Genomic DNA, 59003 nt, shown 5'->3' with positions numbered 1-59003 from the left:
AGGTCCTGAGCCCTAGGACCATGCCTCAGGATTACCTGGCCTGATGACTCCTTGCTGTCCCCAGTCCACCTGGTCGTGCTGCTGCTCCAGTTTAAACTATTCGGCTATGGAACCCTGACCTGTTCACCGGATGTGCTACCTGTCCCAGACCTGCTGTTTTCGACTCTCTAGAGACAGCAGGAGCGATAAAGATACTCTGAATGATCGGCTATGAAAAGCCAACTGACATTTACTCCTGAGGTGCTGACCTGTTGTACCCTCGACAACCACTGTGATTATTGTAATTTGACCTTGCAGGTCATTTATGAACATTTGAACATCTTGGCCATGTTCTCTTATAATCTCCACCCGGCACAGCCAGAAGAGGCCTGACCACCCCTCATAGCCTGGTTCCTCTCTAGGTTTCTTCCTAGCTTCTCACCTTTCTAGGGAGTTTTTCCCACCGTGCTTCTACATCTGCATTGCTGTTTGGGGTTTTAGGCTGGGTTTCTGTACAGCACTTTTTGATATCAGCTGATGTAAGAAGGGCTTTATAAATCAATCGATTTGATTTAATGTCGCAGTTCTTGACACAAACCGGTGCGCCTGTCACCTACTACCATACCCCATTCAAAGGCACTTAAATATTTTGTCTTGCCCATTCACCCTCTGAAAGAACACGTACACAATTCATGTCTCAATTTTCTCAAGGCTTAAAAATCCGTCTTTAACCTGTCAACTCCCCTTCATCTACACTGACTGAAGTGGGTTTAACAAGTTACATTGATAAGAGATCATAGATTCCATGTGGATTCAACTGGTCAGTCTGTCATAGAAAGAGCAGGTGTTCATAATGTTTTGTACACTCAGTGTATATTCATATTCCCACAACGGACACTGACTTCTGGCCCATCTACCCATTCAGGTGGTTCAGAGGTTGGAGGAAATGTATTGTTCTTCTGGCATGCTTCACCGTAGGGATGATGCCAAGTTTCCTCCAGACGTGACACTTGGCATTCAGGCTCAATCTTGGTTTCATGAGACCAGAGAATCTTATATACACATTAAATTCACTGTGCTTATGAATGTTTTGTGGACATAAAATAGATCAATAGGATTCTAAATGGTTAAAAGTTCACATTTGGGATCGAGCTAATGATTAGCCCAATAGGTTAAATGCAGACAGGCAACCCAATGCTTTACCTATTTATTTATCACCACTCTGCTGCATCAGTTGGGCTACAGATGATATTACTTATTGCGAATATGATACCTGATAATATGGACCATGCATAGGCTATATGCATGGTCCAATATGTTAAAATCATTTCAACAAACATTTTACCAATATGTTTGTTGGGCTCAATTCTGGAGGTGGAAATTATATTTCAGATGGTGTCAGTATAATTTTATTTTCATTCATTTGGAAGTAGAATGTCCTTTTGAAAAGTCACCAGAGCTGAGCTTCTCAGTCCTTCTAAATACATTTTAGAACAGAAGACACACTTACTTAATTCATTGTAAAAATGAATGTAAAATGAATAAGCAAATTCATAATAATGGTCTTACAGAATGGACAGGCACCACCGGTGAGCAGTGAGTGATGAGACCTTGAGACTGAACGGAGTGTACAACCACATGATCAAACCATAGTTTGCAAAAAGGAATAGCAACAGACTTTATTCAAGAGTATTGAGGAAGTGAACGTTTACTTTAAGTTAAAGAAAATGTCTTAGTAAAAGAAAAAGCTGATTGAAACAACAAAAAACACACAAATATGTTCAATCTCAAGTTCTCACCAAAATGACAGTCAATTGGCTGTATATAACTTTAATAGCCTTGTAATTGAAGCTTTATTGATAGGAGTGACACACCACACAATCTTATTTCAACCCTATTTCAAATCCTATTTCAAATGTATTTCCTATTTTGATTTCACAGATTACCCATGTTTAAAAAAGTGTTATGCATTTACTCATCACATCAATAAAGAGTTCTAGCAAGTGGTAGCCTATATTTTGCATTTCATATTTCATACATATAGCGAGAAAAGATATTTCTGACAATTGAACACAGAGAAGTTGCAAAACAAAGCCACATAAAATGGCACAATGACCAATTTCTATGCTGTGAGTCAAAGAAGGTAGACCATTTGACTGAGGAGGAGAAACAGGAAGGGGCTGAGGTTCTGTCCTCTGAGGCTCACGCTGCTGCTATTTGTAGGCTCAGGAGTTAGTTTAGGCTCAGGAGTTGGTTTAGGCTCAGGAGTTGGTTTCTCTGTATAAAACAGAGGGACATTTTTATAGTGTTATCATACTGTATCATCAACTTCTTAAAACTGTTAAGGGAAATTCCAATACTGTATAGATAAAAGAGGCTGTTACACTTGGTTGTAAACAAACCTTGAACAGAAAGTTCCACTTGACGAAGAATGTCCTCTGTTGGTATGAAACATGAATAACTCCCACTATCTGTGCTATGGAGATCAATCAGTAGGAGAGAGAAGTTGCCATTTGTCCACTCATCAGAGAACATACTGGTTCTGTTGATGAACTGAGAGTATTGCTTGGCCAAATCTGCTTTTCCATCAATAATACTGTAGACAGTGTCATCATCTGCGGTTTGCCAAAAAATTGTGACATTTTTATGCTCCTTCTTCTCAATGTATGTGCAAGGCAAGATAACATTATCTCCCTTGAAGCCTTCAACTTTGACCTGCGAAGAGACTTTGGAACAGAGACATAAAAACAGAGACAGAAAAATGTGCCTCCAATTAATCCATCTGACACTACAATACTAAATGACTATTTGAAATGAATACCTTGGGGTCCAATCAACAGGATCACACAAACCGGCAACCAGCACCTGTGGAGTAGTGAGAGAGCATGTTATGGTTGGGAACGAGACTAGCAGGGTTATAAACACAGTGGCCTGGCTGAACATGAAAAGGAGGCTGAGCAACCAATCCTAACCTAAGAAACTGTTCATTTACTGTGCATTAAAATTACTTTGCAAAGCAACAAAAACAATACAGACCTACTCTTTGTTTCTAAGATATAAACTAGCCAAAATATGCGGTCTGCATGGTATTACTTGTAACTGTGGTAACTGAAGGTAATGCAGGTAACAGACGTATAGCAGTCCACTTGCAGTCCAGTTTAGCGATGCGTAGGTAGACTCATAACCTGCAGTCGCTGCATTTATATCCTTAGGAAGGGTGGTGTCACGCCCTGACCTTAGAGATCCTTTTTATGTCTCTATTTTGGTTTGGTCAGGGCGTGAGTTGGGGTGGGCATTCTATGTTTTCTATTTCTGTATGTTTGGCTGGGTGTGATTCTCAATCAGAGGCAGCTGTCTATCGTTATCGCTGATTGAGAACCATACTTAAGTAGCCTTTTCCCACCTGTGTTTTGTGGGTAGTTATTTTCTAAATACTATAATACTGTTATTTTAATAAATACCTTTTAAAAAAATCACAAATATTGTTCTATTTCAGTTTTTTTTTCATTATTTAATTTTTAAAAGTCTGACATATGGAATTGTTTTAAGGTCATACCATGAATCATTTAGCTATTTGATTTTGAATTGTAGGACCCCTTTAGGTATAAAAAATATATTCCATCTGGCCTTTACTGCTATATAGCCCATAGAAACGCATTGATAAAGGGCTACAAAAAAAGAAAGTCAAAAAATAAAGCATAAGGAATACGCTTTTGAAGTGTTTGTCTGTCACGATTGTTTGAATGAGTGGACCAAGGTGCAGCGTGGTAAGCGTACATTTTCCTTTATTAAATGTACACCGAACAAAAACAACAAAATACCAAACCAAATGTGACGCTAAATAATAGTGCTAACAGGCAACTATCCATAGTCAAGATCCAACAAAGCACAATGTGGAAATGACTGCCTAAATATGATCCCCAATCAGAGAAAACAATAAACAGCTGTCTCTGATTGGGAACCATACAAGGCCAACATAAATTACTAATCACCTAGATGACCCACCCTAGTCACTATTTTATCTTAATTTAACTAGGCAAGTCAGTTAAGAACAAATTCTTATTTTCAATGATGGCCTAGGAACTGTGGGTTAACTGCTTGTTCAGGGGCAGAACGACAGATTCGTCAGCTCGGGGGTTTGAACTTGCAACCTTCCAGTTACTAGTCCAACGCTCTAACCACTAGGCTAACCTGCCACCCCAACCAACAGAGAATAAACAGCTCTCTATGGTCAGGGCGTGACACTGTCCTATATCTAAGAGATATAAGAAAGCTCAGGAAATATATCTCGCTATATATTTTTACACATATTTAACCCCTTATTTCTGTTGGAACAAAACTACCTCCATACTTCCAACGCTCTAACCACTAGGCTAACCTGCCACCCCAACCAACAGAGAATAAACAGCTCTCTATGGTCAGGGCGTGACACTGTCCTATATCTAAGAGATATAAGAAAGCTCAGGAAATATATCTCGCTATATATTTTTACACATATTTAACCCCTTATTTCTGTTGGAACAAAACTACCTCCATACTTCCATTCATGTGTATGGGTTACCTTTAGACCAGTCCCATGACAAAACCAAGAACTCCATAGTGTTCATGAGAGTCTCCTCTTTCTATACAGTGATCATATTAGTTTGTAGGCCAAACCGTTCGGATGCTACAGAAGCTTTGGTGAGATGACCGATTTTCGGGATGTCTCAAGGTCTGACAAACAGCTTATAGCTCTGCCACTTTCCACCACAGCTGCGGAAGGGCGACATAGGCGGAGTGGTCGATTGCGACACAGCCCACGCATGTATTTATTTTATCTGTAGCTTAAATTTAGGGATTCTGATAGGGATGTTTTTATTATGTTACTTTGAATATACTTGATGAGGTTTTAAGGCTACCTGGCATTAGTGCGAAGTCCAAGGCTAAAATAACTATATGTGTGCCAAGCATGCCAAATAACATACATGCCTAATGCTTTTGCAAAGGACACAAACAGTTGTTGATCCAAGAAGGCAAAAAGGGCAATGTTTAATTGAATAACAGAAAAGCTGCGAAATGGACAGTTGAGAATAAAAATAGTAGAGATGGAAGATTTGATGAAGTGGCTAAAGAGGATGCTATCAGTGCTGGCTATGTTATGTGTGATGATTGTGAGGTGCTATACAAATTCCACAGTCACAACACAGGGATTTCAAATAAGCCTATGGCACATCAAGGGAACTGTAGCCTACTGTTCAGATGGGTTCAATGGAAACTGAAATCTGGACATTTACTGTAGGTCTATAACCTCACACATAGTCGTATTATAAACTCCTACTGCAGAATGAAGCATTTCTTGCAGTAAAATTCTAGGCCTACACACATAGCTCGCATTTTGACTGGAGAACAGGAGTGGAGAATGACAGAAGAGGAGCTGCAAGTATCTAATTACAGACAAGTTGACTTACAAATAGCCTACCAAAATTTCGGAAATGATAAGCAGAAACATATCAGGCATCAATAAACCAAATCCTGCAACACCTGTCAAAAAATCGTTCTGCGGTCTCTGACTGTAGCATACACGCATTTTCTATATTAGCGGGTTTTGGTTGGGTGAGGACCTCATATTTTCACTTTATCACATATAGTCGGGCGGTTGCAGATGGGTTATTAAATTGCGTGTGAACAAACAACTGACCCGCGCACCACTAATACAGGAACGGACCGTCTTTAAAAAACACTTCTTACATACATAAGAACGGTTACATTTGTTCGGTAGACAGAAATGGGAGGGGCAACACAGCATGTTTTTTAATGAAATTATGGATTTCATCAGTAATAAACACACATTTTCGTTACTGTCCAATGATTAATTACAAGACAAATATATTTCCCCTCCACGTTTTTCAAAGCTTTCATCTAATAATTTTAGAATAACCGAAGTGACCGAAGGTAGACATCACCCTTTATGTGTTATCAGGGCTTGATAGTAACCATTTTTTACTTGTTTGAAGGCTAAAATCATATCAAATCAAATTGTATCGGTCACATACACGTGTTTAGCAGATGTTATTGCGGATGTAGCAAATGCGTGTGTTTCTAGCCCCCGACAGTGCAGTAATATCTAACAATTTCACAACATACACGGATGGAACCACTTCACAAAATAGCATTCATTATTTTCACTGGTATTAACAATGGAAGGCTGCTGGTCTCTGATCCCATCTATTATACAGTATCTCCTGCTGTTGTGGCCTTGAGCAAGGCACTTAACCCCCACAAAGTAAAATACTACACTGATGGGCTACTGTGTTAAAACACATGTGGTCTGTCAACCTCCACCTGGAGAGCTTTTGGGTGTGTAGGCTTTTGATCCAACCCTGCTGGAACACACCAGCTTATCAAGGTCCTGTTGAGCAGCTGATGTTTTACAATGTGGTGTGTTCGAGCAGGGCTGGAGCAATAGCCTGCACATCCAGTAGCTCTCCTGGAATCACCAGGAGGATGGTTTAATTAATAATTACAAGCAAAAACATTGTCTTTATAAAATAATTATCTCACTCAATGAACCAGGGATCAAATGGCTAATGTGGGCGAGGTATTAAAAAAAAATATATATACATTTTTTATTATTAACAACAATTATAACACAATATACAAACATCTTACAAAAAATCTACCAAATAACACCGAAACTATGGATTATGGGGTATACATAAGTAAACAAAAATGTACAAGGTTTCACAGGCAATTAGGGTTCGTTTTGCTTTACAGTTTTTCAGATTATGCACCACTTAAAAATAAAATTCGAGTTCAATCATTTAAAAAAAAGAATGTTGGATTTTTTGCCCACTTGCATGTATGTACTGTAAATAATATTTACCATGCTGTCACGTCTGCTCCCGCTCTTCCCTACCTGCTTCGTCTCTCCAGCGTCAATACGTGACACATGCAGATTCATTGTATATTCTTTATTCTGATATAAATCATGAAACAAAAGAAAAACACCTTCACCATCAAGACGAACCCTAGCGCCAGTTGATCTAATAAATACATGTACATCCATCCAAAAGATCTTACTGCAAATACATTCAAAGAACACCACTTGTAGTTTCATTCTCAATTTGACAGAACACACTTCATCGATATCAATTTTAAATTGTCAGTACCTAGTTTACTGGATATATTACATGTATATTTTTTAAAGACACTTCACGGACTTCGTTATTGACACAATATGTTCTCCTTAAATTCCGTACCGCACTCCCAATTCTATAATTCCTGTATACTTTTGCAGGAGGAAAAGAAGGCTCGGTACTCATCTTCCTAATAAAATTAGTGCACTTTTTATCCTTAACGCATAAACCATTTAATAGGACGCTGAAACTGAATTCCACATTCCTCTGAAGAATGTACTTTCCCCGTATACGTCTTATAAGGCATGGAGCTATTGCATCAACAACGATGGCGTACTACTTCGCCATTTAATTTAAGGGGTATTATATTTAGCTCTGTTACATTTGAGGAGAAATTCAATGCCACCAACCTTTGTAAAAACAAGATTTGGAATATATTTCAAATCCTATCCTTAAATTGGAGGCAATTCTTGATCCTTCTAGTCTTAAAGATAATAGGATGTACCAAAATCAAGCACATTTAAACCAGCCATTTAAACCAGCCAGTCTACTTGTTTAATCGTTGCTTTGGGAACATCCAATGCCATTGCAGTATATAGTAGTCTCGATAATCCTTCCATTTTTTGGACAGCAATACACGACCGTTTAAAGACAACTCCTTTAACAACCAAGCAACAAACCTCTTAACATTATCAGTGGTGGGATTCAAATTCAATGCGCCCTTTCTGTTTGGTTTTTACATAATTCCCAGGTATGTATTAAAAATGTTATGGGAATAACGGCAATAATCAACAAAATCATTACATATAGCCTTCAATGCAAATAAATCACACTTTTTTAAAAACATTTAAAGTCAAACCAGATACAGAGGATACATTCAAACAATCCACAGCTTTGGATAACCTCTGTTCAAGGTGGGCAAGATAACCAGATAAGATGTTAATCTATTTGTAAGGTTAAAATATTCAGTGTTCAGGGGGAGTTCTTGACAACATAGGAGTTACTTGTCAATTAGGCTATTCTAAGATTTTAAAAACTTTGTCAGAATTACATGTCCAGTATTGAATAGAGAATCTTAACCAATTTTTTAGCGCAAGAGAGATGTTTTTATAACCTGAGTATGCAGCATTGGTTTCATCAACATCAACCGTGCACCAGTATCAACTGCGTTCCGGGCATTTGCCAGAGCCAGTGGAAAATTATTTTAGGACATGACAATGACATGAATACATGCATTGTTAACTAGCGAGAAAACCAGGCAAACTACACAATATGTTTTAATTGTCTAGTTAGTCGGTTGTATATCATTATTTTACCTGCTACACAAATATCTCTCTCTCGCTCTCTCTCCTCTGGCTACGCCCTACTGGCACAAGGCAGGAATTTTCCAGGATTTTGATTGAAGACCCAACATGGGCTATAACTGGGCAAACAACTCACTAACTAGCAATGAATATCAACAAATGTGCACACGGCTAGGCTCGCTTTGATAAAAAAACAACGCATATTTTTACCTTTATTTAACCAGACAAGTCAGTTAAGAAAAATGTCTTATTTTCAATGACGGCCTAGGAACAGTGGGTTAAACCTGTTAAGGCTATGGCAGAATACTGCCCCCGTTGGAGAAATGCGTGCCCATAGTAAACTCACAAAAAATCTGTAAAAAATTGCTAATATATGCATATAATAAATATTATTGAATAGAAAACACTCTAAAGCTTCTAAAACCGTTCAAATTATGTCTCTATGTAAAGCAGAACTCACAGGGCAGCCATTCTTCCAAACTCTTTCTGTCATTAGAAAAGTTGGCCCAACTTTGACGTCATTAAATCTGACTTGGTGGCTAGATGAACAAGGTGTTTATCTTTCATTTGAGCTATTGGACTTGTTAATGTGTGGAGGTTAAATATTTCTAAGAATATTTTTGCGTTCTGTGCGCCACTGTGTCAGTTGAGCAGTGGGGGATGGTACCCCTAGAGGTACGTGTGGGGCCATTTAACTGCCTGTTCAGGGGCAGAACGACAGATTTGTACCTTGTCAGCTCGGGGGGTTGAACTTGCAACCTTCCGGTTACTAGTCCAACGCTCTAACCACTAGGCTACCCTGCCATACCAAGACTGCATGATTGAAAGCCCACTTGTGCCTGTCAATGCAGGCCTACACTCTTAAAATTAGGGTTTCAATAAGGGTTCTCCTCTAAAATCCTCAAAGTTAATCGAAGAAATGTAGTAGGTGGGGTTAATCGAGGAACCTCCTAAATAGGTGGGGGTTCTTGCAGGAACCTAACTGCCCAACTGAAACGTTTGGATTTTAATTTGAAAGGACAGCAGGTGCAAGCACTTAACAGAACAATTTAAAGATCTCCTCACGTTTGTGTCTGTAGGTATACAGAAGAGGAGGCATACAAAGATCTCCTCACGTTTGTGTCTGTAGGTATACAAAGATCTCCTCGCGTTTGTGTCTGTAGGTATACAGAAGAGGAGGCATACAAAGATCTCCTCACGTTTGTGTCTGTAGGTATACAAAGATCTTGTCACGTTTGTGTCTGTAGGTATACAAAGATCTCCTCACTTTTGTGTCTGTAGGTATACAGAAGAGGAGGCATACAAATTTATGTCAAGTGGTATTGGTATGTTAGACTGTGGTTTTTGATAATGGTTTAAAAGGAAACCTGTTCGATCACCATGCACTGCAAAATCATTCTGGCTACGGAGACAGAGAACATCAACACGCAAGGCATACCTATACCTAATCAGTTGTTCTTTGTGGAAGCCCTCTGGCTGTTATGTTTTGCATCTTACTGTTTTTATTTTTAATTACTATTTTAAAAAATGAATCCATTCAACTGAAATGTGTCTTCCGCATTTAACCCAACCCCTCTGAATCAGAGAGGTGCGGGGGCAGCCATGATCGAAATCCACGTCTTCGGTACTGGCCCAACGCTCTAACCACTAGGCTACCTGCCGCACCATTGCACTTTGGGCTCTCCTGGGAGTTAACCTCATATTTTAATCTTCTAATTCTGCTTTGCCACTAAAACCATTATAAACACTGACAACTAAAATATTGTGTAATTGTTATGTGTATTATTATTAAAAAATTAAACCCAAAAGTTTATTCAAAATGTTGGAAGATCCATTAAAAGGGGTTATTCTAAGAAATTATAGGGTTTCCCCCACAGTTTCAATTTGAAGAACCCCTTGATACTCCAGGAACTTTTTTTGCGTTTACAATAATTAGAGGCGCTGCATTGTCAACCTGATGTCTGCATTGGCCGTGCAGCATTTACGGTAATACAGCCTATGCAGAGGTCAGGGCATTCATACTTCTTGCACTTCTGCTCAACAGCTCTGTTGTGAAGGGTAGGTTGGAAGATGGCGGCGAGTGCAGACGAGATTTTAGCTTGCTCCGAGTAACCTTAACTTGTATCCCTCTCAAACTTACTTAAATGTAACGGAACTTGGCTTATAGTAAACACAATAGAGAACAACGCTTAGTTGACCGCTAATTTGATCTGAAACTTTGAGAAATGGAAGAAAAAATTGTGCGAACGAGCAAAGGGTGGAGTAGGCAGTTGTTAGCTGAGCACTCATACATTGGAGAAAAACCGCCACCTGACTCCTCGGGAGAAGAAATGGAGGATTCTGGACATTCGGTTGATTCTGAAAATGCAGTCAATAGTCCTGCAACCAAAAATACACAAATAATTGTCTTTGCGCGAACTACATACAGGTCAACATAATCGATGCTATCTCTGCAAAGATAAACGAAAGAGCCGATGGTCTGGAGAAAATTATACGCGGAAACACATAAATAGTTGACCTCGAGATCTCTCTCAATCATGCATCATGAGTATCGAATAGCTTAAATTTGCAAACACTGCTACTTCTGAGAAATGCACTGTACAGGAGAAGACCATCGCAGACATGCAAGAGCGCTTATCCGCTTATCCGAAGCAGAGCGATACCGGAGAAGGTGGGGGCTACGGCTTTACGGTGTCCCGGAGGAGCAGGATGAGAATGTGAATGTGAAGCGCTTAGTAAAATACATCTGTAACCGTGTGGCACCGGACTTCCCCGATGGATATATGGATATGTCTGTGGTTGTCGTTCATCATATTGGGAAGAAACAAGATACCATTGTCAGCCGCTCGATCATCATCCAGTTTGCTTTTCGCACAGCAAGAGATGCAGTTTGGAAGAAAGCAAAGGAAAGCGCATTTCTGAAAGAAATAATTTCGATTCGGTGAGGACCTGACTGCCGCAGACAAGGCAGCAAAGGCAAAAGTGTGGCCTCTTGTACAACAGGTCCGAAATCAAGGAAAGGGTGGATACTACTACAGGTGGATACTACATGGGAATCGGAGCCTTTTTAGCCAACGGAAATGAAATACGACCGTGGGTGATTTGTTCTGTCGGTAGGTTTACAAGGTAGCTCCTTCCCCAATGCAAACTGAGCGTTCTAGTTTTGAATTATGGTGTTATTGTTTACAAATTAAGACTTAAGACTTCTGTTAATACATATATGAAGCAACTTTTTATAGAAAGGGTAGAGTTGAGATTGCATAGGATTTTTTATTTTTTGGAAGGACTGCAACGCAGATCTTGTATTTGTTCAAGAAACACATTCATGCAAAGAGGACTAATTATTGGTGCAATGTCATTTTTTGGGGGCCACGGGACTAATCATTCAGCTGGTGTTAAAATTTTAGCACACAATTTCAAAGGGAAATTTTTGTTTACTCCAATGGACACCAATGGACATTGGCTAGTAGCGGTAATCAACCACATGGACACATTATTTGTGTTGTGTAATGTATATGGATTAGAGGTCGACAGATTAATTGGAATGGAAGATTAATTAGGGCCGATTTCAAGTTTTCATAACAATCGGAAATTGGTATTTTTGGGCGCTGATTTGCCGATAAAAAAATAAATAATAATATATATAATATATACCTTTATTTAACTTGGCAAGTCAGTTAAGAACACATTCTTATTTTCAATGACGGCCTAGGAACGGTGGGTTAACTGCCTTGTTCAGGGGCAGAACGACAGATTTTCACCTTGTCAGCTCAGGGGATCCAATCTTGCAACCTTACAGTTAACTAGTCCAACGCAATAATGACCTGCCTCTCTCTAGTTGCAGTAAGCCAAGGTAAGTTGCTAGCTAGCATTAAACTTATCTTATAAAAAACAATCAATCATAATCACTAGTTAACTACACATGGTTGATGATATTACTAGATATTATCTAGCGTGTCCTGTGTTGCATATAATCTGACTGAGCATACAAGTATCTGACTGAGCGGTGGTAGGCAGAAGCAGGAGCGTAAACATTCATTCAAACAGCACTTTCATGCGTTTTGTAACCGAAGTGAAATGGCTAGCTAGTTAACTAGAGGGACGGAAGCTATACTGTTACACTGGCAATACTAAAGTGCCTATAAGAACATCCAATAGTCAAAGGTTAATGAAATACAAATGGTATAGAGGGAAATAGTCCTATAATTCCTATATTAACTACAACCTAAAACTTCTTACCTGGGAATATTGAAGACTCGTGTTAAAAGGAACCACCATATGTTCTCATGTTCTGAGCAAGGAACTGAAACGTTAGCTTTCTTACATATTGCACTTTTATTTTCTTCTCCAACACTTTGTTTTTGCATTATTTAAACCAAATTGAACATGTTTCATTATTTACTTGAGGCTAAATAGATTTTATTGATGTATTATATTAAGTTCAAATAAGTGTTCATTCAGCATTGTTGTAATTGTCATTATTACAAACAAACCCCCAAAAATGTCTGATTAATCGGTATGGGCTTTTTTGGTCCTCCAATAATCGGCCGACCTCTAATATGGATACTGTTCTAGTCCTCCAAATAACTTACTTCTAGAGGAAATTAAAGACATTCTTAAGTCTTCTGAGAAAATATCCATTCAGTCAGATTTTAGTTGTAGATTTTATTATGGTTTATTCTAATGAGACTGATAGATTGTCCCATAGGCCTAAGATTGGTGTGAACAAGTTGGTGAAGTTCTGCCAAAGCCTGGACTTAATTAACATATGGAGAGTTAAAACCCCTGGAGAGAAACAATACACATGGAGTAATAGAGATCGTTCACTACAATCAATAATTGACTTGTGGGTGATGGGCTCAAGACTAGAGGTTAACACTGTAGAGGTAAAAATACTGCCTGCAGTCCTGACGGATCATAGTCATATGGTTGACTGTAAGAATGTGCAGCAATGATGGTAAGAAATACTCTGGTTGTTATTGGAAATGAAATAACTCATTGTTATTGCATGATGATTAAAAAAATGTGATTAAGAATCTAATTTCTGTTTACTGGAGTTTAGCTACATCTAATGCAGAATATGGGAAATATTGGGAACTGCTGAAATTTAAAATCCGCTCAGCCTGCATTACTTAAGGAAAACGGCTTGCTTTAAGAAGGAGATGTGAGGTAGCTGAACTCTCTAAGACAATTGCCGATATCACAGAGATTGAGCATCTTGATCTTAATGAGAAAGCTAAATTGAATGATTTACAGAATCAACTAGATACATTGTATGAGGAAAAGGCTAGAGGAGCCAGAAAACAATGTCTTGAAAAAGGCAAAAAGAACAGTAGATACTTTTTAAATTTGGAAGAGAAGAGAGGGGAACTCAACACACTTCGGAAATGTAGGATTAATGGGGTTACCACTGAGGATAGAGAGTTGATATCAGACTTTACCACTAAGTTTTATGAGAATCTTTACTCCTTAGATAACAATTTGAGTGACTCTAAGGATCTCCTTGATTCGATAGAGAATGTTAATTCGGTTAGTGAAGAAATCAATCGGTCATGTTGTCAAGAATGATCCATTATGGACATCTAGTATGTGGTTGCTCAGTTAAAAAAGAACAAATCTCCAGGTTGTGATGGATTAACCTCTGAATTTTACAAAACCTTCTCTGAAGAAATAGCACAATTTTTACTTGAAACCTTTAAGGAGACTATAAAGAAGGGAGAACTACCTACCTCTCTGAAGCAAGGGGTTATTACTCTTATATCTAAACTACACAAGGATCTCTTAAATATTGATAATTGGTGTCCAATCACACTCCTAAATAACGACTACAACATTATAGCCTTAATCTTTGCAAAAAGATTAAAGTCTTGCTTGAAATATCTGATTGATGAATGTCAATCAGGGTTTATGAAAGGGCGCCATATATCTAATAATCTGAGGCTGGTGTTAGACTTGGTTGAGTATTGTGATCTATTGGATGACTTGTTATCCTATTTTTGGATTTTCAGAAAGCATTTGATATAGTAAGTCACAATTTTATCTTTGATTGTCTTAAGCATTTGAAATTTGGTCGTTTTTTGTTGTTGATGCTATTAGAACTGTGTATAATGGTGGCAATAGCTGTATCAAACTCTGTCATGGAACATCCTCAAGGTTTAACATTGACAAAGTTGTCCAATTTCACCTTTTTTTAAATTTTTGTTAGTATCTAAAATCTTATGCTCATTAGTTCATGAAATTCAATTTGAAGGCAGTACATTCCAGGCCAGAGAGATCAAGATATCCCAACTGGCGGATGACACATCACTTTTTTTGAAAAATGTGTCTCAAGCTAGATTAGCATTGGATATCGTGAAGCAATTCTCCAAAATCTTGGCATTAAATCTTTCCAAATGTGAGATGTTTGTTTTGAAAGGAGCTGTCAATCCAGCAGATTGTAACATCTCTGAAAAAGAGAGTGTAACCTACCTCTGTGTAAAGATCATTCACAACCTTAAGATATTTGGTGATCTTAATTTGAACCCTGTAACTGAATCTGTCAAAAATAATTATCCTCATGGTTAGGGAGGGATTTAAGTCTTCAAGGAAGGGTGCATTTATCCAAAGCTGAGGGGCTGTCTCGTGCATCCTATCTTTTTTAATCTATTGACAATCCCAAATCCACGTGCTGTACCTTTTAGATAGGCTATTGTACAACTTCATATGGAAAAACAAGCCACATAAGGATAGGGATATTTTCTACAGGAAGTCTATTCCCTCTGCGATATTTTGTTGGGCTTCATCGTTTGATGTAAACTGGCGCAGTGCTCGGCTCACTCCACGCAAATTTATGGTGACCAATAAAGTAAAGATCTCCTTTAAGATTATCTATAGATTCTATCCGTGTAATAGCTTGATTTCTAACTATATACCTGATTTTACCAGTGAATGCAGTTTTTGTGAACTAGAAACTGAATCTATTGAACACTTATTCTGAAATTGTTTATATAGTGAATTGTTCTGGACTGATGTAAAACTATATCTTGGCCTCAAATTGCATACAACCATTGCAATTTCTAAGTTTGACATATTATTTTACAACACTGATTCCACAATTGAACGTGAGTATGTCATAAATCTCTTTATTTTATTAGGAACATTTTTGTTACGCAAATCCAAATTCAAAAAGCCCCCTTTTCTTATTTTTTAAATCTGATTTGGAAAACTATTTAGTCTTTAAAACATATACAAAACAAAATGTCAAAAAAATGTATTCGCTATATCTCTGTATTTGATATAATGTGGATAAGATTTATATTACTTTTTTTCTCATTTCTTTGTGGAATCCCTCAGGCTGTTATGTTTGTTTTGCATGTTACTGTTATTAAAATATAATTTTTTAAAGATCTGTTGTGATGGAAGTTGTCAAGGAAGTGAGTTTTTGTTTTATACAGGACCTCCCGCCCCCACTTACTGTGAACCAATCATGTCAATGCAGTGCTATATGGAGCCCTCCACATTGTTACAACGCTTCGGATGCACACAGCAATGCAGTACGGAGCTCAATTTTCACATCAAGCATAAATTGTCTCTTGTACTCTGATAAATTCTGCAGATATTGGGAGGACAGTGTTACATGTTGCATGCAGAGGGAACTGATTTAATTCTGATCTGAGTAGCCGAGTTGTTTGATAATGTGATTTTTGCCTGATTTAATTCTATATTCTTCTTGTCCAAGCGGACAAGTGTTAATGTTGAGCCCTGGTTATCATGTTGGCAGATATGAAAGAAAATGCATTGTCTAGCTATGGTGGAATAGACAAATGACTGCCAGGAGGAGTTTGTGTGATGCTTCCACATCTGAAAATGTTCAGGACCCCAAACTGTACAAGTGTAGACTCACCAAGTTTTATGCTTTTATGAAAACTTGAACAATTCACTGAAAAAATTGGCACCGATCACCAGGACTATTTGTTAATTTGTTGGGTAGCCAGGATGCAGTGTGGGAACACCTGCAGTGCTTACTATTTTCAGTAGATGGTGCTGTTCAACCAGTTAAAACACCCGGTCAAATTGTGTAGTAGTGTACCACTGTAAGTGATGATGACGCATAAGGACAAAAAGACAAGTGCTAATTTGCACAGATTATATGACCTGTATAATATTGATGCAGTTCTTGAAATGTTAAAGAGACGTTGCAGAGACTTTGACCACAGACTCGCCTCCCTGAATAAAGTTTGCTTGTTTGCAGCACTCCTAAACGGTTGGTTTTGAGGGATGTCTGAATAGAAGACAGTTACAATACAACTGGATTGACCCTTCATGTATAAATGGACACACTACGTCATCGCATTTTAGTAAAGTACAACTCCTGGCAAAGTAGGGGAACGTTAACAAACAATATAATTACTGACTAGCAGTGAAAAGGTGACGCATATTCAGTAGACTCTTTTAGTCATCACTGTAACAATGTCACACGACTACCATCATTTTACACTAAGCATTTCTAAGCATGTTCTTAGCTTGCCCTTATGGATCATGTATTATACTGCAAAACTAATTATTGATACAAGTTCAGGATTTAATCTTCTTGGTGCTGTGTCACTGACTTCAGGGGTAAATGTAATAAACAATGCAGTGACTATTTCTTTTGTTATTTTAAAGTTGCATGCAATCAGTGTTATGATATATCGGTATGCTTTTCAGCACGTTATACTGTTGAAGTTGCACTATGGTTGCTAAAATTCTAATAGTTCACCTAATTTCAGTTTCTGTGACAAAACAAAGAAGCATAGTGTTGATAAACATTGTACCATCTAAATCTCTGTGAAATATATTTTCCATAACCAAAAATATTGTATTTTCAGCTGTTTGAAGCTGCTGTACAAAACTGAAAGTAAAAGACACAAAAACAAAACTTAAGAAAGGGATGCATAGAAATAGCACACACAGAACAGATCTACCGCTTCTTAGACTTGCTTTTAATGAGAGTGACAGATCTATAACTCACATTTCTATGTGAATTTTGTTGGATAGCCCTAAGAGTATATATTGCAGCTTTAAGCTAAATTACAGTGCCTTGCGAAAGTATTCGGCCCCCTTGAACTTTGCGACCTTTTGCCACATTTCAGGCTTCAAACATAAAGATATAAAACTGTATTTTTTTGTGAAGAATCAACAACAAGTGGGACACAATCATGAAGTGGAACGACATTTATTGGATATTTCAAACTTTTTTAACAAATCAAAAACGGAAAAATTGGGTGTGCAAAATTATTCAGCCCCCTTAAGTTAATACTTTGTAGCGCCACCTTTTGCTGCGATTACAGCTGTAAGTCGCTTGGGGTATGTCTCTTATCAGTTTTGCACATCGAGAGACTGAATTTTTTTTCCCATTCCTCCTTGCAAAACAGCTCGAGCTCAGTGAGGTTGGATGGAGAGCATTTCTGAACAGCAGTTTTCAGTTCTTTCCACAGATTCTCGATTGGATTCAGGTCTGGACTTTGACTTGGCCATTCTAACACCTGGATATGTTTATTTTTGAACCATTCCATTGTAGATTTTGCTTTATGTTTTGGATCATTGTCTTGTTGGAAGACAAATCTCTGTCCCAGTCTCAGGTCTTTTGCAGACTCCATCAGGTTTTCTTCCAGAATGGTCCTGTATTTGGCTAATCCATCTTCCCATCAATTTTAACCATCTTCCCTGTCCCTGCTGAAGAAAAGCAGGCCCAAACCATGATGCTGCCACCACCATGTTTGACAGTGGGGATGGTGTGTTCAGGGTGATGAGCTGTGTTGCTTTTACGCCAAACATAACGTTTTGCATTGTTGCCAAAAAGTTCAATTTTGGTTTCATCTGACCAGAGCACCTTGTTCCACATGTTTGGTGTGTCTCCCAGGTGGCTTGTGGCAAACTTTAAACAACACTTTTTATGGATATCTTTAAGAAATGGCTTTCTTCTTGCCACTCTTCCATAAAGGCCAGATTTGTGCAATATACGACTGATTGTTGTCCTATGGACAGAGTCTCCCACCTCAGCTGTAGATCTCTGCAGTTCATCCAGAGTGATCATGGGCCTCTTGGCTGCATCTCTGATCAGTCTTCTCCTTGTATGAGCTGAAAGTTTAGAGGGACGGCCAGGTCTTGGTAGAATTGCAGTGGTCTGATACTCCTTCCATTTCAATATTATCGCTTGCACAGTGCTCCTTGGGATGTTTAAAGCTTGGGAAATCTTTTTGTATCCAAATCCGGCTTTAAACTTCTTCACAACAGTATCTCGGACCTGCCTGGTGTGTTCCTTGTTCTTCATGATGCTCTCTGCGCTTTTAACGGACCTCTGAGACTATCACAGTGCAGGTGCATTTATACGGAGACTTGATTACACACAGGTGGATTGTATTTATCATCATTAGTCATTTAGGTCAACATTGGATCATTCAGAGATCCTCACTGAACTTCTGGAGAGAGTTTGCTGCACTGAAAGTAAAGGGGCTGAATAATTTTGCACGCCCAATTTTTCAGTTTTGATTTGTTAAAGTTTGAAATATCCAATAAATGTCGTTCCACTTCATGATTGTGTCCCACTTGTTGTTGATTCTTCACAAACAAATACAGTTTTATGTCTTTATGTTTGAAGCCTGAAATGTGGCAAAAGGTCGCAAAGTTCAAGGGGGCCGAATACTTTCGCAAGGCACTGTATTGGTCCAAATTAGCTGAGACTGATGCAACTGTTTAGGATCTTTACAAAAAGTAATTTACCTCTTATGTCTATTTGGCGTCTTGATGTTAGTTTTGAAGGAGAGTTCCTGTTCTGACATGGCAAGGTCAAGATTAGCACTGAAATATAAACCAACAAAATGGGAAAAGTTGATAAACAAAATCAAGATGTAAATTCTCTGTAAACAACAAAAAAGGTAAAAATATTTCAAATCTCGTATTTCCATTCACTCACCCAGGATCATAACCATCAGAATAACATTCAGAACACTGTAAATTAACAGAAGACAGTTCTCCCATGATGACCTGTAGTTGGAGGTCTGGTTTGTATAGCTGGACGTCTGGCTTGTCTGATTGGGATAGTCAGCATAAACATCTGTGCAATAATGCACATTGAAAAATCACTATATTAAATGTGCATGTAGTAATATCCACACAATGCCACTTTACAATTAAAGTACATTAAGTTGGCCTACAGTGCATCACACATGCAGCGTTGGGACAGCATACGCTTGAGTCTACATACTCAAAATTAGATGTATTTCAATAAAGATTTATGTTATATTGAAAGGAATTCATCATTGAATTAAATGTGCACTTACCAGCGGTCATGAGTCTGGTACCATTGCTGAATATCAATCTACCCTCTCCTTTTTTTTTGCACAGTAGAACAGGCCACAATCATCTACTGTCACATTCTGTTTGAACAATGGTTCAAGGCTGTGGTTGGTGCTGAATGTACCAGTATGCACTTTCTATGTTAAGAGAACAGTATATGGTTGTATTCTGTCCAAGTTCCATCAGTGTCTCTGTCAAGCCATCAGCTCCCCGACGGCATATAAAGAGACCTAGAAACAGATCAGGTCATTCATTACATTACACATTTGATTTGTTTCTTAAGTTATTAAATACATGTAGTAACAAAATAATTGTCTTACACAACAGATGTCCCACAACTCTCAGCATCGTCTCAAATGTGTGTTGTTGATTAGGTTGGTTTCCTGCTTGTGTAGCAGTGGCCTGTTAGAGCACTCTTTGCTGCTGTACAGACAAACCACTTTCTTGTTTGTTTGTCTTTTTATGGGTGCTAAAGGTCTAAGTCAGATCAATCATCGGGGCCAGCCCTATGTTTTTTGGGGACCTAAATTAGATTTGGTTGCGGCCCAGTTTGTTTCTTGGACACAGATTAAGCTTAATCCTGGACTAAACACTTTCAATGGAGATTCTCCATTGAGCATGCTTTTGTGTCCAGGACAAGGCTCAATCTGTGACTGGGAAAGTTCAGATAAAGGCATTGGTTTTCATCATATCATATCACATTCAATCATCAATTCCTTTCAGTGCTCATGAAGAGATGAGGAAATGAGCTGAGCTGAGGAAAGGAGAGAAGCAAAGGATACTTGGAAAGGAGTGAGGTGAGGAGGATAGTGGATATCCAAGCCTATTGGCACACAGCCCTTGTATTTATTGTAATAGATACTTTCTGAGTTTCAGAATAAGAGCGTGTGAGCAGACACAGAGAGCATGGGCTCCTGAGTTCTTCTGAAAATAGATGGATTTACACTTGGATAAACATAGATCAACTTTTTTCACAGGGACTTGTGCAGGATACTAACCTCAACATCAAAAACTTCATTCCAAGTCACAATTCCATACCTAGAACCTTGATTTTGGACAAAATTACCTGAATGGACTACTGCTACCAAGGATTATCAATAAGGGAACTTCTAACAGACCAAGACCTGCAGAGGAAACACGGCGGAACATGGAAATACCATCCAGCACAAAACTGAGTGAGCAGTGTTCAGTCTGGACCTATTTGTAAAACCAAAAATGTAAGGACAATAATCTAGGTACATTTCGTTATATAAAGCAAAATAAATGGGGCTACTGAGCTGCCAAGCTGCTAGGAAAGAAACTGATGGAAATTAGCACTGAAGTGTGAAGTGAGAGGTGTGACAACGCTTGAGCCTAAAAATGGCAGGAGAGTTTCACCCCACCCACCCAAATGCAGAGGCCTGGGGTAGTCAGGCTATCCAGATGGCCAAAGTGATTTACTTTAAGTAGCAGTTCTCTCTCTGCCGGTCTAACCCCAAGAAGTTCTGGAAAATGGTTAAAGACCTGGAGGATAAACCCTCCTCCTCACATTTGCCCATGTCTCTTAATGTTGATGATGTGGTTGTTACTGACAAGGAGCACAAGGCTGAGCTCTTTAATCACCTCTTCATTAAGTCAGGATTCCTATTTGACTCTGCCATGCCTCCTTCCCTGTCCAACATTTCCTCATCTCCCACCCCTTCTAATGCGACTATCCCCGATGCTCCTCCCTCTTTTCCCCTGCCCCGCCACAAACTTTCTCCCTGCAAAGCGGTCACTTAGTCCGAGGTGCTAAAGGAGGTCCTTAATTAAACCTGACCCCCAAAAAACAGCTGGGTCAGATGGTTTAGACCCTTTCTTCTTTAAGGTTGCTGCCCCTATCATCGCCAAGCCTATCTCTGACTTTTTAAACCTGTGTCTCCTCTCTCGGGAGGTTCCCATTGCTCTGACCTTTTTAACCTGTGTCTCCTCTCTGGGGAGGTTCCCATTGCTCTGACCTTTTTAACCTGTGTCTCCTCTCTGGGGAGGTTCCCATTGCTTGGATGGCAGCCACGGTGCATCCTTTATTTAAAAGGGAGATCAAGCTGATCCTAACTGTTATAGGCCAATATTTTTTTCTATTTTGCCCTGTTTATCAAAAGTGTTGAAAACTTGTCAATAATCAACTGACTGGCTTTCTTGATGTCTATAGTATTCTCTCGGGAATACAATCTGGTATCCGCTCAGGTTATGGATGAGTCACTGCAACCTTAAATTAAATTATGTCACCACTGCACTTGATTCTAAAAAAATGTTGTGCTGCTATTTTTATTGACTTGGCCAAAGCTTTTGATACGGTAGACCATTCCATTCTTGTGGGCCGGCTATGGAGTACTGGTGTCTCTGAGGGGTCTTTGGCCTGGTTTGCAAACTACCTCTCTCAAAGACTGCAGTGTATGAAATCAGAACATCTGCTGTCTCAGCCACTGCCTGTCACCAAGGGAGTACCTCAAGGCTTGATCCAAACAAACCCTGATTCAGGTGACCATCCTACCCATGCTAGATTACAGAGACATCATTTATAGATCGGCAGGTAAGGGTGGTCTCGAGCGGCTAGACGTTCTTTACCATTCGGCCATCAGATTTGCCACCAATGCTCCTTATAGGACACATCACTGCACTCTATACTACTCTGTAAATTTGTCATCTCTGTATACCCGTCGCAAGACCCACTGGTTGATGCTTATTTATAAAACCCTCTTAGGGTGGAGTGAGGCCTATCTATGATACCTATTGCAGCCCTCATCCAACACATACAACACCCGTTCTGCCAGTCACATTCTGGTCAATGTCCCCAAATCACACACATCCCTGGGTCACTCCTCTTTTCAATTCGCTGCAGCTAGGGACTGGAACGTGCTGCAAAAAACACTCAAACTGGTTCGTTTTATCTCCATCTCTTCATTCAAAGACTCAATCATGGACACTCTTACTGACAGTTGTGGCTGCTTAGCGTGATGTATTGTTGTCTCTATCTTCTTGCCATTTGTGATGTGTTCTGTGCCCAATAATGTTTGTACCATGTTTTGTGCTGTTGTCATGTTGTGTTGCTACCATGCTGTGTTGTCATGTGTTGCTGCCATGCCATGTTGTCGTCTTAGATCTCTCTTTATGTAGTGTTGTGTTTTCTCTCTTGTTGTGATGTGTGTTTTGTCCTATATTTTTATTTTATTTTTAATCCCAGCCCCCGTCCCCTAGTACGCCTTTTGGTGGGCAGTCATTGTAAAAAATCATTTGTTCTTAACTGACTTGTCTAGTTAAATAAAAATGTAACAAAACATTTCTTTAAAAAAAAAACTGTGGGGTAAAACTTTGCAACACCAAACTTTGAATTAACATGATCTTCTCCAACCTCATCCCACCAGTCAAGGCCTTTTAGTGTTTACTTCAGAGTTAAACTGTAAGCTTTGGTCAAATAGTATCTGTTTACTCTCCTCTCTCTCTGTAATTCAGGTGGACATTGATGTCTGTCCCAGTTCAAAATTGCACCATATTCCCTAGATGGTGCACTACTTCTGACCAGAGCCAATAGGGGCGCACTACAACAAAAGTGCACAAAACAGGGAATAGGGAGACATTTCAGACACACCCCACTTTTTACTCTTTCTGTCATTCTTCTAAAATTAAAATAAACCCTGTGTTCTTTACCCCACCATCTTCTTTATTCCGTATTTTCTTTATATCTGAAATGGGTAAGGGGAATGAAACATGTAATACCACCTGAAGACCTAGTCATGCTTGCTTACGGCTCAGTGAAAACATGTCCCGGGTTTTGGACGACGCCCACTTGGGTAGCTATTACACTCTGTTTGCTTGATGCTCACCGGTCTTTTCTCCGCCCATGTTTTTCTCCAATAGTCACCCATTTAGAGCAGAGTTGTTAATTGCACTCACCTGGTGTCCCAGGTCTGAATTAGTGGTGATTCTTCCCTCCAAGAACGACATTGAACATCCCTGATTTAGATAGATGTAGGATCTTAATTTGAGTCGGTTTGATACAGCAGGAAAATAATCTTGAAGCAACAGGAAATGTTAATTATTATGTGGATTATAGCTAATGGACATTTTTGTAGGGGTTGAGACATTTTTTTGTCAGGGCAAATCAAGTCTGACATTTTCAAGTAGAAATTACTAACTTTAGCAACAAAAGCATGATCAAATTAAGATCCTACATCTGTACTGTCTGCTGCTACTACAGTATTATAAATCAGCTGGCACGGATGTTTGATAGCAGGCTATCAATGTGCATAATACTTAACAATCAGAGAGAGGGTAGGAAAAAATCATTTGTCCCTCTGCATATTGAAAACACACACACTGCTCCTGATCTGCTGCTTCCTTGGTTTATATTAACGTGCAGGGAGATTATTAACCTAGGTATTGCCAACCTCTATTTAAGCATTTTAAAACATACATTTTTCCAATTACGAGTGCGCTATCATGCGATCCGTCTATCATCTGTCAATTACAGAAATGATTACAAATACAGTAGGCTATGGCCAGATCAGCATTTCAGACACATCCCCTGGGTTAGTCACTGTTTTTTACAGTGCTGTTGCTCAGTTTAGCAACCTACTGGTTTTTAGGTCCCTGGTCAAAAGTAGTGCACTATTTAGTGAATAGGGTGGCATTTTGGATGCATTGTCTGCATCTCTGTTTCAGATAATAACGCCTGGCTGCGTCCAAAATGATGTGCATAGATGGCCCTCGTCAAAACTAGTGTACTATGTAGGGAATAGGGTGCCTCTGTTTATTCTGTGTGCCTCTGTACCTTAGGTGGACATCGACATCAAACTGAGGTCCTGTCAAGGATCATGCAACAGGACCTTTGCTTTCCTTATCGACCACGACAGCCACCGGTCACAACAGGTCCTGATGACCAAATTCAATAACAATACCAAGCATCAGAAGAAGAACTCCCCTGTTAAAGACATCCTGAAGATCAAACTACAACCAGTGAATGTCGATCCTCCACCGTTGTTCAGCTACAAAACCATCCCCATCATCCACAAGGAACTCCTGACTCAGTTTGAGGACCTAGAACAGAACGAGGTGGTTCTAGAAGACGTTCTAGAATAAACGGAATGTCTGGGTTCCGTAGGGGTGACAGCCTTTCAAGAATGTTAATAAGCCAAGAGAGAACTCTCTTGCTGGATAACCAAAATATTATTTTGAATAGTACATTGTGTCATATTGTACCCTTATCACTTATATTAAAGGAATATTGCATATTGTTTAACTACAATTACCTGTATATGTATGATATAAACTTAGCAAAAAAATAAATGTTTTCTCACTGTCAACTGCGTTTATTTTCAGCAAACTTAACATGTGTAAATATTTGTATGAACATAACAAGATTCAACAACTGAGACATAAACTGAACAAGACTAACAGAAATTGAATAATGTGTCCCTGAACAAAGGGGGGGTCAAAATCAAACGTAACAGTCAGTATCTGGTGTGGCCACCAGCTGCATTAAGTACTGCAGTGCATCTCCTCCTCATGGACTGCACCAGATTTGCCAGTTCTTGCTGTGAGATGTTACCCCACTCTTCCACCAAGGCACCTGCAAGTTCCCGGACATTTCTGCGGGGAATGGCCCTAGCCCTCACCCTCCGATCCAACAGGTCCTTGAACAGGCATGGGAAACAGTGTTTAAACCCTTTACAGTGAAGATCTGTGTTATTTTGATTTTTACGAATTATCTTTGAAAGACAGGGTCCTGAAAAAGGGACGTTTTCTTTCTTTCTGAGTTTACATTGCATGATTATATTCACTAAACAGCAAAGCACTCCATTTTGAAAGCATTGTTTTTAAGCACTTTGAATTGCATTTTTGTAAGAAATGTTCTATATAAATAACATTTTGTTACATAGTAATGTAAGCCTATTCATGTATTTGTTGTGGAGTAACAGAGTCAGTCTCTGGACTGGTACAAGGGCCCTAGCTGGGCCCATATTCATAAAGCATCTCAGTAGGGGTGCTGATCTAGGATCAGTTGTAAGCTTTAGATCATAATGGACAAGATCAAGATTGCATGGACAGGGGGAACCTGATCCTAGGTCAGCACTCCTACTCTAAGACTGTGTATAAGGGCCTGAGAGGATGATGTCACATGGGGTATTTAGAAGCCCAGTAGAGTCCCTGTAGATGGAGCCATTTCCCTGATATGTAGACCCTAGTCAAATCAAATCAAATTGTATTTGTCACATGCACCAAATACAACAACCTTACAGTGAAGATAGTTATGGCAGTGAGGTAGTTCCTCTATGCCAAAAGAGTCCATCGTTGAAACCAGACCTTGGTCACTGTGTTGCATAGGGTCAGTTTTCAAGACTATGTAAACCCCATAACACCAGGCAGTGCCACACCTTACCCTGACATAACACTGGGTAACTGAAGTGTCATCGAGGACAGACCATTTGAGGAGTTTAGTTAATATCAAATAAAATAAAAATGTATTGGTCACATACAGATGGTTAGCAGATGTTAATGCGAGTGTAATGAAATAATTGTGCTTCTAGTTCTGACAGTGCAGTAATATTTAACAAGTAATTTAACAAATTTACAACAACTACCTTATACACACAAATGTAAACGGATGAATAAGAATATGCACATGGAAATATATTGATGAGCGATGGCCGTGTGGCATAGGCAAGATGCAGTAGATGGTATAGAATACAGTATATACATACAGTTGAAGTCAGAGGTTTACATACACTTTGGGTTGGAGTCATTAAAACCTCTTGATCCTATGGCTGAATTACTGCCACCTTTGGAGGAAGTGCGTGCCCATAGTAAACTGAAAATATTTTTTTCCAAAATTGCTAATATATGCATTTAATAATAATTATTGAATAGAAAACACTCTAAAGTTTCTAAAACCGTTTAAATTATGTCTGTATGTAAAGCAGAACTCCCAGGGCAGCCTTTCTTCCAAACACCCTCCTCTCAACAGCAAAGTTGGGTCAACTTTGACGTCATCGCCCCCACCCTTCCCAACCAGCTAAGGATCCAGGAATAGTTTCTGTGTGTTCAGCGCGATGTCTGCTTTCAAATGACGCGTCCTTTGTTAGAATCTAGCGCGCCCCCGTCCTTTGGCTGGCGAAATCATTCGGGTCAAGCGGGAATACAGGCACTCTATTGCGCCTGCCGGACACTTTTTCCATGAAGCACCAATTGACTTCGGTTTATCTGTTAGCGCTGATCTTTGTTTTACACGATTAAAGCATCCTAATGCTCGATTCTGCACTTAGTTTGACCAGTTTAGTCGACATATAATATGTAATTTTGAAGTTTGATGCGCAAGAGTGCGGGACCAGAAGTCATTTTGGGTGCATTTCAGCTGAAGCTGTAAGCATATGCTAATACAGAGACACACAACTTGAAACCAAACGATGTATTGGGTAAGTATAAAACAAATGTTTCAACCACTCCACACATTTCTTGTTAACAAACTATCGTTTTGGCAAGTCGGTTAGGACATCTACTTTGTGCATGACACATCATTTTTCCAACAATTATTTACAGACAGATTATTTCACTTATAATTCACTGTATCACAATTCCAGTGGGTCAGAAGTTTACATACACTAAGTTGACTGTGACTTTAAACAGCTTGGAAAATTCCAGAAAATTATGTCATGGCTTTAGAAGCTTCTGATTTGATTCAATTGGAGGTTTACCTGTGGATAAATTTCAAGGCCTACCTTCAAAATCAGTGCCTCGATGCTTGACACCATGGGAAAATCAAAAGAAATCAGCCAAGACCTCAGGAAAAAAAGTGTAGACCTCCACAAGGTTGGTTCATCCTTGGGAGCAATTTTCAAATGCCTGAAGGTACCACGTTCATCTGTACAAACAATAGTATGGTAGTATAAACACCATGGGACCACGCAGCCATCATACCGCTCAGGAAGGAGATGCGTTCTGTCTCCTAGAGATGAACATACTTTGATGAGAAAAATGCTAATATATCCCAGAACAACAGCAAAGAACCTTGTGAAGATGCTGGAGGAAACCGGTACAAAAAATATCTATATCCATAGTAAAACGAGTCCTATATCAGCGTAACCTGAAAGGTCGCTCAGCAAGGAAGAAGCCACTGCTCCATAACCGCCATAAAAAAAGCCAGACTACGGTTTGCAACAGCACATTGGGACAAAGATCATACTTTTTGGAGAAATGTCTTCTGGTCTGATGAAACAAAAATAGAACTGTTTGGCCATAATGACCATCGTTATGTTTGGAGGAAAAAGGGGGAGGCTTGCAAGCCGAAGAACACCATCCCAACCGTGAAGCATGGGGTGGCAGCATCATGTTGTGGGGGTGCTTTGCTGCGGGAGGGACTGGCGCACTTCACAAAATAGATGGCATCATGAGGCAGGAAATTTATGTGGATATATTGAAGCAACATCTCAAGACATCAGTTAAAGCTTGGTCTCAAATAGGTCTTCCAAATGGACAATGACCCCAAGCATACTTCCAAAGTTGTGGCAAAATGGTTGAAGGAGAACAAAGTCAAGGTATTGGAGTGGCCGTCTCAAAGCCCTGACCTCAATCCCATAGAAGATTTGTGGGCAGAAATGAAAAAGCCTGTGTGAGCAAGGAGGCCTACAAACCGGACTCAGTTACACCAGCTCTGTCAGGAGGAATGGGCCAAAATTCACCCAACTTATTGTGGGAAACTTGTGGAAGGCTACCCGAAATGTTTGACCCAAGTTAAACAATTTAAAGGCAATGCCACTAAATACTAATTGAGCGTATGTAAACTTCTGACCCATTGGGAATGTGATGAAAGAAATAAAAGCTGAAATAAATCATTCTCTCTGCTATTATTCTGACATTTCAAATTTTTCAAATAAAGTGGTCATCCTAACTGGCGTAAAACAGGGAATTGTTACTAGGATTACATTTCAGGAATTATGAAAAACTGAGTTTAAATGTATTTGGCTAAGGTGTATGTAAACTTCCGACTTCAACTGTATATATGAGATGAGTATTGTAGGATATGTATACATTATTAAAGTGGCGTTATTTAAAGTAACTAGTGAACTTTTAAGTCCATTTCTTAGTTGCAAGAGATTTGAGTCTGTATGTTGGCAGCAGCCTCTATGTTAGTGATGGCTGTTTTGCCTCTATGTTAGTGATGGCCTTGAGATAGGTGTTTTTCAGTCTTTCTGTCCCAGTTTTGATGCACCTGTACTGACCTCAACTTCTGGATGATAGCGGGGTGAACAGGCAGTGGCTCGGGTGGTTGTTGTCCTTGTTGGTAATCAAGCCTACGACTCTAGTGTCATCTGCAAACTTGATGATTGAGTTGGAGGCGTGCATGGCCACGCAGTCATGGATGAACAGGGAGTACAGGATAGGGCTGAGAACGCAACCTTGTGGGGCCCCAGTGTTGAGGATCAGCGGAGTGGAGATGTTGTTTCCTACCCTCACCACCTGGGGGCGGCCCATCAGAAAGGCCAGGACCCATTTGCACAGGGCCGGGTCGAGACCCAGGGTCTCGAGCTCAATGATGAGTTTGGAGGGTACTATGGTGTTAAATGCTGAGCTGTAGTCAATGAACAGCATTCTTACATAGGTATTCCTCTTGTCCAGATGGGATAGGCTAGTGTGCAGTGTGATGGTGATTGCGTCGTCTGTGGACCTATTGGGGCGGTAAGAAAATTGGAATGGGTCTTATTATGCTATTCCCTGCGCCTTGCATAGGGAATAGCTACACTGTTTGTATTCGGTCATGTTTCCAGTCGCCTTTCCATGATTAAAAGCGGTGGTTCGCGCTTCCAGTTTTGCGCGACTGCTGCCATCAATTCACGGTTTCTGGTTAGGGAAGGTTTTAATAGTCACAGTAGGTACAACATCACTGATGCAGTTGCTAATAAACTCGCTCACAGAGTCAGCGTATACGTCAATGTTATTGCCTGAGCCTACCCGGAAATATCCCAGTTCACATGATCGAAGCAATCTTGAAGAGTGGAATCCAATTGGTCAGACCAGCGTTGGATAGACCTGAGCATCGGCGTTTTCTGTTTTATTTTCTGTCTATATGCTGTGAGCAACAAAATTAAGTCATGGTCAGATTTCCAAAGGGAGGGCGGGGGAGGGCTTTGCATGCATTGTTAGAGTAGCAATGGTCCAGAATGCTACCAACCCGTGTCGCGCATTCGATATGCTGATAGAATTTACGAAGCCTTGTTCTCTGATTAGCTTTGTTAAAATCCCCAGCTACAATAAATGCAGCCTCAGGATATATGGTTTCCAGTTTTACATAGAGTCCAGTGAAGTTCTTTCAGGGCCGTAGAGGTATTTGCTTGGGGGGGATATACACGGCTGTGACTATAATCGAAGAGAATTCTCTTGGTAGATATTACGGTCGGCATTTGATTGTAAGGAATTCTAGGTCAGGTGAACAAAAGGACTTGAGTTCCTGTATGTTGTTATGATCACACCATGAGTGGTTAATCATAAGGCATACAACCCTGCCCTTCTTCTTACCAGATAGTTGTTTTTTTATGTCGGCTTGATGCATGAAGAAACCCGGTGGCTGTACCGACTCTGACAACATATCCCGAGTGAGCCATGTTTCCGTGAAACAGAGAATGTTACAATCTCTGATGTCTCTCTGGAAGGCAACTCGTGCCCTAACTTCGTCCACCTTGTTATCTAGAGATTGGACATTGGCGAGTAATATGCTCAGAATCGGTGGATGGTGTGCTCGCCTTCTAAGTCTGACCAGTAGGCCGCTCCGTCTGCCTCTCCTGCGGCGACCGCGTTGTTTTGGATCGTCCTCTGGGATAAGATCCCATGTCCAGGGTGGAGGTCCGAACAATGGATTCACTTCGGGAAAGTTGTATTCCTGGTTGTAATATTGGTAAGTTGACGTTAAAATCCAATAGTTCTTCCCGGATGTATGTAATAACACTTGAGATTTTCAGAGCTAACAATGTAAGAAATAATACATTTAAAAAAATGACTGCATAGTTTCTGCATTGTTGTTTTTTTGCATTAATTGTCCCAAAACTATGGCTAAATCATTGTGCATGACTTACTCTACACAGGAAACACATCTTATTGTCACGCCCTGGTCTTAGTATTTTGTGTTTTCTTTCTTTATTTGGTCAGGCCAGGGTGTGACATGGGTTTATTTTGTGTTGTGTTTATGTATGGGGGTTTTCCGTAGGTTTTGGGATTGTGGCTTAGTGGGGTGTTCTAGCAAAGTCTATGGTTGCCTGAGGCGGTTCTCAATCAGAGGCAGGTGATTCTCGTTGTCTCTGATTGGGAACCATATTTAGGCAGCCATATTCTTTGAGTGGTGTGGGTGATTGTTCCTGTCTCTGTGTTAGTTGTCACCAGATAGGCTGTATAGGTTTTCACGGTCAGTTTCTTGTTTTTGTATAATCGTGTTTATTTATTTATTAAACATGTATGTAAATTACCACGCTGCATTTTGGTCCAACTCTCCTTCGACGGAAGAAAACCGTAACACTTATCGTGTTCACATATCTAAAAGGTAGAGCTATGTTGTTCTGGTTTAAGACAACTTTGTTAGGACAGGGTAATAGTTCCCGTGAAAACATTCATTATGATGTGTATTGCAACAGACCACCTTCTGCCAGACAAATTATTGCACAAGCATCACATAAACAACTACTGTTAGAATACTGGAAACAATCACCATTTACATGGTGCTATTTTTTGCGTGTTGTGGTGTGTGGTATTTTCCACTGTGCAAGAGCTTTCTCGTAACTAAAAGGCTCTACTTCAACTGATTGGGTCATGAGTCATACAAGTATTTTGTTTCTGTGATCCTTACTGCAATTTCATTGGCCATTTGCACAGAAGTCACAGCTTTAGAACAAAAAGGAAGTTAAGCAGCTGATTACTGTGATCATGACATTTTACTAGATGATAGTTACACTAATGGATTGACCATTCATGTATATATATATATATATTAACACACTGGGACTAGCTGGAGTTGTTAGCTTGCACTTGTGAAAGCATGCATTATACTGCAATAGTAACTATTGATTCAAGTTCAGGATGTAATCCTCTTGGTGGTGCTGTGATCTGTGTCAGTGATTTAATAAAAACAACAATGCAATTCATCTTTTAAAAAGACCATACCTACAGTCAAAGTTACGTCATGATATGTAGTATGGTTTTCAGTATTTGATACTGTTAAGTTTAATCAATTGCTGAGTAAGAATGCTGCAACTGTTCAGGTGGTGTACAACAAGTCTCTTACCTCTGGTCTGCATCTTGAGGTGGTCTTAGTTTTGAAAGACAGTTTCTGTTCTGATATGCCAAGACCACGATATGTACTGAAATACAAACCAGCTGTTTGTTACTGTTAGATCCTGTTATGCCTGTTTTCCTTGACTGACGCTGTTCTCCTCTCCGCTAGTTACCCCTGCTCTGACTCTGGTCCCTGTCTCCAGTTCCACGTCTCGTCATCCTGCTACTTTTTCCTGGATTCCCCACTCTACTACTCCCTTGGATTCCCCTCCGGACCTGCTTACCCTGTCCCAACCCCTCTCGCTCCAGCCTTAGCCTCCGCACCTGGTTTCCTGCAACCCACCCGAACTTCCCCTGGCCTGCACTCCATCTTCCCCCTGTGTTTAAATAAATACCTTGGTTACTTCATCCCAGTCTCCTCATCTGAGTCTGCTCTTGGGTTCCCCTGTTCCACTCCGAGTAACATGCATCCTGAGTTATTCTAAACCAGTTTTACAAGACATCACACATTTGTAACAGAACAAGGAAGACCGTAATAAACAGGATGTTAATATTGGTCTGCATCCCACATTCAACATATGTTGTGACATCATATCAAAATGTGATATTTTTAATTGAAGATGTGTCACGCCCTGAACTTAGAGATCCTTTAAATTCTCTATTTTGTAGGTCAGGGTGTGACTATCCTGGGAAATCTATGTTTATATTTCTTTATGGTTCCCAATCAGAGGCAGCTGTCTATCATTGTCTCTGATTGGGGATCATACGTAGACAGCCCTTCTCCAAATTGCATTTGCCTCAGAGCAGGGCAGCACGGCTGGCACTTAAAAGTACATGGAGAGATAACAATGATATGCATGTCAATCTCTCGTGGCTCAAAGTGGAATGTTATGTCCAATTTGTTTGTCCAATTTGCTGAGTAGTGTTGGAGGCTATTTTGTAAATGACATAGCCAATGTCAAGGATCGGTAGGATAGTCAGTTTTACGAGGGTGTGTTTGGCGGCATGAGTGAAGGATGCTTTGTTGTGAAATAGGAAGATTTAATTTTGGATTGGAGATGCTTAATGTGAGTCTGGAAGGAGAGTTTACAGTCTAACCAGATACCAAGGTATTTGTGGTTGACCACATATTCTAAGTCAGAACCTACCAGAGTAGTGATGCTAGACGGAAGGGCGGGTGCGGACATTGATCGGTTGAAGAGCATGCATTTAGTTTTACTTGCATTTAAGAGCAGTTGGAGGCCACGGAAAGAGTGTTGTATGGCATTGAAGCTCGTCTGGAGATTTGTTAACAGTGTCCAAAGAAGGGCCAGAAGTATACAGAATGGTGTTGTCTGCGTAGAGGTGGATCAGAGAATCACCAGCAGCAAGAGCGACATCACTGATGTATACAGAGAAAAGAGTCGGTCCAAGAATTGAACCCTGTGGCACCCCCATAGAGACTGCCAGAGGTCTGGACAACAGGCCCTCCAATTTGACACACTGAACTCTATCTGAGCAGTAGTTGGTAAACCAGGCGTGGCAGTCATTTGAGAAACCAAGGCTGTTGAGTCTGCCAATAACAATGTGGTGATTGACAGAGTCAAAGGCCTTGGCAAGGTCGATGAAGACTGCTGCACAGTATTGCCTTTTATCTATGGCGGTTATATCGTTTAGGACCTTGAGCGTGGCTGAGGTACACTCATGACCAGCTTGGAAACTAGATCGCATAGCGGAGAAGTACGGTGGGATTCGAAATGGTCATAATCTGTTTGTTACCTTGGCTTTCGAAGACTTTAGAAAGGCAGGGTAGGACAGGTATAGGTCTGTAACAGTTTGGGTCTAGAGAGTCTCCCCCTTTGAAGAGGGGGATGACCGTGGCAGCTTTCCAATCTTTAGGGATCTCAGCTGATACAAAAGAGAGGTTGAACAGGCTAGTAATAGGGGTTGCAACAATTGTGGCGGATACTTTTAGAAAGAGAAGGTCCAGATTGTCGAGCCCAGCTGATTTGTAAGGGTCCAGATTTTGCAGCTCTTTCAGAACATCAGCTATCTGGATTTGGGTGAAGGAGAAATGGGGGAGGCTTGGGCAAGTTGCTGTGGGGGGTGCAGAGCTGTTGACCGGGGTAGGGGTAGCCAGGTGGAATGCATGGCCAGTCGTAGAAAAATGCTTATTGAAATGATCCATTATCGTAGATTTATCGGTGGTGACAGTGTTTCAAGCCACAGTGCAGTGGGCAGCTGGGAGGAGGTTCTCTTATTCTCCATGGACTTTACAGTGTCCCAGAACCTTTTGGAATTTGTGCTTACGGATGCAAATTTCTGTTTTAAAAAGCTAGCCTTTGCTTTCCTAACTGCCTGTGGATATTGGTTCCTAACTTCCCTGAAAAGTTGCATTTCAGTATAAATAAAACAAACTTAGGGGAGGCTTCTGGTGTTAACATGCATGAATCCAAGGCTTTTATTATGGTTACCGAAGTCAACAAATGATAGCGCCTGGGGAATAGGAGTGGAACTGGGGGCTACACGGTCTGGGTTAACCTCTACATTACCAGAGGAACTGAGGAGGAGTAGGATAAGGGTACGGCTTAAGGTTATAAGAACTGGTAGTCTAGTGCGTTGGCTACAGAGAATAAAAGGAGCAGATTTCTGGGAGTGGTAGAATAGATTCAAGGCATAATGTACAGAAAAGGGTATGGTAGGATGTGAGTACAGTGGAGGTAAACCTAGGCGTTGAGTGGCGATGAGAGAGGTTTAGTCTCTGGAGGCACCAGTTACGCCAGGTGAGGTCTCCGCATGTGTGTGGGGTGGGACAAAAGAGCTATCTAAGGCATTTTGAGAGGGACTGCGGGCTCTACAGTGAAATAAAACAATAAGAGCTAGCCAAGACAGCAGTAGACAAGGCATATTTACATTTGAGAGAGGCATAAAGCAACCACAGGTGTTGATCAGGAGAGCTAAGACAACAACAGGTAAATGGCGATAAATGGGCAGAGCGGGTCAGTTAGGTACGTACAGGACCTGAGTTCGAGGCTGGGGCTGACAGGGAAACAGGGTGAGAGTGAACACACTTTCATCAATTTCTTCTTTTGTTTTCTTCTTCCTGGGATTTGGTTGGCGGAGCTCATCCAACTTTTAGGTACATACAGCGCCACCTACTGTACTGGTGTGTGAGGCCATTAACGGCCTACCTACATTTTTATTTTTTTATTTCACCTTTATTTTACCAGGTAGGCTAGTTGAGAACAAGTTCTCATTTACAACTGCGATCTGGCCAAGATAAAGCATAGCAGTGTGAACAGACAACAACACAGAGTTTCACATGGAGTAAACAATTAACAAGTCAATAACACAGTAGAAAAAAAGAAAAGAAAAGAGTCTATATACATTGTGTGCAAAAGGCATGAGGAGGTAGGCAGATAATTACAATTTAGCAGATTAACACTGGAGTGATAAATGATCAGATGGTCATGTGCAGGTAGAGATATTGGTGTGCAAAAGAGCAGAAAAGTAAATAAATAAAAACAGTATGGGGATGAGGTAGGTAAATTTGGTGGGCTATTTACCGATGGACTATGTACAGCTACAGCGATCGGTTAGCTGCTCAGATAGCAGATGTTTAAAGTTTGTGAGGGAGATAAAAGTCTCCAACTTCAGCGATTTTTGCAATTCGTTCCAGTCACAGGCAGCAGAGAACTGGAAGGAAAGGCGGCCAAATGAGGTGTTGGCTTTAGGGATGATCAGTGAGATACACCTGCTGGAGCACGTGCTACGGGTGGGTGTTGCCATCGTGACCAGTGAACTGAGAAAAGGCTGAGCTTTACCTAGCATGGACTTGTAGATGACCTGGAGCCAGTGGATCTGGCTACGAATATGTAGCGAGGACCAGCCGACTAGAGCATACAGGTTGCATTGGAGGGTGGTATAAGGTGCTTTAGTAACAAAACAGATGGCACTGTGATAAACTGCATCCAGTTTGCTGAGTAGAGTTTGTACTCAGCTATTTTGTAGATGACATCGCCGAAGTCGAGGATCGGTAGGATAGTCAGTTTTACTAGGGTAAGTTTGGCGGCGTGAGTGAAGGAGGCTTTGTTGTGGAATAGAAAGCCGACTCTAGATTTGATTTTAGATTGGAGATGTTTGATATGAGTCTGGAAGGAGAGTTTACAGTCTAGCCAGACACCTAGGTACTTATAGATGTCCACATATTCTCGGTCAGAACCATCCAGGGTGGTGATGCTAGTCGGGCGTGCGGGTGCAGGCAGCGAAAGGTTGAAAAGCATGCATTTGGTTTTACTAGCGTTTAAGAGCAGTTGGAGGCCACGGAAAGAGTTGTATGGCATTGAAGCTCGTTTGGAGGTTAGATAGCAGTGTCCAAGGAAGGGCCAGAAGTATACAGAATGGTGTCGTCTGCGTAGAGGTGGATCAGGGAATCGCCCGCAGCAAGAGCAACATCATTGATATATACAGAGAAAAGAGTTGGCCCGAGAATTGAACCCTGTAGAGACTGCCAGAGGACCGGACAACATGCCCTCCGATTTGACACACTGAACTCTGTCTGCAAAGTAGTTGGTGAATCAGGCAAGGCAGTCATTAAAAAAACCGAGGCTACTGAGTCTGCCAATAAGAATATGGTGATTGACAGAGTCGAAAGCCTTGGCCAGGTCGATGAAGACGGCTGCACAGTACTGTCTTTTATCGATGGCGGTTATGATATCGTTTAGTACCTTGAGCGTGGCTGAGGTGCACCCGTGACCGGCTCGGAAACCAGATTGCACAGCGGAGAAGGTACGGTGGGATTCGAGATGGTCAGTGATCTGTTTGTTGACTAGTCTTTCGAAGACCTTAGATAGGCAGGGCAGGATGGATATAGGTCTGTAACAGTTTGGGTCCAGGGTGTCTCCCCCTTTGAAGAGGGGGATGACTGCGGCAGCTTTCCAATCCTTGGGGATCTTAGACGATATGAAAGAGAGGTTGAACAGGCTGGTAATAGGGGTTGCGACAATGGCGGCGGATAGTTTCAGAAATAGAGGTTAAACAGATTGTCAAGTCCAGCTGATTTGTACGGGTCCAGGTTTTGCAGCTCTTTCAGAACATCTGCTATCTGGATTTGGGTAAAGGAGAAGCTGGGGAGGCTTGGGCGAGTAGCTGGGGGGGGGGGGGGTGCAACCAAGAGGAAAGCTATGAAATGAAGAGTATAACTCTTACTCTGAAAAATAATTTAATACATATTTGTGGGAAAGTATATTTAAAAAAATATATATTCTGATGATGTTTAGGCCAGCAGAGAAGGCCTTGCCGGCCCTGACGGCCCACCACTGCTAACAAATAAGTCTTCAATAAAACTCCCAAGGCGTGACCTTTCTTGAATTAATATATTGAAAACGTTTATGTTGTGAAACTGCAAAATATAGAAAAGAATATACTTTAGTATTCAATTCACACTGACATACTGTAGCTGTATATTATACATTTGAAGTTACATAAATACAAAGCACGTGTTAAGGTACCATGCATCTCATGTGGCTAAGTGTTACTCATATGGTAATTGCCAAACTCCTTTCATTACTCAAATAATGTACAACCATCTATGGAGGATAACAAAGCATATTACACTAGAAACAGTAACAAAACTACAGTATTGTATATTTTACAATTCATATGCATGACGCACGAGCAAAGTAATACAGCTAACGACATACATGAAAGGCATTGCAATTTGTGAGTAAATGCAACCAACCAACATTGATATGTAAGCAACTCTATCAATAACAAGATTAGCATCACTAGCTAAATGCTTGAATCAAATTTACAAACAAATATTTTCCAAGGCTGAAGCGTGACAAGAAATAACTACACTGAAAGACCTGCACCGCAGCGTTGTTTTTAGCTGCTTCTATGCGTGCAGAACGACTTATCTCCTTCCTGTTTCCGTCATCTTTCTAAGTACCAGAAAGCTCCACTAGGGGGCGAATAACACCATGGAACACAGTGAAAATACATTTGAACCATATAAAATAATCTGTTACCTCCTAACAGGATGGCAGTACAATACTACAACAATGGGGAAAAGGAAAATTGCCCTATCACCTATTATCCCTAAAAATCCACCACCCACCACCCTATCTAGTCCTACTCCAGACCAACGGCCTTAGAGGACATATCACTACCACTCAACACCCCCTACAGTTGCCACCACAACCTCTATGTTCTGTGACTTTCAAACCATTTCTACAGTACAATTACCAACCACGGCTATAAATGCTAAAGATCCCACTTTACTGAAGCACATATTCTTCCCATCACTCTCTCTTGATATCTACCTACTTACATGAATCCTCTCAGGATCCCTCACCCAGTACCATCTTCCTCTACCACTCTCTTCACTGCTACGGCATACAACACTTTCTGTACTACTCTGACCCTTGCAACCTCAATCTTCCTTTCTCTCACAGGACACCTCCGATCTCCAGCCTCATGATCACCCCCACAACTAACACAAACAACTTCCTCCACTGATACTACACATTCCTTCATCTCATGCCCTCCTGCACACTTCTCACATCTAGGCATCTCCCTCCTACACACTGTTGCAATATGCCCATAAACTTCACACCTAAAACAACTCTCACGGGATAACTGACACGTTCTTGACCTTATCTGGTAACGACTCTGCATCAAAACTCAGCATGACAGATAATGTCTTCTCCGTTTCCCCACCGGATCTACTGCTCACCAAATGGCGTGCATCACAGACACCGGGAATCTTCCATTTCAACTGCTCCTCCTCAACACTTAATGCCACCCCCATTATCACTCCTTTCCAGAGAGCAAAGCACGTCACAATTATTGTCCCTAATCTCGTAATCCGGACCGCCCGCTCAATCTGGGCGCAGGAAACACAACAAATCATCACCAGTCCACTCCGAGTTACATTCACTAACTCAACAGTCCCCAACCTCTCCTCCACCCAACCTGACACCACATATGGATCACCCAAAAATCAAGGATCTATTCTCTCTACAAATCTCACTCCCACTGGGCCAAAATATTCCTCATCATCCTTGGAAGGAGGCCCAAACTCTGCGTTCCTCGCCGCAGGTACTTCACCCTCACTCTCAACAAGTTAAGATTTAAACTTTAACGTTAATTATCTAGAAACACGTTCAAAAATATATGCATATTTGCAGATGTTGTACCTTAGACCCTATTCCACATCATCTGAGTTTGTGTTGTGCCTGCCATCGGTTCAGACACAACATGCTCTTGAATACAGGGTGGGTGCTATTTCATTTGGTTGTTAGGTAGCCTAGCGCATAAAGCATTGGGCCTGCAACGGAAAGGGCGCTGGTTTGAATACCTGAGCCAACAAGTTGAAAAATCTGTAGATGTGTTCTTGAGCAAGGTATTTAACCCTAACTTGCTCAAAGGAGCCCGGTTCTACTATGGCTGAACCTGTAAATCAACACATTTCACTGCACATATCCAGTGTACTGACAATAAAACATCATTGATTTGTTTTTCAATCATAGAAATACAAGTCACCATTGAAATGTACATTTAATTGAAACTTCTAATTACTACCACAAAGATGACCGCCGGTCCATCCACTATTGAAGGTCAACTTAAATGGTCATCTCTATTCTGTTTTTTTTATTTCTATGATTTAAATAGAGTTCCTATGGAGGATGGAAAGTATAATTTAAAACAACAGATATTCCCATTCAAGTCACCGTTCTTTGATGTGTGGACCTCCAACCATCTTTGAGGTTCCATTTGATTTATATTTGAGTCATTTATCACCCAAAACATGACACCCACCCTGTGTTCAAGAGCATGTTGTGTCTCAACCGATGGTGGGCACAACACCAAAACCTTAGATGATGTGAAATGGGATCTAAGCTACAACACATGCGACTGCAAATATGAAACAAATCTGAGTTAGTTAACATTAAAGGTTAAAAGATCAAATTTGTATTAAAAATATTTTTTCCCCCCAGAAATTATAGAAGAGTTTGACAAACCTGTTTCTAAGCTTTTAAATGATTTCAATCTCAACCGTTTATCTTTTCCAGTGATGAAGACAAGGTTTCATTCTGTTGGGTTCTGAGAGTATGAAATACACTTATTCATGTCACTTGGGAGGGCTTAGGTTTAGAGGGTCTACACCAGAAGCTAATGGTTATCTGTAGGAGGAAGGTATATAGTGTGTGCAATTAATCTTGGAATGTGCTGAGTGCAGGGAAGCGAGGTCAGGTCAGGTCACGTTAAGGGAGAAAGAAAAGTTTATGTCCATATTACTTAGTTTCCTGCCGAGCAGTAAAGATACAGTGTTTGCACAGATGTGTAGGAGGAGACTCAGCCTAGGAGGAAGGGTTAAATATCAGTGCTTGTACAGATGTGTAGGAGGAGACTCAGCCTAGGAGGAAGGGTTAAATATCAGTGCTTGTACAGATGTGTAGGAAGAGACTCAGCCTAGGAGGAAGGGTTAAATATCAGTGCTTGTACAGATGTGTAGGAGGAGACTCAGCCTAGGAGGAAGGGTTAAATATCAGTGCTTGTACAGATGTGTAGGAAGAGACTCAGCCTAGGAGGAAGGGTTAAATATCAGTGCTTGTACAGATGTGTAGGAAGAGACTCAGCCTAGGAGGAAGGGTTAAATATCAGTGCTTGTACAGATGTGTAGGAGGAGACTCAGCCTAGGAGGAAGGGTTAAATATCAGTGCTTGTACAGATGTGTAGGAGGAGACTCAGCCTAGGAGGAAGGGTTAAATATCAGTGCTTGTACAGATGTGTAGGAAGAGACTCAGCCTAGGAGGAAGGGTTAAATATCAGTGCTTGTACAGATGTGTAGGAGGAGACTCAGCCTAGGAGGAAGGGTTAAATATCAGTGCTTGTACAGATATGTAGGAGGAGACTCAGCCTAGGAGGAAGGGTTAAATATCAGTGCTTGTACAGATGTGTAGGAGGAGACTCAGCCTAGGAGGAAGGGTTAAATATCAGTGCTTGTACAGATGTGTAGGAAGAGACTCAGCCTAGGAGGAAGGGTTAAATATCAGTGCTTGTACAGATGTGTAGGAGGAGACTCAGCCTAGGAGGAAGGGTTAAATATCAGTGCTTGTGTGAACATGTCTTTGTCTGAATGCAGCTGTATTGGCCCTCTGGGAAGAATAAACTCAGTTAAACTTTCATAGTGTCCGTAGAGTTTTTTTACTCTGAACCTAACAATTCAAATCTAAAGTGGTTCTGTCAAAAAAAGATTGAATTCAAATGGTTTACCCATAGGCGTAGCTGGCAATTATATACTATAACTCAAATACTATACATGTCCCATCATCATGCTAATGAAACCTTTTGAGTTGGACATTGTCGGTCACACACTCTCCAAAGGTGCGTCCCGAATGGAACACTAGAGAATGTTGATTTTGTCCATCCACATCAAACAGGACGCGCAGGTTGAAATATCAAAACGAACTCCGAACCAATTATATTAATTTGGGGACAGGTCGAAAAGCATCAAACATTCATGGCAATTTAGCTAGATAGCTTCTTGTTGCTAGCTAATTTGTCCTGGGATATGAACATTGGGTTGTTATTTCAATTGAAATGCACAAGGTGCACAAGGTGCATCTACTCTGACAATTAATCCACAGATTAATAGTTTGTTTCCAGTAATCTCTCCTCCTTCGGGCTTCTTCTTCTTTGGACTTTATATGGCGGTAGGCAACCAACTTTAAGGTGCAGTACCACCACCAACTGGCCTGGAGTGTGGACCACAGTTTGTCTTTCAATCACTGACGGCGAGTATATGCTCCTAAAACCAATGAGGAGATTTGCAGTGTATCAAGCTTCACAAATAGAACCGAGTTCTATGTTAGCACCTGGCTACGCAGACGCGCGCGAGCAGTTTGGATGCAAGGAATTGAATAACATGTGTATGGACATTTATTTTGCAACAAGTGGTGTGGTCAGCCTGCCAATAAACAGGATCAGCAAGTGACGTGACGCAACATACTGGACCAGAGCTTATTTGGACAGTGTTCAAAGACAATGTGCTGCTGGATTAAGAACGTCAATTATCTCTCCTAGATCATTTACCTCTTGACTCCCTTGTGAGTATAATGTGTCCACCTCTTTTCTATGCTAGGGCTTTTGCCTCGTGGCTGGTTTCTGTTGGTTATTTGTTGGGTTACCAGGATGCATTGTGCGAACACATGCAGTGCTTTCTATTTTCAACCTGTTCAAATGTCTGCCAAAATGTGTGGTACTGTGTGTATCACTGAAAATCATGATGACACATAAGGACTAAAAAGTGCAGGTTATATTATATTGATGTGATCCTTGAGATGTTATAGAGACTTTGCTGAGATGTTTGTGTACACTGCCTCACCTCAAATCCCTGACTACAGTTTGTTTGTTTGCAGCACACCTAACCAGCCTGAGAGGATGATGTCACAGGGGATATTTAGAAGCCCAGTAGAGTCCCTGTAGATGGAATAATTTCCCTGATATGTAGACCCCATACCACCAGGCCCTGGAACCTGCCTTAACTAACACCCGTACCCTGTCATAACACACACACACCTTGCCCTGCCACAACCGGGAAAATGAAGTGTCATCAAGGACAGACCATCTGAAGAGTTTTGTGATTATTGCATCATTGTTCTAGAAGCTATGGCTAAATAATTAGACATGATTTACTGGACATGTGTAGGCTATACCTTATCTCAAATCATTTTTGTTTGTTTGTTATTGTTTAAGACAACTTTGTTACGGTAGAGTAACAACCCCTGTGAAGGCATTCATTACAAAAGTGTATTGCAACAGACACATTCTTACACACTGGGGAACAAAACATTGTAAAACCCCAGCCTGAGACCATTTACATTAGCTATTTGTGTGGTGGTGAAATGTGCTACTTTCCACTGTGCAAGATCTTTCTCACAACTTCTGCTGAGTGGGTCACTTCCTGTGACCTTCACTGCAATTTCAATGGCCATTTCCACAGAAGTCACAGCTTTAGAAAAAAAAGGAAGTTAAGCAGCTGATTACTGTAATCATGAGATTTTACTAGAAGATAGTTACACTAATGGATTGACCATTCATGTATATAATAACACACTGGGACTAGCTGGAGTTGTTAGCTTGTACTTGTGGAACTATGCATTATACTGCAATAGTAACTATTGACTCAAGTTCAGGATGTAATCCTCTTGGTGCGGCAGGGTAGCCTAGTGGTTAGAGCGGTGGACTAGTAACCGGAAGTTTGCAAGTTCAAACCCCCGAGCTGACAAGGCAGTTAACCCACTGTTCCTAGGCTGTCATTGAAAATAAGAATTTGTTCTTAACTGATCTTGCCTAGTTAAATAAAGGTGACATTTAAAAAAAAAATTTAAAAAAAATTGGTGGTGCTGTGATCTGTGTCACTGATTTAAATGGCAAAACACCTACAGTGGGGCAAAAAATACTTATTTTCCACCATAATTTGCAAATAAATTCATAAAAAATCCTGGATTTTCTTCCCTAATTTTGTCTGTCATAGTTGAAGTGTACCTATGATGAGCATTACAGGCCTCTCTCATCTTTTTAAGTGGGAGAACTTGCACAATTGGTGGCTGACTAAATACTTTTTTGCCCCACTGTACATGTTATGTTATATGCTTTTCAGTATTTGAATTGGTGAGTAAGAATGCTGCAACTGTTCAAGTGGTGTACAACAAGTCTCTTACCTCTGGTCTGCATCTTGAGGTGGTCTTAGTTTTGAAAGACAGTTTCTGTTCTGATATGCCAAGACAACGATATGTACTGAAATACAAACCAACATCATAGGAAAAGTCTATATCAATATTACACAAGTAACATCTACATTCTCAGCATATAACATTAAATATGTGTTACATCTGTGTTACAATGTGTTACATCTGCTCCTGCCACGCCCTCTACTGCTCATCCTGTGTCTCCTTGACATGCCACCACTCCCCCAGTACACTCTCCCTCTCCCTCTCTCTCTCTGTGTGTGTGTGATTGTGTGGGCGGAGACAGGTGTGCTGGAGTGAAGGCAGATCCCCACCAGCTGCAACCTGTTCCATAATCAAGACCTCTACAAACACTCAGCCCTGCCACTTCCACGCTGCCAGATTGTAATCTCTGCTCAGTCAGTCTACACTTCTAGCTGTTTGTTACTGTTAAATCCTGTTATTCTGTTGTGCCTGCTTTCCTTGCCTGACACTGTTCTCCTCTCCGCTAGTTACCCCCGCTCTGACTCTGGTCCCTGTCTCCAGTTCCACGTCTCGACATCCTGCTACTTTTTCCTGGATTCCCCACTCTACTACTCCCTGGGATTCCCCTCCGGACCTGCTTACCCTGTCCCAACCCCTCTCACTCCAGCCTCAGCCTCAGCACCTGTTTTCCTGCAACCCAACCGAGCTTCCCCTGGCCTGCACTCCATCTTCCCCCTGTGTTTAAATAAATACCTTGGTTACTTCATCCCAGTCTCCTCGTCTGAGTCTGCTCTTGGATTCCCCTGTTCCACTCCGGGTAACACAATGTTATATATCCTGGGTTACTCTAAACCAGTTTTACAAGACATCACACATTTGTAACAGAACAAGGAAGACCATAATGAACAGGATGTTTAAAGTGGTCTGCATCCCACATTCAACATATGTTGTGACAGGATAAATACTCAAAATGTGATATATTTAAATAAAGATGTATATTTTGATGAAATATATCTGTAATTTAATTGAATCTGCACTGGTGGTTATGAGTCTGGTGCCATTTCTGAATAGTAGACCCTGGTCTTCTTTCTGTGCACAGTAAAAACCTCCACAATCACCTACTGTTACATTCTAGAGGTCAGACGTATCATAGTCATGCCCACTTTTCCTATAGACTTACTCATTGCAGGGACACATTATTTCCTTCGACAGTTATTAAATCCAATAACTGAATTTCAATTCAAGTCCCGAATTGAATAGCAATTTACTTTATTGACCCTCCCCCCTTTCAAATAGGTGTGTCTTTATGGTCAGTTAGCTTTCATTACTAGTGGAACACCAGTTAAGCATTAGGGGGGCGCTATAAAATTTTTGGGATGAAAAACGTTCCCGTTTTAAACAATATATTTTGTCACGAAAATATGCTCGACTATGCATATAATTGACAGCTTTGGATAGAAAACACTCTGACGTTTCCAAAACTGCAAATATATTGTCTGTGAGTGCCACAGAACTGATGTTACAGGCGAAACCCATCCAACCAGGAAGAGCCACATTTTTTTAAACCGCCCCATGCCAATGATTCCTTATATGGCTGTGAATGAGCTACGGATGAGCTTACGTTTTCCACGTATTCCCCAAGGTGTCTACAGCATTGTGACGTCTTTTTACACATTTCCATTGAAGAATAGCCATAAGGGACCATATATAGCAAGTGGTCACATGGTGTCTCCCGCAGAAAATCTTGCGTAAAATACTGAGGTAGCCATTTTTCCAATCGCTTCTTATGAGAAACCAATTGCCTCGACGGATATATTATCGAATATATATGTTAAAAACACCTTGAGGATGGATCCTAAACAACGTTTGCCGTGTTTCTGTCGATATTATGGAGCAAATTTTGAAAAAAGTTTGGCGTTGTAGTGGTAGCATTTTCCGGTCGATTTCTCAGCCAAGCATGATGAACAAACGGGAGCTATTTCGCCTACAAAAATAATATTTTTGGAAAAAAGGAACATTTGCTATCTAACTGGGAGTCTCCTGAGTGAAAGCATCTGAAGTTCTTCAAAGGTAAATTATTTAATTTGGTTGCTTTTCTTATTTTCGTGAAAATGTTGCCTGCTGCCAGCAGAGCCTAGCATAGCATTATGCCATGATAAACTTACACAAATGCTTGTCTAGCGTTGGCTGTAACGCATATTTTGAAAATCTGAGATGACAGTGTTGTTAACAAAAGGCTAAGCTTGTGTTTGAATATATTTAATTAATTTCATTTGCGATTTTCATGAATAGGAAAAGTTTCTAGGGGTATTTATGTCTGCTGCGTTATGCTAATTCGTTTGAGGCTATGATTACGATCCCGGATCCGGGATTGCTAGTTTCAAGATTAACTTAACTTAAGTAAAGTTCAAACTTTAAAAAGTGATGAAAAAAACAATACAATGATGTGGGTCATTGTTAACTTGCTTAAAGTTTCCACATTAAGTGCAAGTCTGTGCAAAGAGGAAGTGGTGAGTGTCAATTCATCTCTGGCATAATAGCCACATTCTCATTATGCAGAGCAAGAAAAGCTATTGAAAACAGCCCCTCTACCTGGTATTGAAGCTAGAATCCTTAGTTGTTTCTTCCATTTAGGGACTCTTATTATAAATTAACGATATACATATTGATTCTTGAGGAATATAACTTATATATGCCTCATGATCTTGGTCAAATGTCCTACCCCATCAGAACACAAAATATAAACAAACACTGTGTAGCCTCAAAGCATGGTTAAAACTCTAATGTTGATATCATGGATGATCTGACCATAGTTCTGTCTACGAATGTGAGTGGTTACATATTTCCAGGCCCATCCCTCAGCTTTTTACCAAAATTGAGGCCACTTTGTTATTGTATCAATTAATGATTCTAGCTTTATTTTTCCATGAAGTGAACAATGAGATAATGTTTGAAAAAAGTGCAATACACTGACATTACCTTTCTTATAGTGGTCTGAACTTAAACAACTAAAATATAGAAACCACTACCTGTAACGGGGTGAGTGACTGGTTGCCGGGAAGTCAGGCGCAGGAGAGCAGAGATGGGTGATAACAGGAGAACTTTAATATACACCCTGGCCCAAAGGCACAGGCGAGGCAGCACAAAGCACAACCACGGGAACATGAACCGGGTTAAACAAAACAAACAAACCTAGGTTTGTTGAAACAAACATAGCGCAAGCCAGCCTGTAGCGTAACACCCTACACAAAGAACAATTCCACACACAGACATGGGGGAAACAGATGGTAATATACATTTAATCTGATGAGGGAATGTGAACCAGGTAAACAAACAAATTAAAGGTGGACCGACCTCGGCAGAAGTTGTGACACTACCTTCTACTCAGAAAGGTGTTATGGGGCACATGAAGTAGGCTTTCTAATGAACTAATTGAAAGCTTGTACAAGTCATCAAAAATGGTTTATTGTACAGTAATTGGGACGTGTAGCTAAGCTCTCAAACAGGATATGTGTGGTTGATGCAGCATCAATACACTACAAAAGGCTTGGGGGCTTTTTCTACAGAAATGCACAAACCTCTTCCTAACTGCTTCACAAAAAAAGTAACAGTTTACTTTCAAGACAGGCAAATATGAACTTATTTCCAGCAATGAAAAATGAAAAACATGAATCAAGACACAAAAGTAATAATTTCCTTCAAAGATATTGCTGACTGGTATATAGACGATAGTGACGAAGAGCACCACTAAATACATTACACAAAAATATGAATATTCAGAGTAGATTCACTTTATCTACCAAAGTCATTTTCTAGTTCACATTATCCATCAAAGTCAAGATTTGGCACCTTATTAAGTAGTAGTTGTGAGTTCATGATTTGGAAACTGGACTCTTGAGTAAATAGTTGAGGCTATGGGGTCGGGCCTTAGTCCTCTCGCTTGGGGTACCAGCTGTATCACTTCATACTGAAAAACAATGTGGATATGAGTGAAAACATCCCTCATAAAGATAAATATAATATATTGTAATATACTGTATATATACAGTGCCTTGCGAAAGTATTCGGCCCCCTTGAACTTTGCGACCTTTTGCCACATTTCAGGCTTCAAACATAAAGATATAAAACTGTACTTTTTTGTGAAGAATCAACAACAAGTGGGACACAATCATGAAGTGGAACGACATTTATTGGATATTTCAAACTTTTTTAACAAATCAAAAACTGAAAAATTGGGCGTGCAAAATTATTCAGCCCCCTTAAGTTAATACTTTGTAGCGCCACCTTTTGCTGTGATTACAGCTGTAAGTCGCTTGGGGTATGTCTCTATCAGTTTTGCACATCGAGAGACTGAAATTTTTCCCATTCCTCCTTGCAAAACAGCTCGAGCTCAGTGAGGTTGGATGGAGAGCATTTGTGAACAGCAGTTTTCAGTTCTTTCCACAGATTCTCGATTGGATTCAGGTCTGGTTTTGACTTGGCCATTCTAACACCTGGATATGTTTATTTTTGAACCATTCCATTGTAGATTTTGCTTTATGTTTTGGATCATTGTCTTGTTGGAAGACAAATCTCCGTCCCAGTCTCAGGTCTTTTGCAGACTCCATCAGCTTTTCTTCCAGAATGGTCCTGTATTTGGCTCCATCCATCTTCCCATCAATTTTAACCATCTTCCCTGTCCCTGCTGAAGAAAAGCAGGCCCAAACCATGATGCTGCCACCACCATGTTTGACAGTGGGGATGGTGTGTTCAGGGTGATGAGCTGTGTTGCTTTTACGCCAAACATAACGTTTTGCATTGTTGCCAAAAAGTTCAATTTTGGTTTCATCTGACCAGAGCACCTTCTTCCACATGTTTGGTGTGTCTCCCAGGTGGCTTGTGGCAAACTTTAAACGACACTTTTTTATGGATATCTTTAAGAAATGGCTTTCTTCTTGCCACTCTTCCATAAAGGCCAGATTTGTGCAATATACGACTGATTGTTGTCCTATGGACAGTCTCCCACCTCAGCTGTAGATCTCTGCAGTTCATCCAGAGTGATCATGGGCCTCTTGGCTGCATCTCTGATCAGTCTTCTCCTTGTATGAGCTGAAAGTTTAGAGGGACGGCCAGGTCTTGGTAGATTTGCAGTGGTCTGATACTCCTTCCATTTCAATATTATCGCTTGCACAGTGCTCCTTGGGATGTTTAAAGCTTGGGAAATCTTTTTGTATCCAAATCCGGCTTTAAACTTCTTCACAACAGTATCTCGGACCTGCCTGGTGTGTTCCTTGTTCTTCATGATGCTCTCTGCGCTTTTAACGGACCTCTGAGACTATCACAGTGCAGGTGCATTTATACGGAGACTTGATTACACACAGGTGGATTGTATTTATCATCATTAGTCATTTAGGTCAACATTGGATCATTCAGAGATCCTCACTGAACTTCTGGAGTGAGTTTGCTGCACTGAAAGTAAAGGGGCTGAATAATTTTGCATGCCCAATTTTTCAGCTTTTTATTTGTTAAAAAAGTTAGAAATATCCAATAAATGTCGTTCCACTTCATGATTGTGTCCCACTTGTTGTTGATTCTTCACAAAAAAATGCAGTTTTATATATTTATGTTTGAAGCCTGAAATGTGGCAAAAGGTCGCAAAGTTCAAGGGGGCCGAATACTTTCGCAAGGCACTGTATATATTCTCACTACAGATACTGACCTCTAGACTGTCTGTCCTTTCAGGTGGTTCAGGGGTTGGAGGAGAGTCATGGTTCTTCTGGCAAGCAGCTCTCTTCCACAGCACTGAAATGGCTAAGATGACCCATACAGGTGGAATTAGTATAGACTATTGTGATCACACTTCACTGAGTAACATCTTACAGTGTGTATTGGGTCTCCATGCAGTCAAAAGTACAGTAACAGATAGTCCTAACATTGCTTGTAAAAGCAGGAAAGGTTAGCCTGGTATCCAGTCTAAAGAAAAGTTTTAGTAAGATAAAAAATATAATAATATGCCATTTATCAGACGCTTTTATCCTAAGCAACTTATAGTCATGCCTGCATACACTTTACATATGGGTGGCACGGGAAATCAAACCCACAACCCTGGCAACACAAGTGCCATGTTCTACCAACTGAGCCACAACATACCACCACAATGTTACTAGGTTACTAACAAACCCCATTTTAAGAATGTAGAAACACACCTGACACCAATAAAATGAGCACTGCATTCAAGACCCCAGATCCAATGAGAAGACCCTTTAGCCATGTTGTGTTGAATTCTCTGGGTTGCTCTGTTGCTTCAGGATCAACTGAAATTGGCAAATGTACTTACTTAGAATTTCTGCATTTTATTTCAACCAAATGTGATAGCCTAAATAAGCACAATATGTTTACAATCATTAAAATACTTGAGACTATTAAAGTCACTATTAAATTAGTTGAAAAATGACAAACACAATCACTTATGGAGCTTCACACTTATATTTGTTGGTTCGTTGATTTATTTGAGAACTGCAGGGTTATGGAAAACATTTATAGCCTAGATTCACTTTGAGTTATGGTACTCAAAGTGGATGTAACATTTCTGTAGTGGTTTTGCACCTAGCTGTGTTAAACATGAACAAAAACACTTTTCAGAAGTATATTTGAGACAAAATAGAGAATGTTGGTGATTGAATGAAATGTGCACTTACCAGGGGTCATGAGTCTGGTGCCGTTACTGAAAAGGAAACTATCGTTTTCTTTCTTTGCACAGTAATACACTCCACAATCATCTACTGTTACATTCTGTATTAACAATCTATGTCCCGTTTCTAATGAATATTTCTGTCTATAATTATTATTGTAATAAAAAGCATCAGGACTCCTACTACTGAAAGAGCGGAGTATGGCCAGTGGAGGCTGTGGTTGGCGATGTAGGTACCAATGTGCATCAGTTACATTATTAAGAGAACAGTTCAGTGTTGCATTGTGTCCAAGCTCTACCAGTGTCTCTGTCAAAGCCTCAGCTCCAACACACAGTTTTAAGACACCTAAGAACAGAAGAATCCATGAGACACTTCATTTATTGTAAAATGAATGTAAAATAAATAAGAAAAATAAATGGTCTTACAGAACAGACAGGCAACAATCCTCGTCATCCTCAGAGCTGTGATAAATCTTTGATACTGAACTGACTTCCTCCTTCTGACAGACATCTGACTGAACACACAATGCAACCACATGATCTTAACACTCTTTAATAAAGAGCATTGAGGAAGTGAATATGTTTCCTTGAAATAACACTGTGGTGTCAAAGTAACTACTTTCTAATTGAAAAGTTGACTAGAATAACAATGTTTTTACTGTGCAGCACATGTTCAATCTCAAGATATCAACAAAACATCTGTCATTTGGTAGTACAATATTAATAACTGATCTGGAAATATTTCAATATCTTAGTTACTAAAGCTGCATCTTGTTGACAGGAGGGACACACTGACTCAAAGCTATTTCAATCCCATTTCCAATTTTGACTTTACAGATGGCCCTGGTTTATGCATTGACTCAGCAACAAATATTATATTAAAAGTGCATTAAATATAGTTTGCAATGGTTAGAGCGTTGGGCCAGTACCCAAAAAGGTTGCTGGATCAAATCCCCGAGCTGCCAAGGTAAAGGTCTGTCATTCTGCAACGCAGAATGCAATGCAGTTAACCCACTGTTCCCCAAGCCCCTAAGATGTGGATGTCGATTAAGGCAGCCCCCCGCATCTCTCTGATTCAGAGGGGTTGGGTTAAATGCGGAAGACATATTTCAGTTGTACAACTGACTAGATATCCCCTTTCCCTTTAAGTGGTCCTATCAGTAAACACACCGTGGCTACAGGCAATTTGGAATAGCTTTTTTCCTCGACCTCTTGAAAGGTGGTTCTAGCAAGAGGTATATTTTAAGTCTTCTATTAAATACATCCCAGACAAAAAACAAGTTTTTCCATCAGTTTAAACACTCAGTACTTGTCAACAGTTTCATAAGAGGTACAATGACCAATTTCTATGCTGTAAGTCATAGAAAGTAGAGAGTTGGACTGAGGAGGAGTAACAGGAAGGTGCGGTTCTGTCTTCTGATGCTCATGCTGCTGCTCTTAGAATCACCTTCAGGCTCAGGAGCAGTTTCTCTGTAAAATAAAGAGTTATCATAGCTGTTTAGGCCCCTTACTTTTTTCAGTCTTTACGGCTTTGAGTTAAGTTAGTTTCAGAATAGGTGGCAAGGAATAAGTTAGTCCTAAATATTTCCAAAACTAAAAGCATTGTATTTGGGACAAATCATTCACTAAACCCTAAACCTCAACTACATCTCACAATGAATAATGTGGAAATTGAGCAAGTTGAGGTGATTAAACTGCTTGGAGTAACCCTGAATTGTAAAACTGTCATGGTCAAAACATATTGATACGACAGTAGCTAAGATGGGGAGAAGTCTGTCCATAATAAAGCGCTGTTCTGCCTTCTTAACAACACTATCAACAAGCAGGTCCTACAGGCCCTAGTTTTGTCGCACCTCAACTACCATTCAGTAGTGTGGTCAGGTGCCACAAAGAGGGACTTAGGAAAATTGCAGTTGGCTCAGAACAGGGCAGCACGGCTGGCCCTTAAAAGTACACAGAGAGCTAACATTAATGATATGCATGTCAATCTCTCATGGCTCAAAGTGGAGGACAAATTGACGTTATCACTACCTGTTTTTGTAAGAAGTGTTGAGAAGCTGAATGTACCGAGCTGTCTGTTTAAAATACAAGCACACAGCTCGGACACCCATGCATACCCCACAGGACATGCCACCAGAGGTCTCTTCACAATCCCCAAGTCCAGAACAGACTATGGGAGGCGCACAGTACCACATAGAGCCACATAGAGCCATGACTACATGGAACTCTATTCCACATCAGGTAACTGATGCAAGCAGTAAAATTTGATTTTTAAAAAAACATACAAATACACCTTATGTAACAGCAGGAACTGTGAAGAGACACACAAAGTACAGACATTTTGTATTTTTTATGTTAGATATAATAGTGGTGTAATAATGTTATATGATTTTTGTTTTTTTATGCAATGTAAGTGCTTTAATGTGTTTTCACCCTGTGAGGACAGACGCTGGTAGAGACAAGAAGCAGGTAGACCAATATAGAGGGGGTAGTCAACAAAGTAAAGGTGAGTCCAATATTGGATGTAATGATGGTGAAAGGTGTGTGTAATGAAGACAGACTGGCGCCAGAGAGGGAGCAGGCGTGACAGACCCCGGGAAGTGTGCCATGGCAGCATCTAATGGGGATCCCTAATAAATACAAATACTGTATCAACTTCTTAAAACTGTTCATGGAAATTCCAATACTGTATAGATAAGCAAAGGCAGAATCATGACCATTCTCTATGAATTGTCTGTTACACTTGGTTGTAATACAAACCTTGAACAGAAAGTTCCACTTGACGAAGAATGTCCTCTGTTGGTATGAAACATGAATAACTCCCACTATCAGAGTCCTTGAGATCAGTCAGTAGGAGAGAGAAGTTGCCGTTTGCCCATTCCTCAGGGAAAATCCTGGTTCTCTCTGAACTGACGGTCTTGGTCTGTCAAGTCTGATTTTCCCAGGACAGTATTGTAGACATTACGGTCATCCTTGTATCGCCAAAATATGGTGACCTCTTCAGCAGGCATTGCATTGTACCTACAGTGAGGGAAAAAAGTATTTGATCACCTGCTGATTTTGTACATTTGCCCACTGACAAAGAAATTATCAGTCTATAATTTTAATGGTAGGTTTATTTGAACAGTGAGAGACAGAATAACAACAACAAAAATCCAGAAAAACACATGTCAAAAATGTTATAAATTGATTTGCATTTTAATGAGGGAAATAAGTATTTGACCCCTCTCAATCAGAAAGATTTCTGGCTCCCGAGCTGAGATTAGGAGCACACTCTTAAAGGGAGTGCTCCTAATCTCAGTTTGTTACCTGTATAAAAGACACCTGTCCACAGAAGCAATCAATCAATCAGATTACAAACTCTCCACCATGGCCAAGACCAAAGATCTCTCCAAGGATGTCAGGGACAAGATTGTAGACCTACACAAGGCTGGAATGGGCTACAAGACCATCGCCAAGCAGCTTGGTGAGAAGGTGACAACAGTTGGTGCGATTATTCGCAAATGGAAGAAACACAAAATAACTGTCAATCTCCCTTGGCCTGGGGCTCCATGCAAGATCTCACCTCGTGGAGTTGCAATGATCATGAGAACGGTGAGGAATCAGCCCAGAACTACACGGGAGGATTTTGTCAATGATCTCAAGGCAGCTGGGACCATAGTCACCAAGAAAACAATTGGTAACACACTACGCCATGAAGGACTGAAATCCTGCAGCACCTGCAAGGTTCCCCTGCTCAAGAAAGCACATATACAGGCCCGTCTGAAGTTTGCCAATGAACATCTGAATGATTCAGAGGACAACTGGGTGAAAGTGTTTTGGTCAGATGAGACCAAAATGGAGCTCTTTGGCATCAACTCAACTCGCCGTGTTTGGAGGAGGAGGAATGCTGCCTATGACCCCAAGAACACCATCCCCACCGTCAAACATGGAGGTGGAAACATTATGCTTTGGGGGTGTTTTTCTGCTAAGGGGACAGGACAACTTCACCGCATCAAAGGGACGATGGACGGGGCCATGTACCGTCAAATCTTGGGTGAGAACCTCCTTCCCTCAGCCAGGGCATTGAAAATGGGTCGTGGATGGGTATTCCAGCATGACAATGACCCAAAACACACGGCCAAGGCAACAAAGGAGTGGCTCAAGAAGAAGCACATTAAGGTCCTGGAGTGGCCTAGCCAGTCTCCAGACCTTAATCCCATAGAAAATCTGTGGAGGGAGCTGAAGGTTCGAGTTGCCAAATGTCAGCCTCGAAACCTTAATGACTTGGAGAAGATCTGCAAAGAGGAGTGGGACAAAATCCCTCCTGAGATGTGTGCAAACCTGGTGGCCAACTACAAGAAACGTCTGACCTCTGTCATTGCCAACAAGGGTTTTGCCACCAAGTACTAAGTCATGTTTTGCAGGGGGGGGTCAAATACTTATTTCCCTCATTAAAATGCAAATCAATTTATAACATTTTTGACATGCGTTTTTCTGGATTTTTGTTGTTGTTATTCTGTCTCTCACTGTTCAAATAAACCTACCATTAAAATTATAGACGGATCATTTCTTTGTCAGTGGGCAAATGTACAAAATCAGCAGGGGATCAAATACTTTCTTTCCTCACTGTACATGGTAAAATAACCTCCCCTCTTGTAAAACATTTAAATCTCTCCTGTGGAAAACAGACAACAAAATTAGCCTCCAATAGTAATACCTTTGAGTTCCATCATCAAGATCACACAAACCGGCAACCAGCACCTGTGGAGTAGTGATAGAGCATGTTATGGTTGGGAACGAGGCTAGCAGGGTTATAAACACAGTGGCCTGGCTGAACATGAAAGAAAGGCTGAGCAACCAATCATAATACTGATGTGAATGGCCCATATTGGCACTGAGAGGTGGGTGTATTCCAAAGGGCTAGTCAACCTAAAGGACATGTTGCAACAGATGTTACGTTCCTCCCTATTGCACATTTTACATAGGCCTAGTTTTTTATCTGCCTAAGAAACTGTTACTTTACTGTACTTGAAATGCATTCAGACAAGACATATGTAAAAGTATGTGTAAAGCAACAATGTAGTCTATGTATTAACTAGCCAAAACAAAAGACGCAGTGAAGAGTGTTTTATAGGCTAACCTGTGAGTGCAGGTAACGAACGGTAACAGGTCTCTGTAGTACAGGTCTATCCAACTTGTTTGAGATAACAGGGACTTTCCTCACTGCCTTGATAGGTCTATTTGCTACATATTGAACATTAGCCTACCTAGCTACATTTGTTGAGTGGACTAACGTCGTGGGAGGGACAACACTTAACACATGTGCCTTGGGTGGGTTGGCAAGCTAGCTAATGATTAATGTTTGGTTAACTATGATCCAGCTCTGCTTCTCCAAAGCTAACTTGGGTCTTGCTTTGTCTGTAGCCAACCTTATAACGTTATCTAGCAACAACATCTGTTTAACTAGTAGGTAACGTTAGCTAGTTACCTACATGGCCAGTTCACAACACCAATCTTACAAATAAATCTACATTTTATCAAATTTCTGCTTAACCTTACGTATACAACATGTTATAATTTGCTTTGCCTACACTACACGCCAATTGTAGGCCTCTTAATTTTGCGCACCAATAATGTAAACAGGTTGAGCCTGAACACGCTTTCACCAATTTCATATTAACACTAGAGAGGAGTCATGTCTTCTTCTTTGGGATTTGGTTGGCGGATCGCATCCAACATACTGTACTGGTGTGTGAGGCCATTCACAGCCTACCTACATTATATTCTTTGATACAATAATAGAAGCTTGGAGAAAAGGAAAATTGCCCTATCACCTATTATCCCTAAAAATCCACCACCCTTTGCACTATTCAACCCTATCTAGTCCTACTCCAGACCAACGGCCTTAGAGGTCATATCACTACCACTCAACACCCCCAACAGCTGCCACCACAAACTCTATGTTCTGTGACTTTCAATCCATTTCTACAGTACAATTAACAACCACGGTTATAAATGCTAAAGATCCCACTTTACTGAAGCACATATTCTTCCCATCACTCTCTCTTGATATCTACCTACTTACATGAATCCTCTCAGGATCCCTCACCCAGTACCATCTTCCTCTACCACTCTCTTCACTGCTACGGCATACAACACTTTCTGTACTACTCTGACCCTTGCAACCTCAATCTGCCTTTCTCTCACAGGACACCTCCGATCTCCAGCCTCATGATCACCCCCACAACTAACACAAACAACTTCCTCCACTGATACTACACATTCCTTCATCTCATGCCCTCCTGCACACTTCTCACATCTCCCTCCTACACACTGTTGCAATATGCCCATAACCTTGACACCTAAAACACTGTAATATTTTCAGAACATAAACTCTCACGGGATAACTGACACGTCCTTGACCTTATCTGGTAACGACTCTGCATCAAAACTCAGCATGACAGATAATGTCTTCTCCGTTTCCCCACCGGATCTACTGCTCACCAAATGGCGTGCATCACAGACACCGGGAATCTTCCATTTCAACTGCTCCTCCTCAACACTTAATGCCACCCCCGTTATCACTCCTTTCAACGGCGCCCTGCTCCAGAGAGCAAAGCACGTCACAATTATTGTCCCTAATCTCTTAATCCGGAGTGCCCGCTCCCTCTGGGCGCAGGAAACACAACAAATCATCACCAGTCCACTCCGAGTTACATTCACTATCTCAACAGTCCCCAACCTCTCCTCCACCCAACCTGACACCACATATGGATCAACCGAAAAGCAAGGATCCATTCTTTCTACATATCTCATTCCTACTGGACCGAAATCATCGTCATCATCCTTGGGACAAGGCCCAAACTTGCCGTTCCTCGCCGCAGGTACTTTACCCTCACTCTCAACAAGTTCCATCACTGAACTACGGGAGCACGTCCCTGTTTTTACACTTGATGCACATGTTCCTGACCTCACTATTTCCCTCTACACTCAACATCTTTTCCACAGTCATCACTGCACCTGCCACCACATTTAATTCATCCTCCCTCTTGTCATGAGGGGTCATGTCTCGAAAGGATAGAGCTTAAGTCAAATATATATTTTTTGTGCATTTTAGCTAACCCTAACAGCTTTTCTAACCTTAACCTAAGTATCCTAACCTGCTACGTTCATTATTCTAACCTGCTGTGTAAGTTCTCCTAAACCTTCTGAGAAAAGTCACTTTTGACAAAAGCTGTATCCGTTTTAACATGTCCGTTTTAACATAATGTATCATGGAAATAAGTACCATGAGAACTCACACAGAATATGGCCAGTGGAGGCTGTGGTTGCAGCTGTATGTACCAGTATGTATTTTCTGCACTAGTGGGTGGAAAAGTACAATTTATAGTCACATTGTGTCCAAGTTCCACCAGTGTGTCTGTCAAAGCCTCAGCTCCAACAGTTTTAAGACGCCTAAGAACAGAAGAATCCATGAAACACTTCATTTAATATGTTAAATGAACAAGTCAATTCACATAAAAAGTAATGATCTTACACTGGCAACAATATGTAATTTCCTCAGAGCTGTGAACTTTGAGACAGAACTGACTTCCACCTAAGGCAGACGTCTGAATGAACACACTGTGCAAGTGCTAACCACATGATCTAACCACTGATTATAGATCTGTAATGTGTGTGTCTGACACTGGTATGACCTTTGTACAGTATGTGGGGTTGCATGGAGAATGAAAGAATGCAATGCCAGAGCTCTAGTGCTAAATACTTTAAAATACTTATATGAAACATTGAACGACGGTGGGAGTTCAAAAAGTCTGGCACCAACAAATACTTTAACAATGGAACAATGCCATTTTCACATGCATGTACTGTAGTTTACTTGATTCCTATGATACAGTGTATGTGTCGCAGGAGGGATCTGAACCCTGGTCTCCAACGTCTTGACCATTAGACCAAGAGGAGGGCTCTCACATCACCAGAACTTGAGCCAGACTCATGTCTGCTACACATGTATTGCTCAAGGAATGATATTGCACTTCTTCTAAACATCTATGCAGACACAGAGTGCTCCTTTTGCTGTATTTTTCAGGGACATGTCACAGGTTGATGTGTCCAATCCAATCAAATCAAAGATTATTTGTCATATGCACATGATACAGCAGGGTGTAAACCATGATTTAAAAAACTATCTATAAAGAAAATACCATAGGTATTATTTACATATGTAGGAAGAGGGATAAAGTGGGATAAGGGGAAGCTCGCATTCTGTCCAGACCTGGGCAGGAAATAGTTGAATTTGTAGTTTATTTGAAAATACGAACTTTTCACTTGCGGTTAGTTTTTTAAAAAGTATTTTCTTTGATATTCAAATACAGGTCTCAGAAAACCAAATAATATTTGAATATATTTTGAATACCTCTCAGAAGACCAAATAATATTTGAAGTTATTTGAAAGCAAAAAAATATTAATTTGATGAAGTTAGCTAGTTTCTCAAATCCATATCAGATGAAAACAAAAGCAGGCCTAATGATTTTGATAATTAGCTAGCTAGCCTAGATCTAACACAAAGCTAGATAGCTGATAGCAACAGCGTTTGTTTAACTGGTAGCTAATGGTACGTGGTTATTTCAACACCAACGGTCGATCGCACAAATAAATCCAAATTGT

The 59003-nt window shown here is 40.6% G+C and overlaps 1 protein-coding gene and 3 long non-coding RNA genes across 4 annotated transcripts; 2 read left to right on the top strand and 2 right to left on the bottom strand.

Annotated features, from left to right (window-relative positions):
- Positions 1-1369: 1369 nt before the first annotated feature.
- LOC116354026 (CD276 antigen homolog) lies at positions 1370-20168 on the bottom strand. Its single transcript, XM_031792906.1, has 7 exons — positions 20035-20168; positions 19699-19944; positions 19332-19472; positions 19139-19216; positions 2801-2844; positions 2382-2705; positions 1370-2256 (listed from the first exon to the last, which is right to left on the bottom strand). Exons 3-7 carry the CDS (start codon positions 19394-19396, stop codon positions 2114-2116), a joined length of 654 nt encoding a protein of 217 aa, XP_031648766.1. The 5' UTR covers positions 19397-19472; positions 19699-19944; positions 20035-20168; the 3' UTR covers positions 1370-2113.
- A 10250-nt stretch (positions 20169-30418) lies between these two features.
- On the top strand, positions 30419-32392 carry LOC116354025 (uncharacterized). The gene is made up of 2 exons (XR_004203479.1): positions 30419-30617; positions 32154-32392. It is a non-coding gene; the product is annotated as an uncharacterized LOC116354025 (long non-coding RNA).
- Positions 32393-43526: 11134 nt separating this feature from the next.
- Positions 43527-44692, top strand: LOC109890489 (uncharacterized). Its single transcript, XR_002255421.2, has 2 exons — positions 43527-44117; positions 44211-44692. It is a non-coding gene; the product is annotated as an uncharacterized LOC109890489 (long non-coding RNA).
- A 2074-nt stretch (positions 44693-46766) lies between these two features.
- Positions 46767-51966, bottom strand: LOC109890482 (uncharacterized). The gene is made up of 5 exons (XR_002255415.2): positions 50780-51966; positions 50361-50699; positions 49869-49976; positions 49382-49473; positions 46767-47650 (listed from the first exon to the last, which is right to left on the bottom strand). It is a non-coding gene; the product is annotated as an uncharacterized LOC109890482 (long non-coding RNA).
- Between the last annotated feature and the right edge of the window lie 7037 nt (positions 51967-59003).

Source organism: Oncorhynchus kisutch, linkage group LG16 (genome assembly GCF_002021735.2).
Source record: "Oncorhynchus kisutch isolate 150728-3 linkage group LG16, Okis_V2, whole genome shotgun sequence".
Taxonomy (NCBI): domain Eukaryota; kingdom Metazoa; phylum Chordata; class Actinopteri; order Salmoniformes; family Salmonidae; genus Oncorhynchus; species Oncorhynchus kisutch.
This window is presented reverse-complemented; position numbering and strand designations above follow the sequence as displayed.

Coding starts and splice junctions, on each gene's coding strand:
- LOC116354026 (XM_031792906.1), bottom strand. CDS start 19,396: ATGGGAGAACTGTCTTCTGTTAATTTACAGTGTTCTGAATGTTATTCT. Junction 19,217..19,331: donor TCTGATGGTTATGATCCTGG/GTGAGTGAATGG, acceptor TTTATATTTCAG/TGCTAATCTTGACCTTGCCA. Junction 2,257..2,381: donor AGTGGAACTTTCTGTTCAAG/GTTTGTTTACAA, acceptor TGTTTTATACAG/AGAAACCAACTCCTGAGCCT.